We start from the raw sequence: 65,289 nt of genomic DNA, 5'->3' as shown, positions 1-65,289 counted from the left end.
CGTCTCAAAAAAAAAAAAAAAAAAAAAAAAAAAAAAAAAAAAAAAAAAAAATTATTAACTTAGTAACTTAGTTGTATCTTTACTCACATTTTCTAGCCAGGTGTAGTGGCATGTGCCTATAGTTTCAGCTACTTGGGAAGCTGAGATGGGATGATCCCTTGAGCCCAGGAGTTTGAGACTGCAGTGAGCTATGATCGTGTCACTGCACTCTGGCCTTGGTGACAGAGCAAGATCTCATCTCTAAAAAACGATATCTTTCTAAACCTATATCCTTCTTAATCTAAAGAACTGATTCTTTTCTCACTAGCAATTTTCTCTTTGACTTAAAAAAACAGGGGTTTCACCCCTCTATTCCTCTGGAACTGCTCTTGTCAAAGTCACTAACAGCCTTTATGTCACCATAATCTCTATACTCATTCAAATCATACTTGATCTCTCAATAGCATTTGATATAGTTGGCCACTTTTTCTATTAAGTTGAAATATAGGAAATTTATGTTTTTGTAGGTTTAGAATTATTTGGGCAATTTTATTTGGCTCAATCTAATAGTAATTTTTTTTCTTAAATTTCATTACTCTGGTGTCCAGGTTTTTTTGCTACTTCAGTATCAAATGCATGAATCTCATTCTTACCCCATTTATTCAATTTTAACTCTCTGTCATAGGTTCCATTTTCTATTCTAGCTATGATCTCCCTCCAGGTGATCTTATCTATTCCCATGGTTTAAATAACTTCTTTGTGCAGATGTCTCTTATATTTCAAATGTATTCTCCATGAATATGAGATTCATACTCATATATGCAGCCTACCTAACCATCATCTACTTTTGATGCCCAATAAGCATCTTAAACTTAATGTGGTCAAAAGAGAATTCTTTTTTTCCCCCTCCATGTGCTTCTATCCTAGTCTTCTTCATCTTAGTAATGGCACTATGGCATTGCCAGATACTCAAGCATAAAAGCTAGGAGTCTTTCTGGATTTCTGCCTTTTCCTGACTTCCCCACATCTAATCTGTAAAAAGTCCTCTTCTTGATAGCACTTTCATCCATTCATTTCTATTTATAATACTAATAGCCTAGAGCAGGATTCCTCAACCTTGACAAAATTGACATTTTGTGTCAAATCATTTTTGTAGTATGGAGCTGTCCTGGGCAATGTTGGGGATTTAGCACCATCCCTGGTCTCTCCCTGTTAGATGCCAGTAGCATCCCTTTTCCCAATTGTGACAACCAAAAATGTCTCCAGACAATGCCAAATATGCTCTAGGTCAAAACTGTCCCAGGCTGAGAACCACTTCTCTACAGCAATCTACCATCCATTACCTCTTGCCTGGATTACTGTAATAGTTAACCATAGGTCTCCCTTCTACTTGTGGCCTCCTACATGCAATTTTCTAAACAGTACTAAGATGATTCTTTTAAAATCATGAATCAGTTTATGTAATTTCCCTGATTAAAACATTTCACTCAGAATAAAACCAAATTCTTTATGGGGCCTTCAAGGCTTTACATGATATAGCCTTTCCTCACATCTCTGATCTCATTTCTTAGAATTCAACATGTTGCAACCACATCATTCCTCAAACATACTAGGCTTGTTACTTTCTAACAGCCTCTGTACTTGTTTTTCCATGTGTCTGGAATGCTCCTCCTTACTATTCAGATCTCAGCTTGAATGTTTCCTCCTAAAGAAAGCAGATCATAGGCAACCTATATCACTCCAGCAGAGTGCCATATTTTCTTCCTAGCCTTATCACTAACTAGGAATATCTCATTTATTTGTTTCCATGTTTATTGTCTACCTACCTCCAGTAGACTGTAAACACTATAATAGCATGGGCATCATCTTTCTTGTTCACCACAGAATTATTAATGTATATAGTTACTGATTTAATAGATGAAAAAGTCAAGCAATTCACTTTAATATTAACATGAGTTTTAATAACATGATTGGTGATAGTCACAGCTGGATGTGCCAACAATCAACTGTAAGACCTTTGGTGGTCTTATAGTTTATTTGGTTATAATAAAATGATATAAAAACAATAAATTCTTATTAGTAATTTTCTGTTAGGTCATCTTTACTAGAATATAGATATATATGGTCTTTTCTGGTTCTAAAATATATCTGGTAGCTCTTCAGATCACTCGATTATAGCACATTCCATCTATGTATAAAACTCCATCTTGATTTTCTTCCTTTCCTTTGCAGAATATTTTCAGAATTCCCCCACGGAGAAGACTGCAAAAGCTGTTTTGATACTTGACTTTTCTTGCCTACTTTATCACAACATTTGAGAAACGACAAATGGAGTCAAAGAATCTTGTTTGGAGTCGGCTGAGTAAATCCAGTAATCCTCTAATAATAGCGACCTCAGGATTAATTTACAATACAGAGAAATAACTCACCTAAAATATCACCTCTGACTGAATAATATCAATCAGGATTATTTTACAATGTAGACAAATAGTTTGCCTAAAAAAAAAGTATCACCTTTGACTGAATATATCTTTGATTTTTCAATATAGTATCATGAAGATATATTTGGTGTAACAACTCTTCAACAAATATTTATAGTGTCAGGCAGTGTTCTAGGAGTAGTGACACAGCTGAGAACAAAATAAACAAGTCTCTGCTTTCACAATGTATACAAACGGTAATAAGTATTAAGAAGGAGAAGAAAAAGGAGGCAGGAAATAGGCATAAAGTGGGATTATACTGACATTTTATATATAGACATAAAGTGGGATTATACTGACATTTTATATAAGGCAGTAAAAGATCTCAAATCAAACCTTTTTGATTTGAGATACATATTTGTGCACATACAAATGAGGGAGCAGAAGCTGTGTGGCTGTCTGGGAGAAGAGAGTTTCCCGGCAGAAAGAATGGGAAGTACAAAGGATGAGGAACATTAAAGAGAACAGTGAGGCTTCAGTAGAGAGAGTTGTGGCAGAAATTAGGATCAGAGAGATAAGACATTGGATTGTACTTTTTAAGGTAAAAATTTACATGTAATAAAATGCATATCTTAAAGTACACAAGTAAAATATAGAATATTTCCATCACCCTACAAAATTCTCCTGTGACCCCTTCCAATTAATCTAACTGCCTGACAGGTGACCACTGTTCTGATTTTTATCACCAGAGATTCATTTTATCTGTTTTGAACTTCATATGAATGGAATCATACAATATGTACTTTTTTTTTTTTTTTTTTTTGGGATGGAGTCTCGCTCTGTCACCACGCTAGGGTGCAGTGGCACGATCTTGGCTCACTGCAACCTCCATCTCCCAGGTTCAAGTGATTCTCCTGCCTCAGTCTCCCGAGTAGCTTGGACTACTGGTATGCGTTACCACGCAGAGCTAATTTTTGTATTTTTAGTAGAGACGGGGTTTCACCATGTTGGCAAGGATGGTCTTGATCTCTTGACCTCATGATCTGCCCGCCTCAGCCTCCCAAAGCGCTGGGATTACAGGCATGAGCCACCACGCCTGGCTAATATATACTCTTTTGTGTCTAGCTTCAGAATGTTTATTTTCAGAGATTTGGTGATTTAAGAACAGGTGCGTATTTTACTATGTAAAATGTTGCCATATCAGTTTTTCCAAAATGGTGTGCAATTTTATGCACCCCTGCAATGTATAAAAGTTCTAGTTTCAATTGATGTTACTGTCTTTTAGTTTATCTGTTTTAGTGAGTGTGAAATGGTATTTTTTTTTTTTTTTGCAGATTTAATTTGCATTTTCCTGACAGCTAGTGATATTAAACACTTTCTCATGTGCCTGCTGGGCAGTATTTATCTGCTTCTGTAGACCGTTTGAGACTTTTCCTCTATTTTAATCGAGTTGTCTTGTTATTATTATTGATTAATAAGAGACCTTCATCTGTTCTGGTTGTTTTCATGGTAGTACAGTGCCTCTCTTATGGTGGTTTCTCTGGTGAACATTGTCATGGCATAAGATCTTGCAATGGAGTGGTATCTGGAAAAAATATTATATTGGCTCAGACGGGTTCAGACAACAGTTTTAAATGGAATCTCTCAAAGTGTGATGAGAACCAGAAAAAAAGTGACTATTTCTAGTTGCTTCGGTACACTTGAGCAAGAAACGCCAAAGGATGGTCTTTTCATAACTTCAAAGCAGTGTGGTTCTCAAGTAGGGGGCATGTTTGCCCTCTGGGTGATAATTGGCAATGTCTGGAAACATTTTTGAATGCCATGACTAGAGGGGGAAGCGGTTACTAGGCATCTAGTGGTAGTAGAAGCCAGTGATGCTGCTTCATATCCTACAAATGCACAAGACACCCCATCCCCAAGAAAGACAAATGTTCATTCCAGAAGTCAACAGCGTCAGTTGGGAAACCTTCCTTAAAGGTTATTTTCTTAGAAGACAGTTTTAATACCTAAAATCTAATTTTATGTTTAGACCCATGCCTATCTTCGCAGGACTCAATTCCAAGGAACTTCTGTGCATAATGTATGCTTTCTAATTCGTTTATTATAGCGCCTTACAGTGCGCAGAAGGCAGAGGATTGTTTTATTCGAAAGTGATCCCTTTTACTTACTTAAAAACAGATATCCTCAGTTTGAATATAAAGTTCAGAGTTTTGCTTTTAATATTAATAATATTTATATTACCAATTCAAGTCCTCCCGGTAATAGGTTGAGATGAATGGAGGCCAGATATCGAATTCATTCCTAGAGATACTGTGTTCTGTGGGACCGAAAAAAGACAAAACTTGAACCTTGACTGGCCCTCTAAGGAAGGATTAAATTCTGCTGCTCTTCTTAGGGGATCTATCGGACTGTCCCTTTGGTTGTAAGATGCCTCTGCACAGAGCCAACAGGTAACTCGTCCTGGCGGCTCTGTGTACCCAACCACAACCCTAGACTGCCAAGAACACTGCTCATTCAAAGCTGGGAAGAGGGCCAGCGTTAGGGAAAGTGTGACACAAACCCTTGTGTGAGCTGTAGCACCGGGGCAAGAACAACGGGGCAGCCCAGGCGGGTCTGGGGTCTGCAAGACCACTAGGCGCTCTGCCGGCAGTCAGAACCGCAGCATAAGGAGCGCGAGCAGGGAGCTACGGGGTCGCAGTGGCCGTGGAAGCTGGAGGGGGCGGACCCGGCCTGCGAGCGCAGGCGCTCCCTGGCTCACGCGCTCACCCCGGCCCCACCACCCGCCCTTCAGCCGCGGCCCGCCCTCCGGGGCGGGGAGGAGAATGCAAGAGCCGCGGTCGTCAGGACCCCGCCCCTTCGCCTCCGCTAGCTGGCGGGCGGGCTGGCGGCGCCTGGAGGCGGGGCCGCGGCGGCCGGCTGGGTGCGCCTCGGCAGCCTCGGAGCTCGCAGACACTCAGGGGAACATGGCGGCTGCGGAGCCGGCGGTCCTTGCGCTCCCCAATAGTGGCGGCGTGGGCGCGGGGGCGCCGTCGGGCACGGTCCCGGTGCTCTTCTGTTTCTCCGTCTTCGCGCGACCATTGTCGGTGCCGCACGGAGCGGGCTACGAGCTGCTTATCCAGAAGTTCCTCAGCCTGTACGGTGACCAGATCGACATGCACCGCAAATTCGTGGTGCAGCTCTTCGCCGAGGAGTGGGGCCAGTACGTGGACTTGCCCAAGGGCTTCGCGGTGAGCGAGCGCTGCAAGGTGCGCCTCGTGCCGCTGCAGATCCAGGTGGGTCCTGCGGGAGGCCGCGCGCCTCCCTGTTCCCGAGTCGTACTCGTGCTGTCCCCGTCCCCGTCCCCGTCCCTGTCCACGCCTTCGCCGCGCTCCTCAGGTGCCCCGAGCTGCCCGGGCCCTGGGCCCTGCGCAAGTGGCTGAGTCCGAAGGGCTGCGCGGCTTTCGTAAGTTCCGGGGCCGGCTGGGGAATGCCTCTGTCCAAAGGTGATGGTCACCAGCTATCCCCGGCGGGAACGTGGGCCTCGGAGCTGGTTTCAGCGCCCGCGAACGCCCCCACGTGTGTGGTCCTTGGTGGCCCGCAGTCGCTTTTTATGCCAGGAGCAGGTCCCAGTCAGTCTCCTGCGTAACCAAAGGGCTATGCTGTAGTAGCTGTTTTTATTTTGGGGTGATGGGTGATGCAGAATGCGGGGAAATGAGATTGTGGGAAGTATTGGTCTTAGGGTTTGTTCCTAGAGTTGTGTTAACCACTTGCGGAAACGCAAACTTCGGGAGTCAAACCCTTCCCCCCGCCCTCCGCCTTCCCAGGCTCTTGGGTCCTTGGGCTTAAAAAGAGCGCCCTAACCTTAAGCAAATGACCATTTGCTTAGCCTCCTCTTAGTAAAGTGTCTACTGACTTGATTACATTTTGTCGCCTGTATTGAAAAAGTCATTTGACTCCAGGATTGTAATTCCTTCTTAAATACAAATACCCAACTTAAGCTAGACCTTGAGTTCCTGGGCCTGCTGGTTGGGATAGTTGTTCTACCTGAGGACTACTTAACAGCATTTATTTTAAGCTGTGCTCTCATGCTAGGCGGGTTAATCTCCCGCCCTCTTTAGGATCAGAGCGTTCACTTGGCGAATTCGTGTTTTGGAAAGGAAAGAATATAAGGTATAATTTAGGTAGTACACTGTCAATATCATTTCTTTAGCTGAGAAACGGATAAGTCATTTTTTTTTCAGAAGACCAAACTGAAATGTGGGATTCGGGGATAAAAGAGATTTTAATATTTAAGGGCTTTCGCGGTGAGCGAAAATGACACTCATTTTCTTTCTTTTTTGTTTTTAGTTTTTATCGGCACATAATAGTTGTACATATTTATAGGAGACATGATATTTTGATTCAAGCATACAGTGTAGTGATCAAATCAGGGTAATTGGAATATCCATCACCTCAAACATTATCTTTGTTCCAAATTCACTTTTGTAGTTATTTTGAAATAATACAATAAATTATTGTTAACTATAGTCACCCTATTGTGCTTCTGAACACTAGACCTTATTCCTATTATCTAACTGTGTTTTTTGTACCCATTAACAGTGCCATTTTCTGATGATTATTCCCTAGTTTTCTCAGCTGTAGTTGGCAGCTGAATTGATGATATTTCCTGTCACCCGAACACCTGTGCCAGAAGTGTCCAAAGCAGGTACTTTAGCTTGGATAAAGTTTCTGCATTCAGAGGACAAAGTCTGAGAGACTGCACTGTCTACCACTGGAGAACCTGAAACTGGGTACAGTGATCTGATACCCCAGAATCTGACCTGCTGCCCAGACAGGGAATTGCAGTTCTTAGGTGCTTAAGAACTCCCCATTTTTTTACTCCTCATTTTTATGTCTTCCAGCGTTTTCGTGTCTGGCATCTCTCCAGCCTTTCTTGTCAGTCCTTTTACGTTACTGCTGCCAGAATACTAAGATGTTGGATGCACCTTTGAGAAGTCCATTTATAAAGGCTAGAATCCAAATACTAACTGCGGAGATCTGGGATTATACTTAGGATGCAGACTTCCTTATGAAGCATCTCCTGTTACTGCTGGGAGGGAGGCTGGGCTCTTATCTAAGATAATGCTATTCTAAACCAGCCCCTAGCTCTGTGAGAGTCCCCGCATCCAAGGGAGGATTTTTATATTTGAAAATTTCAGATATAAAATTGAAATTTTTATTTCAATTGGTCTGGCAACTCTTAAAAATATTCTCGAAATTAATGAAATGTATGTACCTGAAAATGCTTGTACATTCTCAAAAGGCGTTGTGTAATTCTGGTCACCTGTGGCTTTTGAAATGTTTTGCTTGGTATAGATTATGTATAGTTCATTTTTTTGTGAGGTTTAAAATAACAATAGCATTACTCTATTCCATCTTCAAAAGATATTTTTTTCCACCAACTGGTCTAATAATTCTTAAGCATTAGTTATATTTTTGCACTTACATAGCTTTATATTTTTAATTCTTTAAAGTATTTTCTCTTCTATATTATCTCATTTTAGTAGTTATACTTTGAATTCTTCAGCCAGATGCCTCTCCTAGCTTAGAGGTAGATAAAGGAAAGGGACATACACATAGATATGTGCACAGTATATACCGTATATACCTCTGATACCTATTTATGTCTGTATGAGAAGAGAGAGGTATATACACACATACATACATATGCATATGTGTGTATAATCTCAGAAAGTCATGATAATTCTCATGACTACTGTAGTATATTCTTTGTAACCTAACAGTGTAATCCTGCAGACTTGGATGTTTTATGGCTGTGAGAGACCATACAGTTCATTCCACAAACATGTGAGTGGCAGCTTTAAGTGCCTGGCACAGTGAATGCAAACTTGGATTCAATTCTTGTTCCTTACCTAATAAATGAAACTTCCACTTTGAAGAAGTGCAGAAGAACATAGGGAGGTGGAGGTAACTTGCTGCAGTTTTCGTGGCAAGTCTCCGCATATGGAGGAGCTAGCCAGGCATATGCAGAGAGTCAGTTACAGCCAAACACAGCACTACTGCTTGCATGTTTAATGAGAATTGAGCAGTCTGGAAAACAAGCCACAAACTTGAGCTCTTGTATGTTCATTTGTCTTGATGCTGCTCCTTGTTCTTTGGAATAAATGCTTGTCACTTAGGAAGACTCAAGGCGGCTCATCAGTGAGTCCATGTTACTGGGGATGTTAGGCCCCTTCTTGAAGGCAGGGACAAAGAGCACAGGTTTGGCCACATGTAGTTCATTGCGTAAATAGCGATTTATTATTTCTCCACACTTGGGCCCTGGAGCCTGTGTGGCCCTGGCTCACGTACTGTAAGTCTAGAATGTATTCTTCATTTGCTCCGTGGTGTGAGTTGCCTTCATGCTTGTTCTGACAGCTGTGGCTGATGACCTTGTGAAACACAGTGGCTGCCTTTGCCACACACTGCACCCGTACTTGTTAGTGGTTCTGTGAGAACTGATCCTTAAAACCCCCATTGCCAGTATTAGGCTGTGGTAAGTTTTTGGTGACTTCCTTTCTTTTCTTAAATATTCTGTCAAAGTAACAATGTCTGCTGAGAGCTCAGGTAGATGAAGGCATAGCTCATGTTTCATGCTTCGTTTGTATGTCTGCAGCTTTGTCCAATGCTTGAGATCTGATGAATTTTGAGACATGGGAAAGAATGTAAATGAGAGGATTATATAGTGGGGATTTAGGTCATTTTTATGACTTGAAAGTTTTAATTTTTCAAAAGGTATTTTCTAAGTTTTAACTAAAGGAAACATTTCACTTGGGAATTTACGTAAATGTGGTATCATGCCACCACCAGTGAATTTTCCAGCCTGTGGCCAGGAAAGACACAGCCTTGGGAGAAGTGAGGAGGAAATGGACAGTGTAGGAAGGATGCCAGTGAGGGGATTTTACTTCTGTACATAGCAGGGAAAGCTTTGGCAGCTTTCTGTGGCCAGAAGATAAGGGCTTCCCAGGGAAGGTTATTTTGACCTTTTCCCAAAATGATTAACTGGCAGGGCATTTTGCTCCAGCTTTCATTTTCTTGGAAGTTTATTGCTATTATTATTATTTTAAACAGGGGCATGAACATTTTATAGCTAGAAGAGACTGACAGGTTCATGGTGGGAAGGGAGAGAAGGCAGGAGGAAAGGAACCTTGTCCGCCTTTGGCTTGATAGTTTGAAGGTAGTGGTTTTTGATTACAGGACCTTTGCCTCAGGAGTGGGGCAGGAAGAGTGGGTAGATGAGCTAATGCTCAGAGAGGAGACAGCTGGATCCTGAGGTTGTTGTATTGTCTTCGCCCCACTGGTTTGATGTGTGTCACTTAAAAACATTAACATTCCAGAAGGCCGGGCACGGTGGCTCAAGCCTGTAATCCCAGCACTTTGGGAGGCCGAGACGGGCGGATCATGAGGTCAGGAGATCGAGACCATCCTGGCGAACACGGTGAAACCCTGTCTCTACTAAAAAAATTCAAAAAGCTAGCCGGGCGAGGTGGCATGCGCCTGTAGTCCCAGCTTCCCAGCTACTCGGGAGGCTGAGGCAGGAGAATGGTGTAAACCCGGGAGGCGGAGCTTGCAGTGAGCGGAGATTGCGCCACTGCACTCCAGCCTGGGCGACAGAGCGAGACTCTGTCTCAAAAAAAAAAAAAAAAAAATTAACATTCCGGAATAATACCTAAAGCATTGTATCCTTTTTTGCTCCATGTGAATACATTAGAGCTACCTATAAATAAACTGTGAGAGTAGGAGCTATAATCTGAATTTTGATTTTTTTTTTTGCTTGCATTTAGTTAACCAAGGGAATCCTAATGTAGATTCAGATGTCCTTGTGGTCCTAGGCTTGTCTAGCTTCACCTTCACCCCAGTCTGAGGCACAGTCTTAAGAAGTCCTTCAGTCCTTACCCCTGGGGTGGGAGGAGACAGCTGGCCTCTTTTGGGGATTTAGAAAACTCATACCTTATCTGATAAGCTAGGGTTGTAACCTTATGCCTGTGTCATCAATGTTTATAATAGGTGAATACGTTGTAAAAATAAGAGCCAATAAGTGTTATTTCACAGCCTAAACTAAACTAAAAAGTCCCAGATCTGTTTTTCCAGGAACAGTCTTGTTTTAGTGATTTGGTAAGGTTTTGGTAACATCTGGAAGTCTACTTTATGAATTACTTTATGATTCACTTTCCTTATTCTGCTTATTATGTTAACATAACAAGTTATGCAATGTTAGCATTCCTATATATATTTATAGGTTTCTAAAGCGATCTTAATTGTATTTATCCTCATTAGAGGGTAAGTTTTAACATATGCTGAGTTTTAGAGTATAGTTTTTCATATATGAGGGACATCAGAATAGCCTAATAAATTTATTGATTGATTATATGAAGCCCATTTAATCTTTGAAATACCCCTATCATGTAGATACTGTTTTCCTTGCTGTGTTATAGATAAGGAAATTGCATTTGGAGATATTTACCTAAGTTCATGTAATCGAAATTAGTGAAATTGAGATTTAGATTCAGATTCTAGTGCCTACTGAGGCTTGTGCTATAAAGAGAATCATCGTAACCTGGGGAGTCACATCACAGACCTCTATTGTAAGTGAGTTGACATTGGAGCCAGGCCTTACTACAGCTGTGGTCATCGGATTTCCTCAGAAACACTTGGGAGTGAAATAATGATCCCCCAGGTCCCCTTCCAGACTTTCTCCCAGGCAGATCATGCCTATTTTGTGACTCTAATTGACTACCAAATTTTTTAATCATCACATTTACAGTTTCAAATTTTAATTATTCCAAATCGCTATAGTAATTTGCTATGGGACTGGGTGACGTGAAAAGTCTTTTGAGTGTGAAATCTAAGGTCAAACCCCAGCTATGACAATTCTTAAGAAAGTGGACAAAATATTTATACTTGAATCTGATCTCTTAAACTCTTGCCTGAGGAAGCCATTGGCTGTGATCACGTTTTTGTATTTAAATATATATATATAATTTGTATATGTATCGTGCAAATATGTTTGTTGGACTGTGTAGGCATATAGATATATGAAGGTGTATAGATACGTATATTTATATGTGATTTGTTTATATTCCTTGAATATGCATAGATCTGTAATTGCTATGCTTTTACTCCTGGTGACATTTGGTCCAGTCTACTTTTCATTTGCTAAGGCAGGAGTGACTGTCTTACAGTTGCAACATGTAAAAGTTTGCCTACTGGCGATATTTTTAGTTACCTTAAAGATTTTGGTTTAAGAGAACTTCATAAGTCAAAGTAAGAAATTTCCGCAATGTAGAGAGTTGTATGATTTTAACAGCCTGTTGGAATTCATGTGGATTTGGGGTGAGGATTTGGGAGGATTGGTTGGACATGATTAAAGTTTTTCAGTATGTTTTTGGTGGCCACAAAACTTCCTTTCTGTTTGTAAGGTATAGAGGTTATTCCCCCAACTACCATAGCATAGGGAGGCCATTAAAAAAAACTTTTTATTTTAGAATAGCTTTAGATTTACAATAAAGTCATAAAGATAGTACAGAGAGTTCCTATATTCCTGTACCCAGATTCCCTGTTGTTTTTTGCTTGTTTGTGAGTCAGGGTCTTGCTCTGTTGCCTAGGCTGGACTGCAGTCTCGACCTCCCATTCTCAGAGGATCTTCCCACCTCAGCCTCCTGAGGAGCTGGACTGCCAAGCTCAGCTAATCAAAAAAAAGAAAAGAGAAAAAAGAAAAAAAAAAAAAAAAAAATATATATATATAGTAGGTTGGGTATAGTGGTTCATGCCCGTAATCCCAGCACTTTGGGATGCCAAGGCAGGCAGATCACTTGAGCCCAGGAATTCAAGACCAGCCTGGGCAATATGGTGAAACCCCATCTCTACTAACAGTACAAAAATCAGCCGGGTGCAGTGACGCATGCCTGTAATCCTGGCTACTTGGGAGGCTGAGGCACAAGAATCACTTGAACCGGGAGGTGGAGGTTGCAGTGGGCTGAGATCGTGCCAGCGCACTCCAGCCTGAGCGACAGAGTGAGACTGTGTCTCAAAAAAATATGTTTTGTAGAAACAAGGTCTCACCGTGTTGCCTAGGCCTTGCTCTCGCAATCCTGGGCTTAAGCAATCCTCCCACCTTGGCCTCCGAAGTGCTGGGATTACCAGCATGAGCCACCATGCCCAGCCAGATTCCCTAACATTAATATTTAATATTCCTGGAGTGCATTTGTCACAACCAAAGAACCAACATTGGTACTTTACTGTTAACCACACTTTATTCATATTTCACTAGCTTTTCCCTTATGTCCTTTTTCTGTTCCAAAATCCAATCAAGGATACCAGTTACATTTAGTTGTCTTGTCTCCTTTGACTCCTCTAGTCTGTAACAGTTTATCAGACTTTATTTTTAATGACCTTGACAGTTTTAAGGAGCACTGGTCAGATATTTTGGTAGAATGTCCCTCAATTTTGATTCATTTGATGTTTTTCTCATTGTTGGACCGGGGTTGTGAAATTTCAAGAGGAAGGTCATGAGGGTCATTCTCGTCACATCATATCAAGGGTACATGTTATTAACATGATGTCATTAATTACATTAATCATGGTCACCTGGCTGGGACATAGTCCTCAGGTCTCTCCACTGTAAAGTTACTCCTCCCCCTCTATACTCTACTCTTAAGAAGCAAAGTACTAAGTGCAGCCACATTCAAGAGGATGTTGGAAGTTAAACACCTTACACAGATACTCTCCACATCGTATTCAAGAGCATGTGGAGAATGTCTATGAAAGGTAGGGTATTTTTTATTCGGTAAATTGTAACCTGTACTCTGCTTTAAACGCATTCCTTGCCACTGTATTCTCTGTGGTTTCTTTGTTTACTGAGTTTGTGGATGGTAAGTTCCTATACAAGAGATTTCGCAGGGTGGTGAGGATTTTAGGGCTGTATTTTTGACCTCAATTTGTGTCTAATATGACACATCTGATGCGGTCCACTGTCCAGAACTCATGGCTAAAATGAAGGGCAGGAAACATCAGCTAGCAAGAACTGGAAACCACAACTGTGGATATTTAGGATTCCCGGGTAGGTAAGGATTTATTCCTTTGAACACCTCAACTTAAAAATGTCTTGACCATATTATAATGTAGTCCTTCTGAAATATATAATTTAACGGTTTCTTAATTAGTGTGCTGGAATGATGTTTTCCTATTTATAAGTTAGAACAGCTTGTTACTCCTCCACTGGAGGTCTAGACTGTAGCATTATTTGAGTTTTGATCCCTTTTTATTGTATTTTGAATCTTTTCTCTGTCAGCCATCATTTCTTGCTGCTATCAGTTTGCCTGCCTCCAGCGGTTTCCTTTCTGATTTGCTGTTTATAACCTTCTGTTAATTTAGAATCCAGACAATGAAACTTGTTAGGAATGTATACAGAGGTAGTCAATACAGTATAAAATAGGATCTGAGAGCTGGAATTCTAAGCAAGTGTAAGCTCTAAGCATGTTAGTGAATGGCATCCACCACACTTACTCAACTGCCCAGGAATTTTATTTTTCATAATTTTTTTTTTTTTTTTTTGCTGGTTCTCACCTGTTGTGGAATGGTGACACTGGCTTAGTTGCATTATGGTTATTTCAGTAGGCCTGCTGCAGGCAAACTGCTTTATGTAGTGTGCCCTAAACACGTTGTGGATGCTTAGGAATCCATTATTCAAATTTAGAAAAATGTAGATATTGAGCCTTTTGAGTCAATATTTGATGTTTACAGATAATTTAGTGATTGGTTTTTAAAATAGTATCCTAAATGCACAAAAATTAGCCTTCCCAGCAATGCATTTATATTTATATATAAGATCCTAGTCACTGCTTTTGAAAATGACCAAAGTGGAGGCATAATACTTGCATTAAAAATTAAGCAAAGAAACAGCCAAAGCTAGAATATATGATATGCTTGAGAATTTATTTTAATCATACTTTATTGGAAAAGTAGGAAAACCCAATACGTAGGGTAAGAATTACAGGTGGCTCTCACATGATAACATGAATTTGGTATTGGATTGTGCATGGCTAATTAATACACATCTATAGAATCAGTACCAGAGGGAGATTAAAGTGCCAGGGTACTTCAGACCAGAACATAGATCAAACAAAGTGCAAACCAATTAGAACAGTTATATCATCAAGGATTAAAGATGTCTCAATGGTTAATTTAATTCATGTAGTAATTGTTTCCGAGGAGTCAACCACCTGCAGAGACGCTAAGGAGAGTCTAAGGCGGTGCTGGGGGTGCAGCCACACCGTGTAATCGGACACAGACTCCCCTAGAATATTATTAATAATCGTTATCTGTAGGTGGTTTTAGGGGAAGCAAAATAGGATAATTAGAGGCATGATTTAAGGGAGCAGCTAGGAAGGGTATTGATAGTGATTCATTCAGGACCAGAACACATCCTTTACAGAACTTCCTGCAATTTACAAAAGAAAGAAAAGGACTTCAGACTTTTAAGAATCCAGTGAGAGTAAATTCTCATATTTAGTGGTGATTTTTTGCTTTTTGGTGGATCCATACTGAGCCCAAATTGTTATAGACCAACTACAGCAATTAATATGAGGTTTGGTAATCTATGCACTTTTCCTCTTAATTCATTGACTTTCCTTATTGTGATAACTATAGTTTAAGAATGTAGATGTCAAATGTAGGTCCTTTCCTTGTGAAGTAGACGACAGTTCATTTAACACCAATGGTGTGCTTGGTATCATTTCGCTGCATTTTGTTTGAACTCTGAAAGTTATTCTTGAGAGTAGTATTTGCATATTTCTATCTTGATAGCAGTAATTCTGGATTTGCTTCTGTTTTTTGTTTTTAGTTTTTATGTTCCTGCTACAGATATTTTAAGCTTTACTTTTTTTTTTCTTTTTTTTTTTGAGACGGAGTCTCACTCTGTCGCCCAGGCTGGAGTGCAGTGGCCGGATCTCAGCTCACTGCAAGCTCCACCTCCCGGATTTACGCCATTCTCCTGCCTCCGCCTCCAGAGTAGCTGGGACTACAGGCGCCCGTCACCACGCCCGACTAGTTTTTTTGTATTTTTTTAGTAGAGACGGGGTTTCACTGTGTTAGCCAGGATGGTCTCGATCTCCTGACCTCGTGATCCGCCCGTCTCGGCCTCCCAAAGTGCTGGGATTACAGGCTTGAGCCACCGCGCCCGGCCTAAGTTTTCCTTTTTATACTTAAAAGCAGATAAGTTTGCGTCCTTTGTAGGGACATGGATGCAGCTGGAAACCATCATTCTTAGCAAACTATCACAAGAAGAGAAAACCAAACACCGCATGTTCTCACTCATAGGTGGGAACTGAACAATGAGCTCACTTGGACTCGGGAAGGGGAACATCACACAATGGGGCCTATCATGGGGAGGGGGGAGGGGGGAGGGATTGCATTGGGGAGTTATACCTGATATAAATGATGAATTGATGGGTGCTGACGAGTTGATGGGTGCAGCACACCAACATGGCACATGTATACATATGTAACAAACCTGCACGTTATGCACATGTACCCTAGAACTTAAAGTATAATAATAATAATAAAAAAGCAACATCAGATTTTTTTCTATTGTAACACTTTTTCTGATTATAAAGAAACTTCTTTAAATAACGTTCAGGAAATCTGTTTAAATAACACTTGGAAAATATAGGAATGATATAAAAAAAAGAAATTACCAACACCCCTAATTATATAACCACTTGTTAATATTGTAATGTACTACTACTTTTATTCATATTTTTACATTATTGAAATACTATTGAACTGCACTTTTGAAAAATTAACATTATGAGTACTTTTCCTTGGATGGTATGAATTCTCTGAAGACATATATACATACGTTTTTTAATTGGCTAAAGAATGTTTTGTCATGTGAATGTGTTAAAATGTGTTACACCATGTCTGCATTGTTGGTTGGTTCATTTCTAATTTCCACTATCAAAAGCAATTCAGAGAACATCTTTTTGGGTTTTTTTTTTTTTTTCCTGTAATTCAGATACTTTTTTTGGATAATAGCTGTAGAAATTGACTTACTGACTCAAACAATAGGACCATTTTTCTTCCTTTATTGACCTCCACTGAAAATAATTGTCATTGTATAACAAGTGCTAAGTCATTCTTTTTCTTTTCTCCTCAGCTCACTACCCTGGGAAATCTTACACCTTCAAGCACTGTGTTTTTCTGCTGTGATATGCAAGAAAGGTTCAGACCAGCCATCAAGTATTTTGGGGATATTATTAGTGTGGGACAAAGACTGGTATGCTTGTTTATTTATTTGGTCATATTTACTGAATCATGATATATACTCATATATACACATATATGTGTATAGCTAATTGTTTTTGTGTTTGGTTATTTTTTTCAGTTGCAAGGGGCCCGGATTTTAGGAATACCTGTTATTGTAACAGAACAGTACCCTAAAGGTCTTGGGAGCACGGTTCAAGAAATTGATTTAACAGGTGTAAAACTGGTACTTCCAAAGACCAAGTTTTCAATGGTATTACCAGAAGTAGAAGCAGCATTAGCAGAGATTCCCGGAGTCAGGAGTGTTGTATTATTTGGAGTAGAAGTAAGTACCTGTTACCATGGTTTAGGCACAATATTATTTATAGAAAACTCGAAATTTGTGGAATGTGATTTTGTATATGGTATGCCATGTAGGCAGTAATAATGAGGAAAGACAGCCACCATGTATTATGTTCACTATTTGCATGGCACTGATCTGAACCTTTTATAGCTGTTTATTTACTAAGTCCCTTACAGCCACATAAAAGCTAAATACTCAGTAGTCTCCTCATATTAAAGAGGATACTAAAATACCGAGATGTTGTATAACTGACTTGAATGTATGTAAGCTGATTAATTCTTGGTCCTGTATTTTTGACTACTACTTTTGGAACACATTTTCACCAAAGGCGTTATTTTAATATATGTGTTGTAGGATTTCAGTTAGGTCATATTTTTGTGCTAGAAAATCCTTGGAAGTCATGTAGTACATTGCCCTTCAAATCATGTGTGTATCTTTTTACAGGGGAAAAATACTAATTGATTCTTATTGCTGATTTCAATTGATTTATTCCTAGCTTTTAAACAACTATTAAACTACAATTTTAAAAATTATGAAAAAAACACTAAAACCATGAAATCAAAATATTAATTTAATGTGATTTTGACAATTTGAAGGTAAGTTTTATAGTAGTGGATTTTAATAGTAGAAAGATACTTCCTCAGGCTTAGATGTGTGTTCAATATTTCTGTATTTTGACACGGTAAAGAAGAAGCCTATTGTGTATAAATACGTCGTACCAAGTACTGTTGCTGGCTTTGTGCTTTTTTTTTGCTTGTTCTTCATCTTTAGACCTTATGCTCAATCACAATTATCTTTGAGTAGTCCTTCAATGCTAATTTTAATGAGGTGTCATTTGATAATTCTCCAAAACTCTCTCGTCATGTGAAGATAAAGTTGACATTGTGGCATCATTGAAATGTACTTTCATTGGTTGTAATACATGATTCAGTTATTGTTGAAGCCTGTTTTCACTCTATAGTGTCTGTTAATGAATTGTCACAAGTTAGTCCTTACAAAGATGGAATCTGTATAATACATTTGCTAATGATGTGAACTGGGTGTTTTTTGCCTGTGTCATAAGTTATTTTTAACTTGGCCTACCTTTACTACAGAGTGCCCTGTAATGACTCAGTTTTCCCACTAAGTTCTCTGTCTGCAAGACTGCAGACTCATTCTTCATGTTGGACACTTAGGGTGAATGAAGAAATAAACTCAAAGTTGCACCAAAACTGAGTGCTAGTAATTCAGCTATGTGAAGGTCATCCAGACCACGTGAAGCAAAATCTTTAACAAATTCTTGTAGAACTCTAAGAATATGTTTAAGGTTCTTAGTATCAGAAACATTGGCCTAATTCAGTTCCTGATTTTACAAATGAATAAACCAAAGCCAGAGATACTGTTCTATGCTCCAGATTATCTAGCTAATTAGAAGCAAAACTAGATGTAGAACAGGGTCCTTGGATGATTTGTAGTGCTCTGTCTGCTTTATCATGTTGTTGTACATTTGTCAGCTACTTTTAGTTTATCATGTTATTACATACAGTTTTTGTACTTTCCTACTAGACACATGTGTGCATCCAACAAACTGCCCTGGAGCTAGTTGGCCGAGGAGTGGAGGTTCATATTGTTGCTGATGCCACCTCATCAAGAAGCATGATGGACAGGATGTTTGCCCTCGAGGTAATTGTCCTGCTTGGAAATAGATCACTTGTCAAGGTTTCCAAATAAATTAGAAGATTACTGGATGTTTAACAGTAATGAAATGTTTACCTCCTAAATTTGAGTTTGGTCTGGCAACATCAGACTGATTGATTTCAACTGTGCACTGACTGACCCTTAAGGCCTTACCACCATGTCCTATTTTATGTCTCATTTCCTCCTTAGATCTAGGTTTCTAGCGTTGCCACAAAGTCCTTTGCATCTTTCATCGTATGTTTGCCCTAGTTTTATACATGAACTAGGAGATATTCCAAGAAGCCTAACCTAAACTGTTTAGAGGTTTGCAAATTATAAATAGCTCAACTGGGTTTAACTCATTTAGCCAAAAGCTAGAGCAGAGCAGGCCTAACCTGGTTTAACATGTAGTGAACCTTCTGTGTCTGCAGGTTCTATGTCTGTGGATTCAACCAACCACAGATAGAAGATATCAGAAATAAAAATAATAGAATAAATAGAATAGAAATAAAAAGCAATAAAAAATAATATCACAACAATAAAATAGAATGATAGTACAGAATAACGTCTATTTACAAGCATTTTCATTGTATTGGGTATTATAAGCAATATAGAGATGATTTAACGTATACTGGATGTGCACAGGTTATATACAAATACTGTGCTATCTTATATCAGGGACTTGAGCGTCTGTAGATTTTGGTACGGGGTGGGGTGGCATCCAGAACCAATTCCTTGTGGCTACTAAGAGATGACTAGTAGATTTCCTCAGACTTGAATTTCTGTGACTAGGAGGTGTGTCATTGACTGTGGACACCACATCCAGTGTTTTCATGGTACTCTGGCATTAGAGTATCACCATGTCTCATGGAATCAGGGAGTCTGTAATTCTCTGTCAACATTGCCCAAGAATAGGATGTCAAGCATTTTCTTTTCTGAAACTGTTAAAAAGCAAACTACCACATAATCCTGGGAAATATTCACTCCATACTGTGGTTTGATCTCTCTCTCTCTCATATTTAGTTCTAATTTTGCAATAATTTTAGAGGAATGTGCATGTGAATTTAATTGCTGAGTTCTTTAACTATTTGTTGAGAATGGGAAATACATGGGTTTGTTTTATTGAGACCCTCCAGTGTCCTATGCACAGTCTGGCCTGTGAACCACCTTGTCTGAAGTAGGAATGCTAACTCATCCCTTTAGCCTACTGTGTACCCCAGGGTGGTAAGGTAGAGCAAATGAGAAAGGAGAGGGGCTTATCAGAGGAAAGAAAGGAGAAGAGTACAGGGCCACAGGGTGGTGGGAAGCAGGCGGGTAGCTGGCCACAGCAGTTGTTTTAGGGTCCTTATTGGCTCTCCCTTCTCTATTATTGCTGAAGCAGAATCCTATATTGAAATTACAAATAGAAATTATTTATTTTGTTTAGCTATTTTCAAGTCCATTAGGCTATTAGATTCTCTGGTAGTTAGGTACTAAGTGTTGCTGCTGCTTCCAATCTCAACGAAGACCTTTAATCCATTTTATTTATTTATTTATTTTTTGAGCGATGGAGTCTTGCTCTGTTGCCCAGGCTGGAGTGCAGTGGTGCAATCTCGGCTCAACTACAAGCTCCACTTCCTGGGTTCAAGCAGTTCTCCCTGTCTCAGCCTCCCCACCCGGCTCATTTTTGTATTTTTAGTAGAGTTGGGGGTTTTGCCATGTTGGCCAGGCTGGTCTCGAACTCCTGATCTCGGGTGGTCTACTTGCCTCAGCCTCCCAAAGTGCTGGGATTACAGGTATGAGCCACTGCACCTGGCCAGACCTTGAATCCATTCTTACAGTCAGGAGTTAATCAACTGCTACTTTTCAAGTTTTCCTGGTAACCTGAATTTAAACACTTCACTGTCAGGTCCTCACCACCTCAGCAAGCAGCTCTTTCTGCCACTGTGGATAGACCTTTATTGTAATGCTGAGGTCCAGAACTTTGGAGGTAAGAAATGAAAAACACAAAGCAAACTTCCTTGCTTGTAAAAAAGGACTTTTTTCCAAGGACTTTCTTCCTACATTCATATTTTCTTAGTATGTCTTTGTTATGGCAACTTAATGACAAAATTTTGATTGGCAATTCTGTCTTTGCACAAGACTCAGATTAAAAACAATTCCCATCTGAACCATTCTTTGAGAGGCAGTCTGTAATCTTTCAGATTAGGAATCCACACAGTGTGGGGATAACGTGGGTTTGCACGCAGGTTCTGGTGTTTTGTAAATTTGTGTCCTTGAACAAGTTGTGAAATCTCTATGCCTCAGATTTCTCATTGGTGAAATGGAAATGATAATACCAACAAGATCATAGGATTTTTGTGAGAATGGAATGAGATAATATATTGATAGCAGTTAGAACAGTGCATGACACAGTCGATCCTCAGATGTTAGCTGCTGCTTTTTTTGTTGTTACTGATTGTTTTCTTCATGAGGTTAGTCTTCAGAAATGTGTAAGTATATAACATCTAAGACCCAGAAGGGACTAGCTCTTGGAAGTTCTGAGAAGGGAGGGAAAGAATCTGTTTTCTGGGGTGGATTTAGAAGGACCTGGAGTAGCAGCGTTGCCTGGGGTTAAAGTGTTGAGGTTGAAAGGAAAAACTGATCATAGATGAGTCAGGTGGTGATTGATAGGGAAGACCTGCCTTGTTGCAGATTTTTCTCCTCCTAGTCTTGATTTGATACAGAGGCAATTTACCTTGTTCCCAAAATTGAGGCGGGGGGCAGGCAATGTTAAGTGTTCTGGTTTGTTTCGGTAAGTGTAAAAGTTAAAATACCATTGTGGTCCACTTCCCTTCCTCTCTATTCCTTTAGAACATAACTACTTAAGATAATTCCCAAGACTAGCTAAATTGCCTGTTAAGGTTATTTTAAGATTCATAGTTTGCATTATTGAAACTTTATTGTACCGGAGTCTGCAGCATGTGCTTTATTCAAGAAATGTTTTCTGGGTATTTGTTACCTGAAAGACATTACTTCTTTCAATTAACAATTATAGAGTGCATGAAGAATAAGAGAATACAATCCTCTCTTGACCTTGATGTCCTGGTGCTTCTGGGGAGTTTTAGTGTTGCTTGGAAATCTCATGGGTTTAGTCTTTTGCGCCCCCTCTCTGAGGCTTTCATGACTTAGTGCACGTGTATTTTTTAGGTTTGTGGGTCAGAGCAACCCTTCTTTTCCTTTGGCCTAGTTGGATTAGTTTTGCAAGTATAAGGGGAGAACTTTAGAATTCTAATGCACAGGTATTCTTGTGCATTAAATGGCTAGAGTTTTAATTGCCCCATTTTAAGCCAGGAGAGAAAGTGGACTTGGGACCAGCATTGTCAGGATGGTGGGCAGGGACCTGCTAGGTATGTTTGGAAAGCTCCTGCTGTTCTTTCTCTGCTCAGGCACCTTCTGTGGTTGGGAAAGGGCAGGCACTGTGGGAACGGCTAAGAGCCAGATTGAAAACCATTGCGTTTGCTAAGCTACACCTTTCTCTAACACGGGTTCCTGGCTAGATTATTTTAAAACCCAGTCAGTGTTGGCCACATTTCAATCTTGAAAAAAGTAATAGAATATGGGTTTCACTCTCCTAAAAGGTATTTCTGTGATGTACATTTCCCACTCTGCCCCTGCCATGGTCACCTGAGTCTCAGCATCACTGAGGCTTGTTAGGCTGTAATGGACCAGGCTCAGGTCAGTAGAGCACTAGGCAAGACTGAACATTGTAGACAGGCTTCTTCCAGGGTCTTTCCTTAGACCTAGGAACATATTTCTCTCCTTCCTGCCTCACTAACGAACTGGGGAGATTATTGAGAACTAACCTTTATTGGCACATTGGACTACATAGTATAAAGCACTTTCACAGACATTGAAAGCCTGTGATTTAGTCCTTGATTCATAGTAAATCATTGCAAGTCCATTGATTCAACAGTGAGCAGTAAGGAAGGCATGGCTGGGCAGGGCAGGCAGCTGGTGATGGGGAGAGCTGGACATGAATGAATAGACATTCAGTGCTGTTTTCACACAACTGGACTGCAGCTTATCATATTTATTATCTGCCTTTCTGTCTGAAGCAAACACATGATCTTTTCATATTTTTGAATGGTTTTGATACGATTAATCAGCTGACTGTAAAGCAAGGAGGAGGAAATTAGGGCTTCCAGAAGTCTTAAAAGAATCCTCAGAGATAACTCACCCCTGGTATGTGTCTAAGCATAAGGCCTTACCCCAGGCCCCCAACCCCCATAAATACCTGCTGTTTTTGTTTTGTTTTGTTTTTAAAAATAACTGCAAAGTTCTGGTTAGCTGCCCTGCACCCTTTTCTGTACTGGTGGTTGAGGTCCAAGCTTGCTTTTTGACAAGTAGGTTGTGGCTTATACTCCCTTCTACTTCATTACGGATAAAAATAAAGAGTCTGCCAGTGGAAAGGTTCAGTCTGCTGATGTACAGCCATTGAAGGAAGACTGACTTACACTCTGCAAGGATATTTGGCTATGCTTCCTGGGTTTTTTCCTCTGACTTGCCTGGGAATTGTTTCCAACCACTTCCTCTTTCATGCGTTTTACATATATGCTTTTTGTGATAACAGTTTGTGTCTTTTTTTCCCGGGATTTCTGATAACACATAAATCCAGAGAATGAATCTGTGCTATAGAATTCTTCTGTTTTCTTCCTTTCCTCCCTTTCCCCTTTCCCCCCGACTTTCTGTTCTTTGCTCTCTTCCCTGCCTTCCTTCCCCTTTCTCTTCTCCTTTCTCTCTCTTTTCCTCCTTGAGATTTCTGTCCTTAGTATTATGATTACACTGGGGCAGTTTGGCAAGGACATTCTTGACCTGTCAGTGAAACTTTACACAACCTTGAATTTTACACTCTTGTTTAGTGGTACTAAAATGTTTATGATGGCAGCAGTAGTGATTGGTCCCTTATCATCCAGGGGGTCTCCTCACACAGAGAGAGCTCTTTTAGCACCGGTCATTTCTAAACAAGGGAACTCTTAATTATAGGAAGGACTCATATGCTATAGGTCAGATGTTTGGATGCAGTAAAAAGAAATTAAGAACCATCATTTTAATTCTTATAGTAGTTTTAATCCAATTAAACAGTTTATGAAATTTGATAGTAAATTACTAATGTAATGTTCTAGCAGCTACAATTATATCCATAACACAGCTATTGGAGCTTTAGAAACATTACACACTCGTCCATTTTTAAAACATGAAGAGCTACAAAATGCCAGGAGTGCCAGGCATAAGTATTGATATGCATCACGATCTCATGTATTATCATATCAGTTAAACTACCGAGGGGGAAAAGTGGACAGAGGCACCTTTTAAAAAATCTCAGTAGTAGGAATAGAAATAAAAGTTTAATAAATTTAGAAGTCACAAGCAGCCCTCATTTGAGTCAATGAATGAGTAAGAGATGAAGCACAAACCTGCCAGGAGTGTTCAGGAAATAGCAACACCTAAATGTCCAGATGTTCAATGATAGGCATATAGTAACAACCATTCTTTTTCTTTCTCTCATCTCATGTTTTACAGTCATTAGCCTTGATGACTCTTCTGTTCTGGGCACACACATGTTATAACATTGGCTACCTTTTCCCTTTTACTCATTCCTGGTCCATTTTGCTAATATTAAGAAGAAGAATATTGACTTTGTGGTATGGCCAGTCTTGAAATCCATCCCCATCACTGAACTTGACGGTATGGCTGGGAATCATGGTTTCAGTAAAGGACACTGATTACTGCGTCCCAGCATAGTCTCATTCTTTCCAAATAGTGTTCATTCTCATGCTCATTTCTTGATTTGCCTTTATCTTTTTGTTCAAGCGTCTTGCTCGAACCGGGATCATAGTGACCACGAGTGAGGCTGTTCTGCTTCAGCTGGTAGCTGATAAGGACCATCCAAAATTCAAGGAAATTCAGAATCTAATTAAGGCGAGTGCTCCAGAGTCGGGTCTGCTTTCCAAAGTGTAGGACATTTGAAGAACTGGTATGCTACTCACTGGTGAAGGACAGTCAGGTGAAGGACTGTAAGCCCACACAAGCTCTTCTTATCTCTACTAGAATTAAAATGTTAAGGCAAAAACGGCTCCTTTTTTGCGCCTCTTAGTGAAACTTAACCAGCTAGACCATTTGGGTACCAGCATTTAGTTACACATGTCAAAGGCTTCTGGTGCTGCTTACCTTCCTTTTTTGTTAATGTGCTTTTATTTATTAAAAAAATTATAATGAAGGTGCCTGTTTTGTCTATACCGTGTACTCTGATCGTATCTTTCCAAAGTGCAGACTCCTGTGAAGTTTTCTTAAATTGTGCACTTTAAAGAAAATGAAGTACCAATAATGATTTGACTTTTCTATTACTGTCAGATGTTATAATGTTAACGTGGATGTAGTGCTTTTACTTTACAGATTGATTGGAATAAGATTATTATATATGAATTTACCCACAGGACTCTGGATCATGTTACCCACTCCCCTCACAATGCTGTCCGCTTACTGAGTGAGTTGCATTGATCTGTCCATACCAAATGATGTTGAATAATTACATATCTTTCTTGATTACACTGATTTCTTATTTTGGTCACTGTTACGAAATCTCTGTTAATGTTCTGTCTTTTAACTGAATCTTTTACGGAGAAAAGCTCCTTGGATCATTGTTTATTTTAATTTTGTAAGCAGATGGGATAGAAGGGTTTGCAATGCCATATTATTGGTGGAGGGCTGTTTTAACATCTTTGAAGTATGACTTTAGCTGAGTATCTTTACAACCATCTTGAATACGTCTTCTGGTGTCCACAAGATTCAGCAAAAAGATAAAGCCTGGGTAGAATATCGTTTTAAAATGTTCATGTTCTGTTCTATATTTTCTCCACCTGCTCTCCAAATGTTGTAATGCAAAAAAATCAGTAATGATTTGGTAGTATTAATTTTGTGGTCATTGTTACTCTTCGATGAATTTTTTTTTGTTAAATACTTATTAGAGGGTTTTGAAATGTTTTTCAAATATGTGAAATGTGGAACATTGCTGTCTTTTATATTAAAGTAATTAAAATGTGTTGTGATTGAAATTATTTTGTCCTCCACAAGATGGCTCTATGAGTATTCTTTCAGGATTCTAATATTTATTTAAGGTAATAAAATCTTGACATTTATAATCTTTCAACTCATGGGAGTTTTCAAAGAAGGAAAATACTTTGTAGATAGGGGCAGATGGATTTTACTAAAGGGTGAAAGGCCTTCTTCATTAACAGCAGTAGATTTTTTTATTTTTCCTATTGGCGGTGGTAACAAATAGCAACCTGGTATGTTTAAATACTTTTTTCCAACCATTTATGTGTCAAAAAAGAGGAATCAAAGCTTTCTGCACCTTTAAAAGTTCTTATTAAATTTAACCTAGTGCTTCTCAAACTTTAATATGAATGCAGATTATTTGAGGATCTTGTTAAAATGCTGATGCTGACTCACTAGGTCTCTTGTGAAGCCTGAGGTGACAGCTCACATTTCCAAAAAGTGGGCAGTTTCCACAAGTGCTGTTCAGAAAGGACCATATTTGAAATAGCGAGAATTTAACTCACAAACAACTGTTTTCCTCCACTGCACCCCCAAACCTTTCAGGGCTCAGTGAAATACCAGCACAGTGAAGCCTTTTCACAGGTGAAACCAATTATGTGACGCCAGATTAGTTTCCCCTGGCTTCCATAACAAACTATTATACCACAAACAGTGTTGTAAAACAACACAAGTGTATTCTTGCAGTTCTGTAGGTTAGAATTCTGAAATGAGTCTCAGTGGGCTAAGATCAAGGTATCAGTAGGGCTGTGTTCTTTTCCGGAGGCTGTACGGAGAAAGCTATTTCCTTGCTGCTCTGTGCTTCTAGCATTCACCCACATTTTTTTTTTTTTTTTTTTTTTTTTTTTTGCTTTTTTGGCCCCATTTCTACTTGTTCTAAGCCAACAAAGGTGTATCTGGTTCTTCTTATGTCACATCTATCTGACTCATTCTTTTTTTTTTTTTTTTTTTTGAGACGGAGTCTCGCTCTGTCGCCTGGGCTGGAGTGCAGTGGCCAGATCTCAGCTCACTGCAAGCTCCGCCTCCCGGGTTTACGCCATTCTCCTGCCTCAGCCTCCGAGTAGCTGGGACTACAGGCGCCCGCCACCTCGCCCGGCTAGTTTTTTGTATTTTTTAGTAGAGACGGGGTTTCACCATGTTAGCCAGGATGGTCTCGATCTCCTGACCTCGTCTCGTGATCCGCCCGTCTCGGCCTCCCAAAGTGCTGGGATTACAGGCTTGAGCCACCACGCCCGGCCCTGACTCATTCTTCTGTCTTCCTCATTCTGACTTAAGAGCTCGTGTGATTTAAGATCAGCTGATCAGAACGTTATTCCACCTGCAACCTAAGTTTTCTTTTGCGATGTAACAACATATTCACAGGTTCCAGGGATTACAACATTAACATCTCTGGTGGCCACTCTGTATAACACAGACACCACCATGTGGTTTAGTATTTTATTTCATTTTGTCGTTTGTCGTATTTCCATCTTTCCCGCGATATTATAAACTCCCTGAAAGCAGAGATTGTGCATTATATATAGTCATTTTGGAAACATTTTGAAGACCCACTAAGTTCTAAACATTGTGTTTTGTGCTGAGGATAAAAATATGCCCCTAGGAAACTTAGGATGTGGCACAAAATCAGATACAATTCTCAGTAAATGTGAATTGAATTAAATCATATCAGAGGTCCAGGAATGTCAATATAATACTAAAGTTCAGAATAACTGTGAATTCTGCCTTCTCTCTTGTTTCGTACTTCGTGCCAAGCAGGTCACTGACAAGGCTTTATTATTACAAAAAAAACCCAAAATGGATTTTAATACATTAGGCCTTGAAATTGGAAGCATCTGTAACTTTGTAGGATCATGAAATTCTTTAAACTGATGTAAATAGAGAACTTGACTACATAAGCAAAAGAGTAGTCCCGTGTGTTGAATTGCAAGGGGATGGGAGCAGGAGCAAGAGGATTCACTTATTGAAATGCTAAAACATCTGTAGAAACTTACTCTAAAATTAAAGTGATAACTTATTCCAATCAGGAAACGAAATACCCTGTTATATCCATTAAAGTAATACGTTTCTCAACGTGGAATATATTCCCTCTCTAAAAGTTGATGTTTGTGTAAATATGACTTTAGAGCTGGGTGGAACTATAAAGATCATGATCTCAAAGGTCCATTTCAGCTCCCAAATTCCAAAATGGTTTTATTTTACAGACACAGCGAGTGAGGCCCAGAAATAAATGACTTTTCCAAAGTTGCACAGCAGGATGAGAACTGAGGTTACTTAATTCCCTGTCCTGTACTTTCTTACCTTAAGTGATAATGCTAAGGATTATCGAGGAAAAGAGAGAGGAACAATAAATATATACAAAAGAATATGCATTTTACAGTTTCTGTAACAATAATTTTGATTGGCAAAGCTAATGGGATATACTCTTACTGCTAATAACTTTCTCTAGCTATAACCTTCAATCTAGTCTTATTTCTTCCTTGATGATTTTCTCTAAAGCACATTTCCTAATTTGGGGGAATGGCTAAAATATATGAAAATTAGTCATTTTCATTATTAATTTTGAATTAATTTTCCCACACCATTAAATTGTTTAGTGCTTCCTTAGTCCTCCACAGAGCATTCTTTCACCATGTAAACTTTGATTTAAAATATTTTAAAAATCATTAGGCTACTATAATGAGATTTGTCAATTACCTAGATATGATTGAACTGAATTTTTTAAATATGTGGAGTTGGCTTTTAGAATTCTTAGGTTGCTTTCCTTTAAGTTGTTCCTAAGTCAAAGGAACAACAGACTTATTGTACCTGAACAGCAGACCATCTTATCAAGAAAACTTGTTTTTGGAAGACAGGCTACTTGATGTATGCTAAGAGAGTAGTTCTTAAATGTTCGCATGCACACACACACACACACACACACACCTGTGAGATGATGGATATGTTCATTAGCTTTGCTGTGGCAATTATTTTACAGTATATATCATATCAAAATAGCACACACCCTAAATATTTTCAGTGTTTGTCAATTATATCTCAGTAATGCTGGGAAAAAAATTCAGCATTGCATTTACATACTTAAAAGATTTTTGACCTGCAGTATGTAAATAACCTATTAATTCCTGTTGGAGAGATTATAATCTTGATTTGCTTGCTGTAGGAAACAATTCTGAAATGGACCCCGAGTCCCACGTCTCTGGTATACACACACCTCCTCCTGATTATGCAATCAAGTGCTAGTGTAGGTACCTAGGTAACTGGTGTGAAGTTTTTTGCTGAGGCTTTTTGAGGTGAGTGTTTTAGCACACACCCTAAATATTTACAGTGTTTGTCAACTAGATCTCAATAATGCTGGGGAAAAAATTCAGCATTGCATTTATATACTTAAAGATTTTTGACTTACAGTACATAACCTGCTGTTTCCTATTGGAGAGATTATAATCTTGATTTGCTTGCTGTAGGAAACAATTCTGAAATGGACCCCAAGAGTCCCACTGCTCTGGTATACACACACCTCCTCCCAATTATGCAATCAATGCTAATCTAGGTAACGAGGTAACGGGTGTGGAGAGTTTTTGCTGAGGTAATGAAGGTCTCAAAGCAGTTTACCTTAAAATAGGGAGTCTAGCTTGGTAGTCCTGAGCTAATCAGGTGAGTCTTTAAAAGGGACTGGGCTCTAGCTGTCTAAAGAGATTCTAAGAGTGAGGGGTCTCCGGCAGGCGGGAGATTCTCCCTTGTTATCTTTGAAGATGTAAGAGACCACATGGTAAAGATGTGAGGATCCTCCGTCATTTGGAAGAAGGCCTTTGCCAGCAAGGGAGTAGGGACCTAAGTCGTATAACCACCATCACTTAATTCAGCAAACAACTTGAAGGAACTTGCAAAGAGAGTCTTCCCCAGAGCCACCAGATAGAAGTGAGGCCTGGCTGACACCTTGATTTCCGCCTCGTAGGACCGTGAGCAGAGAATCGCCATGCTATGGCCTGTACTTCCACCTACAGAACCATGAGGTAATGAATTTGTGTTTTAAGCTGATACATTTGTGGTAATTTGCTACGCAGCAATAAAAAATGAATACTTTTGTATTTGGCTTTTTAAAAAAATCGCAATCATTTTTACCTGAGGAGAGAGCTGTCTTCCTAAACATGCAGGACTTCAGGTGGGTATTATTAGGCTCACTTAGTGTTTGTAATAAAATGAACTTTTTCCCCCAATTAAAGCATTGTTTTTGAAATGAGTCCTTGTCAGAAAACTGGGTTTAGTCATTTTTTAAAAAATTTTAATACCATAACAAGCAAGGGTGTCTTAAGAAAACAAGAGTGTGGAACTGTATTGTGAAAAGCAAGAGTTTCCTACTCCTTCCCTTTGCTAACCTACCCTTATTCTTCTTCCCTGGAAGAAACCACTCTAACAGCCTTTTTGTCCTCCTCTGCCAGCTGCCTTCATAACTGAGTAATACGCTTATGAAAGGTGTTATTTAAACTTTTAGTTAATGTCTAATTGTTTCCCCTGGAAGATGAGGATTTTGGCTTACTTGCATTATCTTATCTCCACGTTGCTCCTCCCTGTATCATCATTCATGCAGTGTAGTTATATTTGCAGTTGTACTATCTATGTTACTTGGCAGAATCTACCTGTTTTTCTTGTCCTGGACATGGACATCTTTGTGGACTGTTAATCTGCCTACCACAGACTGAGATCTCCCTAAAGGTTCAGGTCCCAAGTTGGGCTCCTTATCACTGGTTTCCTGGCATGGGCTCCCGTCTCCAGCATCCTTTAAGTCCTGGATTCAAAGAGTCAGAGAAATGTCACAGCACAGGTGATAACTGCAGAACAGGAAAAGACAGAAACCTCCTCCCTTAAAGAGAAGGATAATTCTTATCTGAGGTGTGTAAAATCAAACGTCTGTGTTAATTGAACTTAACTCTCTAGCCCTGGGCTTCTACTGCTGTGGAAAACATAGCTAAACATAATCACTTCAAGTTTTTTTGTTTCTTTTGGGGTAAATAGCTTTGTTTTCAGAGGCTTATTTGCTGACTGGCCCTCGGTCTTTGGCTTTTCTCTAAATGTCCGGTCTTCACAGGTTTCTGGTTACAGACCCTGTCATACTGCTTGAATTGTGTATTCCCCTTGGCTCCCCAGTTTCATATTTTTACAGCTCACTCTGCCTTTTCTTAACCACAGATTTTCTCTAGGGTCTCTGGCCTTTTCTCAGCCTTATTCAAACTTCGGAGCTTGGGAAGATTTGGGATTATCTCCTGAACCAGCCTGGAGCTGAGAGGGGAGAAGTATAAGGAAGGATGCTCTGGGCTCTGTACCAGGTCATCCCTTCCAAGGCACTTTAATGAGAATTGAAGTATGAATCGGCTCTTAAGCTTTTTTACATTATTAGGTGTTTCCTCTTGCTCTCTTTCCCCAGTTGTTCATTAGAAACCATATCACTCAGGGTTCAATAAGAGAAACAGACCAGTGGAAGATATAAAATAATCTATTGCAAGGAATTTGCTTACCCAATTCGGAAGGCTGTCTAGACAAGTCTGAATTTGTAGGGCAGGTCATCAGGAAGGGCAGAATAGAACTCTGTGGTAGAAGTTGATGTTGCCGTCCACAGGTGGAACTTCTAGAAACCTCTACTCTTAAGAGCTTCCAACTGACTAAATCAAGCCTACCAAGATTATCAAGGATAATTGTGATTACTTAAAGATCATGAACTTCAGTCACATCCACAAAATACCCTCACAATAACACCTAGACTTGTATTTGGATAGCTGGGAACTTAGAGTCCTGCCAAGCTGACACATAAAGCTGACCGTCGAATGAATCATTATTCAATAGCAATCTCTGCCTGAGAGATTAGGGTAAGACATTGTCTGTCCATTCAGACTGCTATAACAAAATACCATAAACTGGGCAGCTTATAAACCACAACTTTCTTTCTTGAAGCTCTGAAGGCTAGGAAATCTAAGACCCATGTGCTGGCAGATTGTGCCTGGTGAGGGCCCCAGGTCTGGTTCACAGGGCCTTCTTGCCTTGTCCTCACATGGTGGAAGAGGGCAAGACAACTCTCGGGAGTCTCTATCATAAGGTACTAATCTCATTCATGAGGATTCTGCCCTCATGATCTAATCATCCCCTAAAGGCCACCATGTCCTAATACCATCACATTGGTATATGAATTCAACAGGAATTTGGCTGGGAGAAAGGAGGCACAAATACTCAGATCACAGCAAACATTTTGACAAAAAAAAAATAGCTTCTATTGCTGTGTCTAACAAGTCATTTTCTTGTTTTTATTATACTTTAAGTTCTAGGGTACATGTGCACAACGTGCAGATTTGTTACATATGTATACATGTGCGATGTTGGTGTGCTGCACCCATTAACTCATCATTTACATTAGGTATATCTCCTAATGCTATCCCTCCATGCTGCCCCCACCCCACAACAGGCCCTGGTGTGTGATGTTCCGCTTCCTGTGTCCAAGTGTTCTCATTGTTCAATTCCCATCTATGAGTGAGAACATGCGGTGTCTGGTTTTCTGTCCTTGTGATAGTTTGCTGAGAATGATGGTTTCCAGCTGCATCCATGTCCCTACAAAGGACATAAACATCCTTTTTTATGGCTGCATAGTATTCCATGGTGTATATGTGCCACATTTTCTTAATCCAGTCTGTCACTGATGGACATTTGGTTGTCTCCCCTGCAGGAGAGTTGTACTTTCTTACATGGTATCTCAGGGCTCCAGGAGACCACAGCAGAAGATGCCAATTCTCTTAAAGAGGAAGTGTGGAGCAGGATTGATGTCATTTCCCCCATGCTTCAATGATCACCACAGTCACAGCTAGCCAGACCCAAGGGAAAAGCTGGAGTCCCCAGTCTTTGATGCAAATTTGCAGCCATCTGTAATTCTCCTTATTGACCTTATCTCTAATCCTTTGCTCCCTGTTTACCTTATCCAAGGCACATTCCAGCCTCTTACTGTGTTTTTTTTTTTTTTTTTTTTTTTTTTTTTTCTATGCCGCCCCGCCCTGCCGCCCAGGCTGGAGTGCAGTGGCGGGATCTCAGCTCACTGCAAGCTCCGCCTCCCGGGTTTATGCCATTCTCTTGCCTCAGCCTCCCGAGGAGCTGGGACTGCAGGCGCCCGCCACCCCGCCCGACTAGTTTTTTTGTATTTTTTAGTAGAGACGGAGTTTCACCGGATTAGCCAGGATGGTCTCGATCTCCTGACGTCGTGATCCGCCCGTCTCGGCCTCCCAAAGTGCTGGGATTACAGGCTTGAGCCACCGCGCCCGGCCTCTTACTGTTCTTGAACATCTTGGGCACACTCTGCCGTAGGACCTTGGCTTTTGCTGTACTCTCTGCCTGACCCTATCTTCTCCCAGATGTCCACATGCTTCTCACTGTCATATCTTTACTCAAATATCATTTCAGTGAACCTTTGCAGACTACCCTATTTAAAATTAGGGTCCTTCTTCCCACCACTACATATATAGTTCGTACCCACTTTCCTGTTTTGTTTTTTTCCATACCATTTGGGGATATCTAACATAAATTTTATTTTAAAAATTTTGAGTCTTTCCAAGTAAGTTTCTTTTCTTATTATTACTATTTTTTTTTTTTTTTTTTTGAGATATAGTTGCCCAGGCTGGAGTGAAGTAGCAACCATCTCAGCTCACTGTAACCTCCATCTCCCAGGTTCAAACAATCCTCCTGCCTCAGCCTCCTGAGTAGCTGGGACAACAGGTGCCCGCCACCATGCCTGGCTAATTTTTGTATTTTTAGTAGAGATGGGGTTTCACCATAGTGGTCAGGCTGATCTCGAACTCTTGACCTCAGGTGATCCACCCACCTTGGCCTCCCAGAGTGCTGGGATTACAGGCATGAGCCACTGTGCCTGGCCCAAGTAAGTTTCATGTGCATAAGGATTTTTGTATGTTTTTTTCACTGTTTATCCATATCTTCAGCTCCTAGAACTTGCATTTATCACAGAAGTTGCACTCAATAAATATCTTTGAATTGATGGGAAGATTCAAGAAGCTTCTTATGCCTTGCTTGCTTCTTGGCTTATAAGTTTTATCTCACAAATTTAAAAATACTCGATTTGTTTTTGAATAATGAAGATCACCTAATTATGGTTTTTTTCCCTAAACACCCATTAGGTCATAGGGAAAACGAGGAGAGATATTTTTGTGCTAAATGTCTCATATTCAGTAATAGGTGATATTTCTGACTCTTCACCAGCAATCCTTTGATCTGCATTTCCCCCATAGTGGTACTAGGTTTTTATGCCAGTTAGATTTATTAAACAAATCCATGCATTCTTAGTTTGTTGCCTGATAGTCAAACGTGCAATTATTGCAAGACTGACGACCGTGTAACTTATGGAATCCTTGACACAGAAGAGCCAAGCAGATTGACTTATGAATGTAATAATGTTGTTCTGATGCTTTCATTATGGTCAATCTCTAATAATGAGAAAAGGAGGAGGGAAACAAGAAGCTGAATGCCATTAGGAGACTAAAATGAGCCTGTCTTTTACATTCTGGTTAGCTCTGAATTTGTTTCCAGAAAAATCAGGCAGAGAGGAAAAATGTATATCCTATAATCCATTGTGTTAAATAATGTGGCATTTTTCACTTTAAGGTTAGCTTTTTGTATTACTGCAGAAAATAGTCAGCTTAGAACACAATTGTCATATCTGAAATTTAATGTCTTTGTATAATTGTTAGTTGCACAGTATATTTTACTGCTTAACTCTAAAAGTCACTCGACTTCAGATTTGTTCATTGTTCTTGCAGCTGCTTCCTTGTTAAATCATTCCTCCCACTTCAGACAGTAGATTCAAGAAATGAGAGGTGATTTGTCACAGAACCTATAATTAATACATAGGCACTCATTGTAAATGTATGTTGATTACACATAACTTTAAATTGGGCTTCTGGAAAATTCATATTGTGCTTTTAAAATAGCCTGTTTGGCAGCCCCAACTAAAAATATGGAATGCTTTATAAATTAAAATGTTGAAATGTTACTATTTTTGCAAGAAATCAACACTCTAGGATGAATACATGAAGCATGAGTGAAGAATTCAAGAATAAATTGTTAGTCACCACCCGAATTTTAGCATGTCTTTGGTTTTATTGTTGGTATGCCAATAAGTGAGTGCTTTATCCTGAGACACAGGTAAGTAAGACACACACAGCTAAGCAAAACTTACATGTGTTTTACTTACCTGTGTCTCATGATGTCAATATTAGATTCATCAATTTATTTCTGTAGGTGGACATCATGGTTTACATCAAACATTGTATACATACATGTGTACAGTCATGTCACCTAATGACAGGGATACTTTCTGAGAAATGAATGATCAAATGATCTCATTCTTGGCCATTGTGCTAACATTATAGTGTGTGCTTACACAAAACAAGATAGTATAGCCTACTGCACACCCAGCCTGTGTTATGGCTTCTAGGCAACAAACCTGTACAGCATATCACTGTACTGAATACTGTAGGCAAATGTAACACAGTGGTAAATATTTATACATCTAAACATATGTAAATATGGAAAAGGTATGGTAAAAATATGGCAAAAGATAAAAAAGGTACACCTGTATAGAGGAGGCCCATTATGCTCTTATGAGACCACCATCAAATATGTGATATATTGTTGGCTGAAATGTCATTATGCAGTGCGTGACTCTGTGTGTGTGTGTATGTGTGTGTGTGTGTATATATATATATATATATATTCTCCAGCATATAGAGGGAAATCTCCTGTTTTTCTTGTGTTCTTTGCCAACTCCCTTGAGCAACTGCAACCATTTTTAAATTTGAAACGGTATGTGTATATGTGTGTGTATATATATGAAGATCACCTAATTGTGTTTTTTTTTCCCTAAACACCCATTAGGTCATAGGGAAGATGAGGATATATATATATATGTGTGTGTGTGTGTGTGTGTGTTTGTGTGTGTGTATTTATACATATATATACACACACATATACACATACCATTTCAAATTTAAAAATGGTTGCAGTTGCTGAAGGGAGTTGGCAAAGAACACAAGAAAAATTGGAGATTTCCCTCTTTATGTTGGAGAAAGAGCCCGTGGTTATGTGATGCCCTGTATGATGGAAAGCATTGAAATGGCAGACCTGCTTTCATTCTTAATAACATTGACACTTGGGGCAGATTTCTTACCTACAAGATAAAGAGATTAGACTCATATCTAAGATTCATTGCAGTTCTGAATTCTGTGCTTCAGATTTTTGACTTAATAAAATTTATTTCAACATTTGAGTGCCCATGATATTAGGAACTGTTCACTAGATATTTACTATGTGCCAGGTACCTAAGTGCTTTCTGTCTATTAACTCAATAATCCTTATAAACCTATGATGTAACTAAAGAGGAGAGTAAATAAGTAACTAGCCCAAGGTCATCCGTTTGGTTGGAAGTGGAGAGGCTTAAATTTTAACTCAAAATTTTAGTCTAGGATTTAGTAACTGTGCCTGTAACAGTTGTGTTGTACTCTCTTTCCCATCCTGTGAGCCGGACACCATGCTAGGAACTAGGGAAACCTCTGAGCAAGTCATGATGATGCAGGAAGCATAGGTGGCCAATTGAGAGCTTTTTATTTCTAAGTTTCTTTTTGATATATGTAGACAACCCTCTGTAATCTCAGATATGCTATACATAGCTTGTTTTTTTTTTCAAGACTTCTATCTTACATTAAATACTTTCTTTAGAGAGCTCATTAAGAAATATAGAAGTTCCACTGAATGCCAACTATCTTGCTCTTTTTAAATTCATTTTAAGTTTTCATTAATTTGCTTTAGATTTGCATTCAAAAATGCAATGTTCTTAGAAATTTTTTGTCAACTCACTCAACCCATGTATTCAAATCTTTCAGAGATAGTTTATTTTGTCTTCAGGGAATACTCATTGACTTTGAAAAATTACTTTCTGCATATTTTACTTTTGCTGACAAAATACCTCCATACTTATCTAACAGTAAAAATCTTTAACTCTTCTAAGTATCTGATTATGTTAATTAGCATTAAGGTTAGTAAAATATAAATTCGTCAGTGACATAAATGATTGTGGTATAAATTAGTATAAGAGTTTATTAGAATTCAGAGGATTGGGAACATGTATATGGACCCTTGTTTTCTTTTCATACTGACCAATCTGATGTGTCTTGAGTATTTATAATCAAATCAGTTGCTATGACAATGAGCTCTAAACATGAATTTTCAAGCCAAAATCAGACAGTTTCAGGCCTGGGATTTGATTTTACTCTTCTTACAAGCTGATCAATTAGCCTATTATTGTTTCATGGATGCTGGCACTAAACATGAGATTTCAGAATCAGAAACAAAGGACTGTGTTACTCAGGGCACAGCAAGCAGCATCAACATTAGCATATTTGCATCGATTCCCCTTGCCCCCAAGTCCCATGGGGGTAGGAAATATGTGCCAGACAGATGCCATTCATACAGTGGATTTATACTGAGCTTTTGTAGCAAGCAGTAAGCAAGCCTGCTCGTTGTCCAAAAGGAGCTGCTACTTCATCTCTCCAGGTTATCAGCTACACAAACATAAACAAAAATGCACTGGATGAAAGAGTGTTCAGGGCCTTGAAGCCTTGGCACACCAGCCAGATATGTAAGACCACAAGAAGTCCAAGGGGAAGTGTCTCCCAACAGACAGACACAATGTACTGTGGTGGGAAGGACAGAGTCTGTGACAGGGCTCTGGTTCTTGTAGCTCTTGCCAGCAACCTTCAACAGACCTGTCTGAGATATCTCTAAGCGCTCTCACAGAGAAAATAGAGTTGGATGAAGTGACAAAATTGTCTACCCTTTCATCTCAAGAATAAGTGTTAATGTCATACTCTTTTGTAAACCTTTCTTTAAAATAAAACCTGCAGCTTGCTTAGGGCTAAAAATTGAGCCACAGAGAATTTTCACATAACCAAGTAACATAAATGCAATATGACTGATTGCCTACAAGTGTTATATGGATTTTTAGAAGAGAAAATTAATCATTGTAATTGTTCAGTGAATGATACCATTTATAATTTTAAGAACCAATATAGAAAATGCGAACACAATTGTAAATGCATGACTAAGAAATGTTACCTCATTTTCTTTTGGATAAACAAACAAACAAAAAAAAATCAAGTGACCGGACAAGACATGAGAATGTTGTGAGCATTTTAAAAATTATCATTTTAGAATGTTTATCATTTTAAATGTTAGAAATAATTTATTCATGAATGAATGAAAGCTTATTTTCTGAAGCATATTTTATAGATTTTTATTTTGATATTGAAATAATTTCTGTGAAAATATGGATTTGCTAAATAGTAGTATGTTTAGATTGGTTTGATTCATCAGCACTACTCAAAATAGGTTCAGGATCTCCTCTTTACCTGTTAAAAACATTTACTCTCTTGAAAGATCTAATAAAGATATTTTAAAAAGATGCTTGGGAAGGGAGGATGTTAAATGATTTCAATCCACACTTAGTTGTAAAACCGCAAAGCATGGTTCTGGAAAAATCAAGCCTGTTGTGATTATTGATAAAATTTGGATTCTGCACCAATAAGCCTTATTTTGGCTAACTGGAATGTAGAAAGATTTAATTCCAGGTGCATAGGGATTTATTTATATTAAAATTGTCCAACAACACAAAATGCTGTGTCACCGATAGCCTGTAGGGGCAGAAGTTTTAAAGGGCTTTAGTACACAAAAAAACATAATGCAGGCAAACCTTAGCTACCAAGAGTTCTCTAGAATGAGTATATGGATTCATTTGTTTATCCTTTCAGTACTGCATTGATTACCTACATAAGGGAAGCCCCTCTGCTGGGGACAGTCTGGAGAAGAGAGAGCTACTGTTTCTGAAGGAACTGAGTCTAGTGAGAGAGACAAAGGCCACATAGGGTGGTTAATGCAAAGATGAGGAACTAGACACAATTAGGGAACGTCAGATGACAAATTCTCAGATTAGGGCTTTTCAAAGACCAGAGTCTCCACTTTAGGGTTGTTTTTGTTTTTGTTTTCATCAGTTCAATGTGTAAAGTATTTCCTGGCCTTTTCTTTAACAGGATAGGAAATATTCAAGTTTATCATCTCTTGAAGGAGCTTACAGTCTAATTATCTAAAAACAAGTGTTCTACATACACTGGGTATATGCCGCTCCTATGCACACATGAATAGCATAGGTACAAAATAGGTAATAAAAGCAGCTTGGCATTGATAAAACACTTTACTATGAGCCAGTCACTTTGACTAGTGCTTGATTTATATTGTCTAACTTAATTCTCAGAACCTTTTCAGATCGTTCAGAACACAGAAGTTAAGTATCTAGAGTACCAGGCTAGGAGTTGCAATGTGTGAACTGTTTTATGGGCTCCACTACTAGCTGTGTGGTCTTAAGAACTACTGAATATCAGCCATGAAGAAGGATGGCTTGTTAATACATGTACCAGGGCCATGTCTAAAATTTCAATTGAAGGGTAATGATTTATATACAGTCACTCTTGATTAAAGACAAATATGCTGGGGAGTTTCTAGTCAGGCCAAGTGACCTGGAGCCAATGTACAGTAGGCATTGCATAACCCAGAGCTCTCAAACTAGTTGGTCACAGTGCAAGGCAGGTAATCCAAACAAATGAAATGAGACAAGTGGGGCCTGGCACACTGGAAAGTGCACATGTACATTTTAAAGAGGCAAGTTCTACTCAGCTCCACCTGGTTGCGGCCAAAGGAAAATGCAGATCCAGTGGTTGCAGAGACTCCAAATCTTCTAAAGAAAATGACAATCCTGACTTTTAGATGTTGGTCTGTAGGTCATGAGACCAGTCTGAGGTGCAGCTCACCAACTGCAAGTGGTACTCTTCTCATTCTTCCTCATTCATAGTTTAGGAATCTTTGCTCTTTCTTTCTTTTCTTTCTTTTCTTTCTTTTAGACAAAGTCTTGCTCTGTCACCCAGGTTGGAGTGCAGTGGTGCCATCTCGGCTCACTGTCAGCTCCACCTCCTGAGTTCATACCATTCTCCTTCCTCAGCCTCCTGAGTAGCTGGGACTACACGCCCGCCACCACGCCTGGCTAATTTTTCGTATTTTTAGTAGAGATGGGGTTTCACCATGTTAGCCAGGATGGTCTCGATCTCCTGACGTCATGATCTGCCCAACTTTGAGGGCAAAGTGCTGGGATTACAGGCGTGAGCCATCATTCCTGGCCTCTTTTTTTTTTTTGAAACAGAGTCTTGCTTCATTGCCCAGGCTGGAGTACAGTGGTGTGATCTTGGCTCACTGTAACCTCTGCCTTCCTGGGTTCAAGCGATTCTCGTGCCTCAGCCTCCCAAGTAGCTGGGATTATAGGCGTCTGCCAACGTGCCCGGCTGATTTTTTTATTTTTAGTAGAAATGGGGTTTCACCATGTTGGCCAGGCTGCTCTCAAACTCCTGACCCCAGGTGATCCACCTTCTTCGGCCTCCCAAAGTGCTGGGATTATAGGCATGAGAGACCATGCCTGACCACTACTTCAATCTATGTAAACATTCTCAGGCAGTGGTCTCAAGATTTGCTACCTATTAGAATCAGCTGAAGAGCTTTTAAAAAATCCAAAACCAAGGTCATGTTCCCTGTCAATGAAATCAGAATCTCTATAGGTAGGACCTAGATATTGTTGGTCTATTTTCAAAACTCTCCAGGTGATTCCAGTGTGAAGTCAAGTTTGAAAAACAGTGCTCTCAGACCTTGCTACTCAGTGTGCACCTCAAAATGACACTAGCACCATCATGCCTGTGGCAAATGCAGAATCTTAAGCCCAATTTCAGTACTCCTGAGATGGGACCCGTAGTTAAACAAAATTCCCAGGTGGTTCCTATGCAGGTAAGAAGCATTGCCTAATAATTATCAAGTGACTGATAGAACCTCACTTTTAAACCTTTGAACAGTGATTCTTAACCATGGCTACATATTAAAATCACCAGAGAGTTTAAATGTACCATTACTGGGTCTACCCAAGGAGATTCTGATTTAACTGATCTATGGTAAGTCCTGGATGTTAATGTTTTTAAAAATTGTTCCAACATGAGTCTAATCTGCCACCAGGGTTGAAAAAATTGCCTTAGTTCAATTTTTCCCATTTTGCAGTAATATGAACTTGTCATCACCCAATAAATCTTTTTACTATATATAGTCATCTGATAATTCTTATTCAAAAAAGTCACTGGGAGAGTTGTACCTGCTACCAAAACTATGGTAGCTCTTATATCTGGCTGTGAATGTTTTCTGATTATTCTAATGAAGTCTTCAGGTAGCACTCTTGAAGCTGGAGTTAAGAGGTTTTTCTGCCCTAGTTTTAAAAGAGGTAGCCTTCCTCTCTGTGGTTTTTAAGTCATCGGCACAACAAAATCATCTAGGGACTCTTTCAGAAAATAAGGCTGACAGGAAGCATCCACATGTACAGTACTTTCACAGAGCCCAAGAGATCATTGTGATGGTGTGAAAGTCAAAATCACTGCTCCAGTCCCTTGTGACATAGGCCTATAATGAGCTACAGGAATGGCTAAACCAACCAGGTGTCTTAATCTGAGGGAACTTAGAGACCACCAGGAATAAATTAAATATCAAATTACTCCCATGAACTCCAATTTCTTCATCTGTTAAAAAATAAAGAGATAACATCTCTTGTGTTATTCTTTATGAGAAGAATTCATACAGTGTTTATAAAGTACTTAGCTCAGTGTCAGCTCCTCAATACTTAAAGCCTAACCTAACAGGGCAGGTTTTTTTCCTGACAGAAGACATTTATTTTAAGTAGTATAAATCAAGGATCTTGGCTCTTGTCTTCAACTTCTACATAAATTATAGCAGTTTAGTTGTTTTTGTTTTTTTTTTTTTTTAATGTTGCGTGCCTTTCAATCATAAAACAGAAAAGTAACTTCCTTTTCCTGTGAAGATGGCATGGCTTACATGCAAGAACCAGAAGTACCCTATCTCTAATAAGTCAAATGATCCTAGTTATGATAAAAAAACTAAGGTGTTCCCCCCCCCCCGCCCCCCAGTAAACTAAGCAATTCAATTTATTCAGCTATATGGGGCATGCTGGAAAGCTATGTGGGTGAGCCAGACCTTGAAGTTCATACTAAGGTTCTTTGGTCAAAGTAGCCAGCAAGTCATGCCTGTTACTCAAGTTTAACCGGCTCACTTATTTGTGTGTGGAAATAAAAGCCAACATCTCCAAAGGGCACTTTGGAATAAACAGTTAAAGCTTATTTAGCATGGACAACATGCTTCATTGCTCTGGCTGCCCAAAAGGATCCATATCGGGATACAAGTACACCTGTATCCAGAGGGAATTCTATGCACAGAACACTGATACTAGAAGCTCTGTGGTGTCCCCTCTGGGCCTGTCTTGAGAACAAGGCTCTAAATATTGCTTTATCCACAACAGCTTAGCATTTCTGGCTTATTATTTATCTTCTACCTAAATCTTCATTTGTAGAAAAATAGACTACTTACCTTTGTGGAACTTACATTCTGGTGATATGTCACCTCTCCTTTTATAAAAGTGGATCAGATAACCTAGAAACCATTTGAAGAAAATGAAAATACTAGATCTCCACTCTGAGATATTTTCAATAGTCTGTTTGAAATCTGTTTTGATAATAGACTCTTAGGAATTTTTCTCATTGTTTTTAAATTCTTTTGTTTGTAGGAAGGCATACATCTTTTATGTTTCTTGTAATAAACCTTAAATGGTGAGATATGTTGAGAGATTGTGAATATTTAATTACAAGTCTAAGAGTTTTCCAGCAAATGCAACCTTAGAAGATATCTCATCCAATTTCCTTACAGATGAGATGCTGAGATATAGAATTAAGTTCTCAACCAGTGATCTGTTCATTTGGCTTTAGTGTCTTACTAAACATTCTCCATCAAAGCCTTTCAGATTCCCCATAGCTTTGAAGCCATATTGTTTATTTGGAAGAATGTGATATTTTTCTATGCCTGGCTTATTTCACTTAACACAATTGTCTTCCAAGTTCACCCACGTTTTCCCCAATGACAGGATTTTTTTCCCTTGTGAGGCTGAATAGCATTCCATTGTGTATCTGTACCACAGTTTCTTTATCTACATATCCATTGATGGACACTTAGGTTGAGTTCATATCTTGGCTCTTTGAAAGTGATGTTGAAATGAACATGAGACTGCAGATATCTTTTCCTCATACTGTTTCATTTCCTTTGAATATATATATATATACCCAGTGTGGAATTGCTGGATCATAAAGTAGCTCTATCTTTTATTTTTTGAGGAACCTCTATTCTATTTCCCATAAAGCCTTGCTAATTTACATTGTAAGGTATTGTGTGCAAGGATTCCCTTTTCTCTACATCTTCAACACTTTTGTCTTTTTAATAACAGCCATTTTAGCAGCTATGAGGTAACATCTCGTGGTGGCTTTAATTTTCATTCCCCTGATTAGTGATGCTGAATTTTTTTTCATATATCTGTTGGCTATTAGTATATCTTCTTTTAAGAAACAGCTCTTCAGGTCCTTTGCCCATTTTTTTAACCTGGGTTTTCTTGCTATTGAGTTCTTTATTTTGGATATTAACTCATTATTAGACATGCTTTACAAACACATTCTCTCATTCTGTAGCTTGTCTCTTCACTCAATTGTTTCCTTTGCAATACAGATGGTTTTTAGTTTGATGCAATACCATTTGTCTATTTTTGCCTTTCTTGGCCTTATTTTTGGGGTCATATCCCACAAATCATTGCCTAGACCAATGTCATAGAAATTTAACTCTGTTTTATCCTAGTTGTTTACAGTTTCAGGCCTTATGTTTAAGTCTTCCATCTATTTTGAGTGGATTTTTGTATATGGTATGAGATAATGGGCACAATTTCATTTTTCTGCATGTAGATATCCAGTTTTCCCAGCATCATTTATTGAAGAGATTGTCCTTTCTTTATCTTGTATTGGGCCTGCTTTCTAGGTCATTTTCAAAGCATGGAGGGGCCAATTTCTTTTCTTCAAAAATAAATTATAAAATTCAGCATTCTCATGATAGCTGAAGTTTGTTTGTTTGTTTGTTTGTTTTAAGAAAGGGTCTTACTCTGTCGCCCCGGCTGGAGTGCAGTGGTATGACCTTGGCTCACTGCAACCTCTGCCTCCCAGGCTCAAGTGATAGTCCCATCTCACCCTCCTGAGTAGCTGGGATTACAGGCATGTACCACCATGCCTGGCTAACGTCTATTTTTTTTTGTTGGGATGGAGTTTAGCCATGTTAGTTAGGTAGGCTGGTCTCAAACTCCTGACCTCAAGTGATCTGCTTGCCTCAGCCTCCCAAAATGCTGGGATTACAGACCTGAGCCACCATGATAGCTGATTTTATTGTCGATTCTAAAATGAAGACAGATAGCGGTAAGCTGGTAAGTTCAGGGAAATGTTAAATACAAGCATATCTAGGGCCTCTAAATATAGTATTTGTATTTTTCAAGGTATCACATTCAGAGTTTAATTAACAAAGTCAACCAGGCTTAGATTTAAAGTTCATTCACAGTGGCAGAAGGACAGAAATAGTAGATTATCAATCAACAAGGCAGATTTGGAAAGATGGCCAACTGAGACCAGAAAATGAATGATTAGTTTCTAAGCTTATCTTATACAGTCTTAAGGACGGGAAGAATGATAATAAGATATTAGATATTTAAAGACCACACTAAAAGATTCTTCAAAATGTTCATTTATTACTCATATTTCTTTCATTAAATGTATTAACCCACTAAATAAATATTACTGATAAATGTCTCATTTTGAAGTTATAGAATAACTTTACTCATTCATGATTTAATATTGCAAGTTCAGCTCACATTTTCCAAAATATGATACCTTCAAAGTGAGCTCGAATTTAAAATAATTATCTCCCATGTGTGATGTGTAAATGGGTAGGGTTATCTCAAAGGTTTTAAGAAAAAAAGTCACATAAGAAAATACTAAGAAATGTGGACACAAAATAATTAAAATCCTATATTGTACAAAAAGTCTGTAATTTTAAAAGGCAAATATCAGCTAGGGAAATTCTGTAACATTAAAAGAACATATTCTTTTTTACTGAAAGACTTGTAATCAATTTTAAAAATGGCATATTTTTTCCATCAAAAATATGAGGACATAGAAAATTACTAGACATTTACCAAAAAGAATGCAAATGATAATAGCATAAAAAATGTTGTTATTCATCAAGAAATGTAAATAAAATAGAAAACTGCCATTGTTCACAATATTTGTAAAAGCAAGCAAACCTAAAGACAGTGCAATACAGTATTGTGACATGTAAATTAGTACAAGCTTTCCAGAAAACAGTTGGTAATTAAAAACAAAATTCATGTTCTTTAAATTCTAATACAATAAATTTTTAGGGAATGAAATATCAAGAAATATTCATATAAATGGATTTTTTTTTATGATGGAGAGACTGGTTGAATACAAATGCTTTAAAGGAAATTTGCCAAAATATCCGTATTGGTTGTAGATTTTTCAATCACATTAAACAAATACTTATTGCATGGCCAAACTGTGGGCCAGGAACTAGTCAAATACTGTGGATACAGCAGTGCTCGAGATGATTCCTGCATTACAGAGCTTACCTTCTAGTTGGAGCTGAAATTTAATCTATTACATTCCATATGCTTTTTGCTATTTTCCAAATTTCTCCAGTGAATAAACTTTCTTGCATTACCAGAAATGCAGGTTACTTAATTCTAATAAAAAGATAAACATTTGTGCTATCTAAATATCTATCATGTCATACTGAAATATTTGAAATAAACCATCCTCTGCTTTGGTCCTTTAGTGTTTTGACATTTATTGAATTGGGCCACAAAGGCCCTAGTTGTATACAAAAATATGACTGAATATTTTTCTAATTACTAGCATTATCTTGTCAAGCTGATAGATTTTCTAAAAGGAAATAACCTTTTCAATTTTTTTCTGACAAGCATTTGGAGAATGAGAAAATACATAAAAAGTTTCTGGAGAAATGTATTTTCCTCATCATGGATGCCACTGGATCATAAAAAAATCCTGAGTTTTACCTGAGATTTATACCATCTTCAATACATGCTACATCTGAAAGTAGGGGTGCTGGGGAGGAAGAAATGGGGTTATTCAGGGATACATGGCACGCTGTTGCATAATTACCTGTTAAACCTGAGTGAAAGTTCTTAATCTTGTGTGTATCAGAATCGCCTAGAAAGCTTAATTTTAAAAAGATTTTCATGACCCTGCGTAAGAAATTGTGATTTAGGAGGTCTGTGGCTGAGCCGAGCCTGTGTACTTTTTTCAAGGTGATTCTGATGACACTGGACATATTAGAAAACACTGAGAATAAATACCTTTGGGTCTTCAAGCATATATCCCAGTAAACTTCAAGACGTTAAATTATAGTTTTGAAATGAATCTCTAAAGAAACATTTCCCTGTAGTCTAGCTTTCAGATACATATCACATTTCTGCAGTGGGTTTCTAAGTCCTCTGCACAATTCTATGCTGAGCCTCTCTTGAAGGTCCACTTGGGGAGCTTTAACTACCTTTCTGGGCTCTCCATTTCTGAGTCTAATAGATTCAGACTGAATGGAAATGACCAGGTCACCTCTAGCAGTTGTTTTCTTTGAGGGTTTTCCTATTCTTTGTTTCTCAAACTTGAGCAGTCTATGCTCAAGGGGAAAAATCTTTCAGGCTATTTGAATTCCAAACACTCCTATTTGACAAATACTAACCTGAGCAACTGCTACTTCCAATTGGAAGACATTTTCAGAGAATAAGGTATCACTGCAAAACAAAACAAAAACAATAAAACAATTTTTGGCTGTTCAATTAGCAAAACAAATTTCCTTGCATTCAGCATTGAAATGAAAAGATTAAAATTAAAAACTCTCAGCATTTAGGGACCCCTAAATTAATGTATACAAATCCCTGTGGATCCTCAGATGTCAGGTTAAAGTCCATCTTAAATCTACTTTAATGATACTTCAATGTTCATGACCTAACCTTGGATACAATTATGAAAATGTTAACTCACATCCAGCTTCCTGATTCTACTCTATCTAATAAAGTGTTCACTTTCCTCTTTCTTTGGCTCCAGGTCCTATGGATGTTCTTTCTGCTTGCTAATTGCTTTCAAATCTGCCTTTCTTAGCTGGTAACAGCAACTTAGATATAGATGCTTTACTTTTTCCTGGGAGGTGCACATTTTGTAGATGGAAGGTTTTGTTCTATTCAAAAGGAATGTCAGATATTAGCATGAATTCAGAAAACATTTGTGGGGGCTTAAGTTTCCTCTGAACTCAACCTCCCTGAGGCTATTCTTTTTCCTGTGAAACCAATCCTGACTTTTAATATTCCTTAATACTTTGATAATATGGCAGTCACAAAAATGCCCATAATAGACATGAAAATCTGTCTCTAAATACATTTATTTTTATTTTCCCCTTATAGTTTCTTAAACATACAAATATGAGTTTATATGAATAAAATGTGTACATATTCCCATATTTTCTGTAAATTGCTGTAAAATTGAGATTACTTTCAAGTAATTTTTGCATGAACTATTTAAATTGTGTAAGAATTATGCTTGTTATATCATGGAGACATAAGACAATAGAGGCATGTGTCATGTTGAAAAACTATACTAGGATTAAAAAGCGAGAAAACGGCTGCACTAGGTAATGAAACACCAGAGATTTGGTTTGTAAACTCAGACATTGGTACACTTAAATGTACTTTGTGATTTTATTCCTCAAATGGCTTGCTTTTGTTTTATTTTGAAAGTTTTTTTTTTTTTTTTTTTGATGAAAGAGCAGTAGAAGAGATAAGCCACTCTTAATACGTTTTAAATATAAATGTTTTAAATTCCAAGCGTAACCTATTCCCTGGCATATAGGCATTCTCAATACGTATCTGTTGATTGGCTTAGGAAGTATTAGGCATCTTCGAGCTATAGAAGAGGGTCAAGCCGGGCGCGGTGGCTCAAGCCTGTAATCCCAGCACTTTGGGAGGCCGAGATGGGCGGATCACGAGGTCAGGAGATCGAGACTATCCTGGCTAACACGGTGAAACCCCGTCTCTAGTAAAAAATACAAAAAACTAGCTGGGCGAGGTGGCGGGCGCCTGTAGTCCCAGCTACACGGGAGGCTGAGGCAGGAGAATGGCGTACACCTGGGAGGCAGGGCTTGCAGTGAGCTAAGATCCAGCCACTGCACTCCAGCCTGGGTGAAAGAGCCAGACTCCATCTCAAAAAAAAAGAAGAAGAAGAGGAGGGTCAAGTGGAAAGTGAACTAGATTAAGTCTGGATTAAGTCCTGCCCCTATGTGAGAGCAGGACAGTCATTTCACCCAGACTCTCCCAACCATACACTTGTCCAGCTTGCAATTATGGAGTCACAAAATTTCATAGTTGATAGAGAAATCACATATTGTCTAATATAGCCCCCCCTTTTACAGATGAGGGATCTGAGGCCCAGAGGGGCCAGGTAATTTGCTGTAATTAAGAGTAAAACTTTGCAACAAATCCTCATCCCATCTCTTACTTGTATGCTTTCGCTATTGCCCTTATATTTCTATAGTGTGCAACACAATTCTAATACTTCTGAGCTCATGTTGTATGCCCTCAACTATGTGTGGATGGAATTTAATAACATCCCTATTTAACCAATGTGAAAACTGAGGAAGTTAGATTCATTCAAAGGCCCTATGCTTTGTAGGACTAGAAGCACATTCCTCTTTATTCTTTATGGTAGTCCCTCTTATTGAGTGAGCAATGCTTCTAAGTCTGTCACCTGAACTATTGTGAAGGTTGCCATATTTGGAAATGTTTAGATTTCCTGCAAATGTCATTTGTCATCACCAAAATTCGTGTTGATGTTTCATTGCCTGGGTGGCAGGTTTAGGAGGTGACACCTAGTGAGAGGTGTTTGGGTCATGGGGACAGATTCCTCACGAATGGATTGATGCCATCTAGTGGGAATGAGTGAGTTCTTACTCTCACAGGGGTGGATCAGTTTTCACAACAGCAATGACTTATAAAGTGAGGTTGTTCCTTGTGTTTGGCCCTGTGTGCACACCTACTCACCTTTCTACTTCTCCATAGCTTGACACAGCACATGACCCTTACCAGAAGTCAAGCAGATGCTAGTGCCATGCTCTTGGCCTTTATGTCCTTCAGAATCATGAGCAAAATAAACCTCTTTTCATCATAAATTACCCAATCCAAGTATTCAGTTATAGTAACAAAGTACTCTAAGATGTTTCCCTTTTAATATTTTGGAAAATAACATGTACTCCATCTGATTCTGAAACTTAGAGACAGTTCTTTTTTTTTTTTTTTTTTCTTCTTTTTCTCTTTACAGAATTAGAAAAAGCCATTTTAAAATTCATATGGAATCACTAAAGAGCCCATATAGCCAAGACAATCCTAAGCAAAAAGAACAAAGCTGGATGCATCATGCCACCCAACTTCAAACTATACTACAAGGCTACAGTAACTAAAACAGAATGATACTGGTACAAAAACAGACACATAGACCAATAGAACAGAATATGGAACTTGGAAATAAGAACGCACATTTACAATCATCTGATCTTTGACAAACCTGACAAAACCAAGCAATGGGGAAAGGATTCCCTATTTAATAACTGGCACTGAGAGAACTGGTTAGCCATATGCAGAAGATTGAAACTGGACCATTTTCTTATACCATATACAAAAATTAACTCAAGATAGATTAAATACTTAAATGTAAAACCCAAAACTATAATCCTAGAAGAAAATCTAGGGAATACCATACAGGACATTAGGCACCGGCAAAGATTTCCTGACAAAACTGGCAAAAGCAGTTGCAATAAAAGCAAAGATTGACAAAGGCAATCTAATTAAACTAAAGAGCATCAGCACAGCAAAAGTATCATTTGCACAATCAGGGTGAACAGACAACCTACAGAATGGGAGAAAATTTTTGCATTCTGTCCATCTGACAAACGTCTAGTATCCAGTATCTACAAGGTACTTAAACAAATTTACAAGTAAAAAACGACTCCATTAAAAAGTGGGCGAAGGACATGAACAGACACTTCTCAAAAGAAGATATTTATACAGCCAACAAATACATTAAAAGCTCAACATCAATTGATCATTAGAGAAATGCAAATCAAAACCACAATGAGATACCATCTCATGCCAGTCAGAGTGGTGATTATTAAAAAGTCAATAAACAACAGATGCTGGCAAAGTTGCAGAGAAATAGAAACACTTTCACACTGTTGGTGGGAATGTAAATTAGTTCAACCATTGTGGAAGACAGCATGGTGATCCCTCGAAGGTCTCGAACCAGAAATGCCATTTGACCCAGCAATCCATTACTGAATATATACCTAAGGGAATAGAAATCATTCTGTTATAAAGATACGTGCACATGTATGTTCATTACAGCAGTATTCACAATACCAAAGATATGGAACCAACCCAAATGCCCATCAGTGATAGAATAGATAAAGAAAATGTGGTACATATACACCATGGAATACTATGCAGCCATAAACAGGAATGAGATCATGTCCTTTGCAAGGACATGGATGGAGCTGGAAGCTATTATCTTCAGCAAACTAATGCAGGCACAGAAAGCCAAACACTGCCTGTTCTCACTTAAAAGTGAGAGCTGAATGATGAGAACACATGGACACAGGGAGGGGAACAACACACATGGGCCTGTCAGGGGAGTGGAGGGAGGAAAAATAGCTAATGCATGCTGGGCTTAATACCTAGGTGATGGGTTGATAGGTGCAGCAAACCACCCTGGCACATATTTGCCTATGCAACAGACCTGCACATCCTGTACATATACCCCATAACTTAAAATAAAATTTAAAAAATCAACTAAATAAAAAAAATCTAGATTGAAAATAAATATACATACATACATACCTTTCTAGTAGTTAAAACTAATAGGCTTTGCCATTCTGGAAATATCTGACATTCTAAAATTTGAGTATGACCTTGTCAGTATCTTTCGGGAGATAAAAATGTGATTAGTTGACATTTTTAAAACTTAAGATAGATTGGAAGAATAAAAAAGTTAAATATTAAAAAGATGATTCATTGACATGATTTTTAAAACTTAGATTACTTGGAAGAATGAAAAAGAAATAATTTTTTAAAACATTTAGGCCAAATTTTTTAGGCTAAAGTGTTCAAAGGAAGTCAGATCTTTAAAGTGAAGTTGATTCTCAGCTTCATGGTATATATTTTTTGCTTCCCTTCTAAAAAGGCATATTGTGGGACCACAGATCTTAGTACAGGAAAAAAAAAAGTCCATAAGTAGCTAGATGACTTGAAGGGAGAAAGGCAGTATACATTCCCCTCCAGAATATGAAGACTCCAAAATAGAATACAAATTATTTCATAACATTTTGTAAGACTGTTTTACATGAGTGTTGGGGTTTAAGCTGATAGTATTATGATATCCACACACACATTCCAAAGAAGATCATGTTTCACCATTCATGATGAAAATACATTCTATGGAATTTAAGAAAGGGAGATTATTGAGTCAATATTCTCATGTTACTTCTGGACAAAGGCTTAGAGATCTAAAGTGCCTTGTCCAATCTTTCACACACAGTTGCCAAGCCAGCTCTAACCCTGGCTCTCTAGCTTCCTTCTTGGGACTCTGTTACTAAAATAAACTGTGTTTATCAGTAAGATAATTAAGAGACAGTGAACAAATATCTAGAATTGTATATGGCACATGTGCAGGAAGGACAAAGCTGTGTTTCTGCCAAAGATCATGAATGTACAACCAATCTGAACATGGATGTCATTTACAGTTGTCAGAGTGAGATGTTATCTAACAGAAATCTGGGAAATGAAGACAGAACTTTCAATCTAGATGACTGACAAATCACTTTTAGGAACAGCAAGTGTGATATTTAGCAATATTCCTGCAAAAACAGTTTTCTAGATTTTTAAACCAAATAGTAGAAATATGAGGTACAGTCTTACACAAATACAGAATAGAGTGTCAGTGATCTATTTATCCAAGAAAGTAGAGCCACTTTTAAACCACTGATGACAAAAAGGAATTTCTATTATTTTAAAGATCCCCAGAGTGGAATTGCCTTTGAGAATTTGTTCCAATGTTCGACCACACACAAATTGTAGGAATTTTTAAACACCAAATATCACATAAGGTTTAAGCCCATTTCATCTATTAAATCAGGGTACGTTTGACTCATTCATTCAGTTAATCTTATGCTTTAGTACCATGCCTACGTTTTCCCTCAGGTCTTTAAGTCAAATACATATGAGCGCTAATTTTCTAAGTGAATCATAAATACATATAATTTTTGGTTCTGTTGAAACCTTTTCATGTTCTTCTCACAGTTCTTTATTTGCAGTCTCTGATAATTCTCCGATTTCAATTTGTTCATGCATTCACTCATTCCATGTATATAAGTGCCTACTGTCTGATAGGCACAATATTTTATGCTGGAGATACAAGAATAAACTCTAATTTCTGGCTTCAGTTTAAAACTCAAATGTATGCATGTGTTTTTAAACGTAACATAGTATAACATGTCTATAATAAAAAGCAACAACGTGCCTGCCCTATTCCTTCCCATCCTCATTCTCACATGCCAACTTCTTAATACACAAAACTATTGTTAGCATATATCCAGAAAATTACACAAACCATACCTGAACACTTCAATGGATTCACACAGTGACCAGATTCGGTTAACACATTAAGAAATACAGTATGATCAGTTCTAGAAATCTTCCCACTTGTATTCTTTCCTAGTTTTATTTCCCCTCAGAGGTAAATTCTATCTTGACTTCTTTTTTTTTTTTTTTTAATTAAAGTTCCAGGGTACATGTGCACAACGTGCATGTTTGTTACATATGTATACATGTGGCATGTTGGTGTGCTGCACCCATTAACTCATCATTTACATTAGGTATATCTCCTAATGCTATCCCTCCCCCTTCCCCCCTCCCCATGACAGGCCCTGGTGTGTGACGTTCCCCACCCTGTGTCCAAGTGTTCTCATTGCTCAATTCCCACCTATGAGTGACCACATGCGGTGTTTGGTTTTCTGTCCTTGGAATAGTTTGCTCAGAATGATGGTTTCCGGCTTCATCCATGCCCCTACAAAGGACATGAACTCATCCTTTTTTATGGCTGCATAGTATTCCATGGCGTATATGTTCCACATTTTCGTAATCCAGTCTACCATTGATGGACATTTGGGTTGGTTACAAGTCCTTGCTATTGTGAATAGTGCCCCAATAAACATACATGTGCATGTGTCTTTATGGCAGCATGATTTATAATCCTTTGAGTATATACCCAGTAATGGGATGGCTGGGTCAAATAGTATTTCTAGTTCTAGATCCTTGAGGAATTGCCACACTGTCTTCCACAATGGTTGAATGAGTTTACAGTCCCACCAACAGTGTAAAACTGTTCCTTGACTTCTAATACTATAGATAAACTTTGCTGCTTTGGAACTTGAAAAAATTTTTTAGCCCCTGTACTATTCATAGACATTTGTGTAATGGTTTCAGCTTTGGGCTGTGTGAATGGTGCTGCTATGAACAATCTAATAGATTTCATTTTGGTGAACATATGCATACATTTCTTTTAGGTTTGTAAGAGTGCAATTACTGTGTCATAGGTTATAAATATTTAGAGCTCTAATAGAGACTACTAAACAGATTTCTGAAGTCATCATATCACTTTATATGCCTAGCAGCAATATATAAGAAGAACAAATCACTTTGAAAAGTTTTTACTTCTGGTAGCTCACTTCTTTAAATAGTATCTCTGTCTTTAGAGATACTTTATTTACTTTTCTCTGTAAATTTATTTACTTATTTGCTCTGTAAATAAATAAAGACTTTACTCTGTCTTTAGAGATACTTTAAAGCTTTTTAAAGCTTTAAAATAATAAACTTGTTCTGTTCACTTACCCAGCACCCCAGCTTGTCTCTCTTAACCTTCCTCAAAAAATAATGGTTAAATTATCTTTGCTTGGTAATATTTGTAAATTAACAATCTTTTATGTCTTCTTGCTTTGTCAACTTAATAAGCAGTTTCCCTTGTCTCTCTGTTATATGTAATTACAAGTGACTCTATATCCTTTTGTTAGTTTCCGTTGCCTATATTTTTAAATCCCTTTTTTAAATTTTGAAATAATGTTAGATTTACAGAAACACGCAAAGATAGTACAGTCTTCCCTATTAACATATTATATAATCATGATACTTTTGTTAAAACTAAAAGCCAACATTGGTACATTACTGTCAATTGCAGACTTTATTTGTATTTCACCAGTTTTTCTGCTATGTACCCCTTCTGTTCTCTTCCACGTTCCAATCCAGGATACTACAAGTCACTTAGCCACCGTATTTCCTGATTTTCCTCTGGTATATGACAGTTTCTCAGTCTTTCCTTGTTTTCAATGACCGTAATGGTTTTCAGTCCCCTGGGGTTTCCATCCCCTAATGTACTGCATATAGTCACTTTCCACTGGGTGGGGGCTGGACATGTGAATGTGATGGGAGAGCCTCCAGGAGCACTCTCAAGTCATTGGCTACTCTAACCTTAGGTCATTCTTGGCTTCTACTGGGAAGGCTGGCTTTTACTTCTACTTAGGCTCCCCCATGGTATTACTTTTTCATCAACGTATTTCCATGTACTCTTAGACTTTGAGAAAAGTGTGAAAGACTCTGATCTCCCCATGTACATCCACACTTCTAAGTTTATTCATTTTTGTGTTCCCTTATTGCTTCAGAAAGGAGGAGGAAAGGTCAGCATATGTGCACATTTTAAAACTAGCAACAAAGAGCTCCCTTTCAAATCATAACTTGTCACTGCCAATTCCAGGCTAACTCGTTAGCCTCATGCCTTTGTAGTTCTTTTTCTGTTAAACCCATCTATAGCCAATGTTCTTATATGTGTATGTTTTGCAGTGGTAGTAGTTACAGGACCAGGTTTTAAACCTGGCTCTGGAATGATCTGATACATCACTTTAGGGGAGTTGCTTAAAATGTGTGCCTCGGCCAGGATATAATTAAGATTATTGCTGTTGTCTGCTTCATAGAGTAATCTGAGAACGACGTCATGCATTTTCGCTGCCATTGCATTTCTAAAACTGTCTTATGATTTTAAAATAAGCTTCTCTGTCATAAAAACCATAAGCAGACACAGAAGAATGCCAGAAGGCAGAGGTAAACTGAGTTCACCTTCCAATGTTCCATCAACACATCTTGAAAATTCTTCATCATTCTCACTGGCGAGTAATTCCTGTCTAACATCCAGAATACTAGTCTTAGGGGCCAGGAAGGAAGAAGAGCAGCAATATAATTTTCTAAAACCTGCCCCTTGATATAACTTATTCTCAGTGTTGATTTCATTATGATTTCTTTTTATAATTCTGTTGACTAAATAATAACTTGATGAATCATTGCATAATTAATTAACCGTGAAACAGCAGGGTGCATTTTCTGGACTTTCTCAAGTAGGCAGGACACGTTTTTATTCCATTTGCTTGATAGTAGAAAGGTGTCTAAATGGGGAGACTTTTTCTTGCTATATCTTTTCATAGAAGAACTATATAGGGAGAAATAAAGAACTTGTATCACAAATATCTCAGTTTTTATTAGTAACCTTTAAAACTTTTACAGACAATTGACCAAAGAAGAGGTACAATCTTTAACTGTTCCTTTATGTGTTTCCAAGGTTTGGATTAACTAAATGAATCATTTCCATCTTGGTCTGGGTTCTGTCTCTGGCAGAGACACTAAAGGATTATTGTGGGAGGGCTTGGTTATTGTCCTTGCTTTTCATCTCAGAAATTTAGTTGAAGAGCCAAAATACACTGATTCCCTTAATATCCCATGTCAATGTCAGCATATATATGTATATCCAAAACTTTCATATTAAATGTTTTTCATCATTAATTAAGGAAAAAAGTTCTGTAAACCTACTACTGCTTATAAAGTAGTTCTATTTTTAAGCATTTTACAAGGCACAGACCAGGTGTTCTGTTAGTTGGAGTTTTTGTCCTTTTTCCTTTCATGTGTGTTTCCTTCTTGATTATTTTGTGCCATGAGCCCATACCCAATCCATTAAAGAGTCCTGCATTTTTAATCTGTTTTTTATGTAGCAGGAAGCATTGCTTTTATTCTTTTTCATCTTTCTGGTTGGCCCTCTATAAATCTACAAGCACCTTTTATGGTTTTCTTTAGCAGAATAACCACAGTTGCATGTAAGTTCCAAGCTATAGATATGCCACATCTTTAAACGCAGAATAGGATTATATTTTCTGTTTTGTTTCTAGCACTATCTCTGAGCTATGTCTGGCATTTTGTAAGCTTTTGTGACCACTGTCCTATGTTGGTTTCAGACATCAGGAGACATGGCGGTGAGTGCCCTGTCCTGGACTCTGACTGATAATGGGTTCTGTAGTTGGATTCCCTTCCCACTAATTATATTACTATACACACTAACTTCACCTTACCTGAACTGTTTATGCCTGTCCCTATAGACTTTAGAGTACTCCTTCTTACCCTGAGAAGTTTGATATTTCATGGGGACATCTACAAACTGAAATAAATAGTCAATAACACCATTTTTGACAGATTGTGAGAAGGCTTTTCTTCTTGCTGCCTCTCCTAGAGATGTACCTGTTTTTGTTTTCCTTTTAGTTTTTATCCTTGTACAAGTTATTCACAATAAAAATGTCTTCTCATTCTCCACTTCGAGTTTATAAGGGCCATTATGGGTAGAACCGTGTTAATGGTTTCTGAAAACAGATTACCACCACTGCTTCCTCACATTGCCTCCCTCCCCTATTCTCCCAACATTTGTTTAACTAATATGTAGTATCTCCTGTTTTCCTAGATGTTTACATTTACCAAAACTATTTGAATTCTTCATTGATCAATGAAAAGAAAGGGCTAAAAATTGGTAAGATGAGAATGGAAATAGAAAGTCAATCTCCTACTCAATACTCAATTTAGTTTAAGAAGACACCGTTGTGTTTTACAACTTAGTTTCTCCTAACCCCTTCAAAGCTAGGAAGCTCAAATTGTCATTTAAACATTCTCCCCACATTGGGTAAAGTAGTAAGGACTGTTCGATCGTATCAAGAGAATATATGCCCTTATATACCTAAGCAAGTCATTCCAATGCCTTGGAATATGTCTACAAAGAGTCAAAACATATCTAATTTAATTTCTAATAACTGCATTTTAAATCTGCTCTCAGTTAAGTTTTATGTTTAATCCTAATCTTCTATGTTCTTATTGTAGCTTATGTGAAAGCCTTTTAAGACAAAAAGTTATGAGCACAGATTTCAGAAGAGTACTTTTAGGATACTACTGGTGATTGATATGTTTTAGGATGATCTAAGCAGACTATGTTCTTGGGCCAAGAGCCTTAAACCCTTCGTGTAGTTTTATAAATAACATTTATGTTCTGCATGTTGTTTGGTGTCATGATAACCCGACAAGATGCTGAAAATACTTGTGTTTTTTGTTTTTTGTTTTTAAATAAAACTATTGACATTTTGTCAACTTTGAAGAAGATAAACATCATTCAGCCTTTTGAAAGAACCATGGGAACATTTGATTTGGGCGCTTCTTGAGAAAGGGTCATATAAATGAATTGTACTCAATGAATGCTTATTTGCTGTCTTCTGTGTACAAAGCACTGTGTTGGCTGCAAAGATTACAGAGATAATATTATCCTTGATCTCTAAACTGCATGTAGTCTAGTAGAAGAAATAAGAATAAAGTAAAACATAAGAACTCTATGGAGGTACAAAGTTCCATGAAAACAATGAAAAAGGAGCTATTATTTCCAGTTGTGGAAAGCTGGAGCTATTATTTGGCTCCCCAAAGCTGGGGAGCTATTATTTGGCTCCCCAAAGCTGCAAGAAGCCTGCATTTGCACTAAATTGTTGCCATTTGTTAGCAGCCATCTCTACCTTGGGGAAGTAGAGAATGGAACATATCATATTTCTCTTGTCTTTTCCCACCAAATCAACCTCTATTCTTTTTTCCATCTTAAGTTTTCTGCCCTGTACAGTTAGTTCTAAAGAACTAATTTTGTACATCTGGAATTCCTCATTAAACTGGATACAGGATATCAAGGATAAGATGGGTCTTGAACTTTTTGTACTTTGTGGACAAGCCAATAAATGTCTTTGCCAGTCAGCCAAGAATTCATCATATTTTTTTCAAAGAATTATTGAAATAAACATGAGGATAATCAAAATGCATAATTTTAGAAAAAAGGCTTAGACTTTTTTAAAACTTGAGTTCCTAAGTTAAGCTTACATTATTTACTGTGAAGTTAAGTGACAGAAGGGTGATCAACATGGGTGTGTTTCTGTGATGAAGATCACAATGATGATGTCACTGCTCATCACTTTAAAAGGCACACCCTATTTGCTAGGTACATAAAACTTTGTCCTGATGTCCGCTGATATTTCAGTGTCTTCTACTTCCTTTATCATATATTCACCTTCATTCCTGTCCTATTTTTTAATCATAATTTAGATTATCATTTAATCTAAGATCTAAAGAAGGGAATCTAAGGGCTAAAGAAGGGAAAATTGAAACCAAAGAAGTGTGAAGACCTGGAGTCGGGGTGAGGGTGTGTCAAACAAGGAGAAGTCCAAATGTCCAGCTGGTTCCATGTGAAGATGCCAGGTTAGTTATTTTTTTAATTGACAAACAAAACTTGAATATATTTATTGTGTACAACATGACATTTTGAAATATGTATACATATACATTGTAGAATGGCTTAATTGAGCTAATTAACACATATCAAATTACATATCATTTCTGTGATGAGGACACTTAAAAATTTACTCAGTGATTTTCAAAGTACAATACATTGTTATCAACTGTAGTCAACACCTTGTACAAGAGATCTCTTAAACTCATTCCTTCTGTGTAACTGAAATTTTGTATCCTTTGATCAACATCTCTTTAACCTAACACTCCTACCAGTCCCTGGTAACCATCATTTTACTCTTTTTTATCAATTCAACTTTTTTAGATTCCACATAAACATAAGATCATGTGGTATTTGTCATTCTGTTTCTGGCCTGTTTCACTTAACATAATGTCCTCCAGATTCATTCATGTCATTCCAAATGGCAGGATTTCCTTCTTTTTAAAGTCTGAGTAGTATTCCATTTGTATATAAACCACATTATCTTTATCCACTTAACCATTCATGTACACAATTTGGTTTCATATCTTAGCGATTGTGAATAATGCTGAAATGAATATGGGAGTGCAGACATTTCTCTGACACACTGATTTTGTTTCTTTTGGTTATATACCCAATAACGGGATGCAGAAACATATGGTAGTTCTGTTTTTAATTTTATGCAGAACCCCCGTACTCTTTTTCCATAATGACTATACTAATTTACAGTCCCACCAGCAGTGTGCAAGCATTCCATTTTCTCCATATCCTCACTCTTATCTTTTGTATATTTGATAAAAACTATTCTAATGGATGATATCTCATTGTAGTTTTAGTTTGCATTTTCTTGATTAATGATGTTAAGCATTTTTATGTACCTATTGACAATTTGCATGTTGTCTTTTGAAAAATATCTATTCAATTCCTTTACCCAGGTTTATTAATTTTTTTTCATTTTTGAACAGCTTTATTGAGGTGTATTTGCTATACAATAACTCTTACATATATAAAGTAAATGACTTGATAGTTTTTACATACATAAACACTTATAAAACCACCATCGCAATCACGATAATAAACATATCTGTCACTCCCCCAGGGCTCCTGCCCTTTGTAACCTGTCCCTCCAAACATGCTCCCCCATCCTCAGGCCTACTCTGGTCTCCTTTCTGTCACTACTGATTAGTTTGCTTTTTCTAGAACGTTCTGTAAACAGAATCACCCAGTGTATATTCTATCTTGTCGTGTTTCTTTCACTCAGAATTGTTTGGAGACATATCCATGTTGTTGTGAGTATCATTAGTATGTTCCTTTTTATTCCTGAGTAGCATTCGACAATACAAATATACCTCCATTTGTTTATCCAGTTATCTGTTTATGGACATTTGGGTACTTTGCAATTTGGGCTACTGTGAACATTGTGCATACATCACTGTATGGACATGTGTCTTCGTTTCCTCTTAGTCTGTCTGAGCTCCATGCCTAGGGATTTTTTGAATTGCTGGGTCATGTGATAAGTTCTATTCAATATGTTAGAGAAATTGCTGAGGTGTTTCTCAAGTGGCTGCACCATTTTCTATCTCCATCGTCAGCTTGTGAGGGTTCTAATTTCTTCATGTCCTCACCAACACTGTTATTGTCTGTTTTATGTTTATTATTGTTTTTGTGGACATGCTAGTGGGTGCAGTGATATCTTGCTGTGGTTCTTATATGCGTTTCCTTAGTAACGATGCTGAGCATTGTTTGAAGGCCACATTGCCATGATTACATCTTCTTTGGTGAACTGTCCACTGAAATATCTTGCACATTTTTTTTTATTATACTTCAAGTTTTGCAGTACATGTGCAGAACATACAGGTTTGTTCCATAGGTATACAAGTGCCATGGTGGTATGCTGCACCCATCAACCTGTCACATACATTAGGTATTTGTCCTAATGCTATCCCTCCCCTAGCTCCCAACCCTCTGAAAGGCCCTGGTGTGTGATGGTTCCCTCCCTGTGTCCATGTGTTCTCATTGTTCAACTCCCAGTAATGAGTGAGAATACGTGGTGTTTGGTTTTCTTTTCTTGTGCTAGTTTGCTGAGAATGATGGTTTCTGGCTTCATCCATGTCCTTGCAAAGGACATGAACTCATCCTTTTTTATGGTTGCATAGTATTCCATGGTGTATATGTGCCACATTTTCTTTATCCAGTGGTGGGTTGGTTCCAAGTCTTTGGTTGATGGGTTGGTTCCAAGTCTTTGCTATTGTGAACAGTGCTGCAGTAAACATATGTGTGCATGTGTCTTTACAGTAGAATGATTTATAATCCCTTGGGTATATACCCAGTAATGGGATTGCTGAGTCAAATGGTATTTCTGGTTCTAGATCCTTGAGGAATCACCACACTGTCTTCCACAATGGTTGAACTACTTTACACTCCCACCAACACTGTAAAAGTGTTCCTATTTCTCCACATCCTCTCCAGCATCTGTTGTTTTCTGACTTTTTAATGATCACCATTCTAACTGCATGAGATGGTATCTCATTGTGGTTTTGATTTGCATTTCTCTAATGACCAGTGATGATGAGCTTTCTTTCATATGTTTGTTGGCTGCATAAATGTCTTCTTTTGAGAAATGTCTGTTCATATCCTTCGCCCACATTTTGATGGGGTTGTTTTTTTCCTTGTAAATTTGTTTAAGTTCTTTGTAAATTCTCGATATTAGCCCTTTGTGAGATGGACAAATTGCAAAATTTTTTCTCCCATTCTGTAGGTTGCCTGTTCACTTTGATGATAGTTTGTTTTGCTGTGTAGAAGCTCTTTAGTTTAATTAGATCCCATTTGTCTATTATGGCTTCTGTTGCCATTGTTTTGGTGATTTAGTCATGAAGTCTTTGCCCATGCCTATGTCCTGAATGATATTGCCTAGGTTTTCTTCTAGGGGTTTTATGGTTTTAGCTCTTATGTTTAAGTCTTTAATCCAACTTGAGTTAATTTTTGTATAAGGTGTAAGGAAGGGGTCCAGTTTCAGTTTTCTGCATGTGGCTAGCCAGTTTTCTCTCCCAACACCATTTATTAAATAGGGAATCCATTCCCCATTGCTTGTTTTTTGTCAGGTTTGTCAAAGATCAGATGGTTGCAGAATTGTGATGTTATTTCTGAGGCCCCTGTTCTGTTCCTTTGGTCTATATATCTGTTTTGGTACCAGTAGCATGCTGTTTTGGTTACTGTAGCCTTGTAGTATAGTTCGAAGTCAGGTAGCATGATGCCTCCAGCTTTGTTCTTTTTGCTTAGGATTGTCTTGGCTATGTGCACTCTTTTTTGGGTTCCATATGAAATTTAAAGTAGTTTTTTTTCTAATTATGTGAAGAAAGTCAATGGTAGCTTGATGGGGATGGCATTGAATCTATAAATAACTTTGGGCAGTATGGCCATTTTCACAATATTTATTCTTCCTACACATGAGCATGGAATGCTTTTCCATTTGTTTGTGTCCTCTCTTATTTCCTTGAGCAGTGGTTTGTAGTTCTCCTTGAAGAAGCCCTTCACATCCCCTGTAAGGTGTATTCCTAGATATTTAATTCTCTATGTAGCAATTGTGAATGGGAGTTCACTCATGATTTGGCTCTCTGTTTGTCTGTTCTTGGTGTATAGGAATGTTTGTGACTTTTGCACATAGATTTTGCATCCTGAGACTTTGCTGAAGTTGCTTATTAGCTTAAGGAGTTTTGGGGATGAGACAATAGAGTTTTCTAAGTATACAGTCATGTCCTCTACAAACAGAGACAATTTGACTTCCTCTCTTCTTATTTGAATACCCTTTATTTATTTCTCTTGCCTGATTGCCCTGGCCAGAACTTCCAATTTCATATTGAATTGGAGTGGTGACAGAGGGCATCCTTGTGCCGGTTTTCAAAGTGAATGCTTCCAGGTTTTGCCCTTTCTGTATGATACTGGCTGTGGGTTTGTCGTAAGTAGCTCTTATTATTTTGAGATACTTTCCATCAATACCTAGTTTATTCAGAGTTTTTAGCATAAAGGGGTGTTGAATTTTGTTGAAGGCCTATTCTGCATCTATTGAGATCATCATATAGTTTTTGTTATTGGTTCTGTTTGTGTGATGGATTACGTTTATTGATTTGTGTATGCTGAACCAGCCTTGCATCCCAGGGATGAAGCCGACTTGATCATGGTAGACAAGCTTTTCAGTATGCTGCTGGATTCGGTTTGCCAGTATTTTATTGAGTATTTTTGCATCGATGTTCATCAGGGATATTGGCCTGAAATTTTTTTTTTGTTGTGTCTCTGCCAGGTTTTGATATCAGAATGATGCTGGCCTCATAAAATGAAATAAGGAGGAGTCCCTCTTTTTCTATTGTTTGGAATAGTTTCAGAAGAAATGGTACCATCCCCTCTTTGTACCTATGGTAGAATTCGGTTGTGAATCCATCTGGACCTCAACTTTCTTTTGTTGGTAGCCTATTAATTGCTGCCTCAATTTCAGAACTTGTAATTGGTCTATTCAGAGATTCGACTTCTTTCTGGTTTAGACTTGGGAGGGTGTATGTGTCCAGGAATTTACCATTTCTTCTAGATTTTCTAGTTTATTTGCATAGAGCTGTTTATAGTATTCTCTGATGATAATTTGTATTTTTGTGAGATCAGTGGTATTATCCCCTTTATCATTTTTTATTGCATCTATTTGATTCTTCTCTCTTTTCTTCTTTATTAGTCTGGGCTTGTGGTCTATCTATTTTTTTGATCTTTTCAAAAAACTATCTCCTGTATTCACTGATTTTTTTTGAAGGGTTTTTCATGTCTCTATCTCCTTCAGTTCTGCTCTGATCTTATTTCTTGTCTTCTGCTAGCTTTTGAATTTGTTTGCTCTCGCTTCTCTAGTTCTTTTAATTGTGGTGTTAGGGTGTGGATTTTAGATTTTTCCTGCATTCTCTTATGGGCATTTAGTGCTATAAACACTGCTTTAGCTGTGTTCCAGAGGTTCTGGTATGTTGTGTGTTTGTTCTCATTGGTTTCAAAGAACTTTTTTTTTTCTATCTTAATTTTGTTATTTACCCAGTAGTCATTCAGGGGCAGGTCATTCAATTTCCATGTAGCTGTGTGGTTTTTAGTGAGTTTCTTAATCCTGAGTTCTAATTTGGTTGCACTGTGGTCTGAGAGACTGTTTTTTATGATTTCCATTCTTTTGCATTTGCTGAGGAGTGTTTTACTTCCAATTATGTGTTCAATTTTAGAATAAGTGTGATGTGGTGCTGAGAAGAATGTATATTCTGGTGATTTGTGGTGGAGAGTTCTGTAGATGTCTATTAGGTCTCCTTGGACCAGAGTGGAGTTCAAGTCCTGAATATTATTGTTAATTTTCTGTATCATTGATCTGTCTAATATTGACCGTGTGGTGTTAACTCCCACTATTATTGTGTGGGAGTCTAAGTCTCTTTATAGGTCTCTAAGAACTTGCTTTATGAGTCTGGGTGCTCCTGTATTGAGTGAATATATTTAGGATAGTTAACTCTTCTTGTTGCATTGATCCCTTTACCATTATGTAATGTCCTTCTTTGTCTCTTTTGATCTTTGTTGGTTTAAAGTCTGTTTTATCAGAGACTATGATTGCGACCCCTGCTTTTTTGTTTTGTTTTGTTTTTGCTTTCTATTTGCTTCATAAATATTCCTCCATCCCTTTATTTTGAGCCTATGTGTGTCTTTGCACATGACGTGGGTCTCCTGAATACAGCACATCAATGGGTCTTCACTCTTTATCTAATTTGCCAGTCTATGTCTTTTTATTGGTGCGTTTAGCCTATTTTCATTTAAGGTTAATATTTTTATGTGGGAATTTGATCCTTTCATTAAGATGTTAGCTGGTTATTTTGCCCATTAGTTGATACAATTTCTTCATAGTGTTGATGGTCTTTATAATTTGGTGTGTGTTTTTGCAGTGGCTGGTACCAGTTGTTCCTTTCCATGTTTAGTACTTCCTTCAGGAGCTCTTATAAGGCAGGCCTAGTGGTGACGAAATCTCTCAGCATTTGCTTGTCTGTAGAGGATTTTATTTCTCCTTTGCTTATGAAGTTTAGTTTGGCTGGATATGAAATTCTGGGTTGAAAATTATTTTCTTTAATAATATTGGCCAGGCACGGTGGCTCAAGCCTGTAATCCCAGCACTTTGGGAGGCCGAGACGGGCGGATCATGAGGTCAGGAGAATGAGACCATCCTGGCTAACACGGTGAAACCCCGTCTTTACTAAAAAAAATACAAAAAACTAGCCGGGCAAGGTGGCGGGCACCTGTAGTCCCAGCTACTCGGGAGGCTGAGGCAGGAGAATGACGTAAACCCGGGAGGCAGAGCTTGCAGTGAGCTGAGATCTGGCCACTGCACTCCAGCCTGGGCGACAGAGCGAGACTCCGTCTCAAAAAAAAAAAAAAAAAATATTGAATATTGGCCCCCACTCTTTTCTGGCTTGTAGGGTTCCTGCCAAGAGATCAGCTGTTAGTCTAATGGGCTTCCCCTTGTGGGTAACCTGTCCTTTCTCTCTGCACTTAACATTTTTTTCCTTCATTTCAGCCTTGGTGAATCTGACGATTATGTGTCTTGGTGTTGCTCTTCTGGAAGAGTATCTTTGTGGTGTTCTCTGTATTTCCTGAATTTGAATGTTGGTCTGTCTTGCTATGTTGGGGAGGTTCTCCTGGATAATATCCTGAAGAGTGTTTTCCAACT

At 38.3% G+C, this 65,289-nt stretch overlaps 1 protein-coding gene across 1 annotated transcript; it reads left to right on the top strand.

Annotated features, from left to right (window-relative positions):
• Positions 1 to 5,254: 5,254 nt before the first annotated feature.
• On the top strand, positions 5,255 to 25,734 carry ISOC1 (isochorismatase domain containing 1). The gene is made up of 5 exons (XM_023196886.2): positions 5,255 to 5,671; positions 16,573 to 16,692; positions 16,801 to 17,004; positions 18,568 to 18,684; positions 24,511 to 25,734. The coding sequence occupies exons 1-5, from the start codon at positions 5,363 to 5,365 to the stop codon at positions 24,655 to 24,657; spliced, it is 897 nt and encodes a 298-aa protein (XP_023052654.1). The 5' UTR covers positions 5,255 to 5,362; the 3' UTR covers positions 24,658 to 25,734.
• The last annotated feature ends 39,555 nt before the right edge of the window (positions 25,735 to 65,289 follow it).

The sequence above is a fragment of the Piliocolobus tephrosceles genome, chromosome 4 (assembly GCF_002776525.5).
Source record: "Piliocolobus tephrosceles isolate RC106 chromosome 4, ASM277652v3, whole genome shotgun sequence".
Taxonomy (NCBI): Eukaryota; Metazoa; Chordata; class Mammalia; order Primates; family Cercopithecidae; genus Piliocolobus; species Piliocolobus tephrosceles.
Note: the sequence above shows the minus strand (reverse complement) of the source record. Positions and strands in the feature narration are given on the sequence as shown.

Bases quoted from the DNA above. Each gene is read 5' to 3' on its own strand.
- ISOC1 (XM_023196886.2), top strand. From the start codon at position 5,363: ATGGCGGCTGCGGAGCCGGCGGTCCTTGCGCTCCCCAATAGTGGCGGC. The intron at 17,005-18,567 runs GTAAGTACCTGT...CTTTCCTACTAG, and splicing joins TTGTATTATTTGGAGTAGAA to ACACATGTGTGCATCCAACA. The intron at 18,685-24,510 runs GTAATTGTCCTG...TTTTTGTTCAAG, and splicing joins ACAGGATGTTTGCCCTCGAG to CGTCTTGCTCGAACCGGGAT.